Source organism: Ruditapes philippinarum, unplaced genomic scaffold, assembly GCF_026571515.1.
Source record: "Ruditapes philippinarum isolate M1 unplaced genomic scaffold, ASM2657151v2 ctg598_1_1_1_1, whole genome shotgun sequence".
Classification (NCBI taxonomy): Eukaryota; Metazoa; Mollusca; class Bivalvia; order Venerida; family Veneridae; genus Ruditapes; species Ruditapes philippinarum.
This window is the reverse complement of record NW_026859523.1, coordinates 470,735-528,130: the sequence shown is the minus strand read 5'-3', so window position 1 is coordinate 528,130 and position 57,396 is coordinate 470,735. Positions and strand designations below refer to the sequence as shown.

Sequence of the window (57,396 nt, the reverse complement as noted above, 5' to 3'; positions counted from 1 at the left end):
CCTTCCTTATCAGTTCTGAATTTTACTGCAGGGGAAACTTATAAAACAGATACATTGTATTTAATTAAACCGTGCTTGCACCAAGAGATGTTATCCTTGCGACGACTAAACATTGTGCAAACCAAGATCAGCCAACAAATCCCTACCATCTAATCATTGTCTGTACGATTTGCTGTTTAGTCAACACATGTTTTGAAATTTTTCTTTAACCCTTTCTCTCATGAGAATATTGTGAAAAAATGGCCGTTTTCATTGAGAAGCCTCCTTTTACAAGTTCAAACTGCTATGTAATTATGAAAACTGCTTCAATACTTATCAAACTTGGCACAAATGTTGACTGGACCATTGCCTTTGTAAAACATGCTCAAACTTTAAATTCCTATTACCATGGCAAAGAGGGGACATCTCAAAATTGACAAACATCACTATTTTGCGTTGATTTTTTCTATCAAAATTGATTTCAAAGTGCTGCAACTTCTAAATGGATTGAGATAGAGTCAACGGTTTTTCAGCGTTGGTAACACATTACTTTATGATCGACATGGGTCATTTTTAGCCTCTCACATGTCCAAACTTTTCTTGGCGATGAGGGGGACTACCGCCCCCTTCAAACCCCCCACACATAAGGGGGCACATCCCCCTTCTGGCAACCCCCTGATGTTCCTTTTGATAGGGGCGGCGCCGAAAAAGTTATCACTTTTTTAGCAACATTTCACCAACCAAAAATAGTGTTGGGGGCCTGATTAGGGTATTTTTTTTACTGTTTGAGATCTCAAAGGGGGGTCGAAAAGCCGTCAAAACAACTCTATAAGAAATAAAGGGTTAAGAAGGAAAACGAATTAATGGTTTTGACCAGATAAGGTTAAGAGTGTTGAGGATTTAAATGATATTAGATATGACTACTCTTGCCAGTAGTAACCAGTTTATAAAATCAACCAGTTAATGACGGGGTAACACAATTCAAAGCCAATTTGATATAACTCTGTAAACATAATAAGATCGATGTTGCAGTCAGGGTACAAGGCTCCAGGCCCCTGCCTGAGATATGTTTATTTATATAAATATCTTTACTGGCTGGTTCTGCATAATTGGTTTGCTAACTCCACTACTTTTTGAAGTGGGTTGGGAGATGTTGATACCCATCAACATTCAAAATACAAGACTGCATTTCCAATTTTCTTGCACAAATAATAATGGATGTATCAGTCTTGTAATGTAAAATATATGTAATTAATTATACTCAAATTTTTGCTCTTGTTTGCAGATAAAAGAGCGATTACAAAATGTGTCTGAAATGAAGTCCTGGAAAATGTGTCTGAAATGAACTACATTATAACAATAATACATTGCAAGACATCATATAAGTTAAGAGTTATTTCATATTTTGATATTAAAAAGATATAAAGGATATTTGTTTGTTTGTGTGTAAGATGAAATTTTATTTCAACGAGTGGACTTTAAAAACAGTATTCTCGCGAGTGGCGTAGCCACAAGTGAGAATACTCTTTTTAATGTTAAAGAGATGAAATAAAATTTTACCTTACACAACAAATTAACAAATTTTCTTTTTATTTTTTGCTTTAAAAAAGTTAAAAACGAAATTTCCCTTAATATTAACGTTTATATTAAAATCTGTTTTTTCCCCATTGAGAGCATTATAAAAAGTCGAATTCTCACTAAAACCAAGAAGTCTTAGGCTGAAAATTAAGTTCGACAATCAACGTTAGATAGCGGTGATACTATTCATTTTATTAAAAAGAATTTGTGCGCTTGTTTAAATAATAAAATCAAATAATTACAGTAGAAGAAAAAGTACAACCACCCATCCATATTTCTGTTACTTATTGCGAATTTATATTAGACCTGGCTTTGTTAAATGTAAACGGCCGCCATTATTTAAATTGTGTATTTCACTGGAGGAAAATAATCGTGTTTGATTGAGAGGGGTGTCATTTTGATTTGTTTGTCATTTACATTTTCAAAAGAAAGAAAACTTTTTTGAGGATTGTAACAGACAATAAATAAGTGTTGACAGATGTGTAACATTAAAATAAAAACGACAAGGAAATTGGAAAACTTGGAAGCCTTACGAACGCTCGGTTGTTAACGTATTCTTCGGGCTGATGGCTGTCATTGCTTTTCAAGTTTCTATTAAGCATACAGCAGTTATTGCTCGTAGAATACTTAAATATGCCCAAATGTCATCAAGAGCGGTTTTGAATGTGGAAGGACTGTTTTTTTTTTTCAGACTGTACACATTGTGTAACAAATGAAACAAACATTAAAGAGACGATGTTTGGTGATTGATAATTTGAATGAAAAGAAGTAGGTTTTCTTCTTTTTATTACTTTTGACATTTAAGTTATTTAGCAACTTCAGCTTTGTTTTTCTTTAAACATTGTCAGAATTGTCATCCAAAATAAAATTGAGGTACCACATGGGGAAAATCTTATTAAAGTAGTTTCGTCATTGAAAAGTGTGAAATTATATTTTGATAATTTTCACTGTGAAATTATCAAATATAATTTTTACAAACAAATCAGTAATCCATTGAAAAGCATAAAATAAACATTTCTCTTACGAAAAATCCAATTTTAAAACTTTTCAAAATTGCTATTTTGTATTTAGATTATTGGTTTCATTAATTTTAGTTGACTATTTTCTTAATACTTGTAATCAATGATCAATTTCGGGATATTCGCAAATTTCGAAATGTAAGAAATAAGAGTTTGCTAGATATTTCTGTAAGATATCAAAAATCAATAATGTTTGATGAAGCAAGAATTTGTACAAGATTTTCATATCAATGTTCTATTAAGTATTGTAAACAGAGAAATGTTATATTTTGGAGCCCAAGTTTTCTTCCCTGCAAATGTTTGATAAAATCATGAAACAGTCTTTCCACGTTTCAAATGTACATGGGTGATGTGCCAGGATTTTTTTTATAAAGATGTATGTGCAGTTTCATATATTATCTGTTTATATAAATATTCTGATGCGTGCACATGTTGATCAGATTCTAACTTTAGTATCATAACATCTTGGTAAATCATTTTTGTATCAATAATATGATGTTTTGAAGGAATCTGTGTACAAATGGTTTTAATATGATTTCATACTTCTAAACACCCAATTTAACTATTAAGTGAAAATTTATAAAGATATTGATGTAAGTAATTCCTCTAATTGAGAAAACATGTAGTCCTCTCCTCCGAAAACCATTTTTATATAAAACAGATTTGTTTCCATTTTACAGAAGGTATTGTCCAATATCACCAATATCAGTTTTCAGAATGTATTTTGAATTTGTATAGAATTTGAAACAAATATTGAAAAGGATGCAAATCCCTCCAAAGATATCATGAAAATTATATTTCTGTTCTTCTGTAGGAAATAAATAAGGTTCACAAAGAACAGAGAAAGCTTTCCCAGTACTCAATCCGTAAAATGTATGTTTATGTAATTTATCATGCTATAAGAATATAAATATATATATAAAGATTATACGGGAAGACTTGATTAAACTAGAAACTTGGATATAAACAAAAGAAAAAAAAAACATTGTTGCATAAAGGTAGGTCTAAATATAAATATGACACATATTTTTATTAATCACGATTAAATAAGCTGGTTCTCCTTCAGGTAATAAGATAGTTTGATAAGGCATAACTTTACAGCATATTCCACTGAGACTTTCTTGAGAAAGATCAAAAGTTTCTTCTGAAACGTATGCAAAAAATATGCGCGCTTGCTGTGCATGTTACATTGGTTTTTTGGGGTTTTATTTTTGTTTATTTTGTAGACTATCACTTTTTTAACTGGTTAAGATGTTATTATCCGTCCGAGAATGCACTTAATTCTAATATGGGCTGCAATTTGAGACAAACATCTTGTTTTTGGTTAATGGGTTAATTTAGCCATTTTTATTTTGAAAGTAAATGGGCCCTGGTATAAATTTAAAAGGAACTCAATAAGATGTGTTTGCAAACTGTAGATAAACTAATTTATTAACTAATTGTGAAATATAAAAGCTGTTATTGCTCTGCATGGATGGCCTGGAGGTGGATAGGGGAGATAAGACAATCTTCAACTAACTGATAAGCCCTTATATCTTACTCAAAACTGACTGATCCAGATTACAGGGGAAAAAATCTCGGGTTAAATCAGTGTTTATAAGGTAAAAGAGTGAGATAAAAACACTGATTCACGGGTGTGAAAAGGCGAAAACAGAATTTTCTCAAAGTTTATATGCTGTGTTATATGAATATCTTTCATAACTAGTTTACCTGTCAACAATACTGAAATGTTTTTTATCCTTCTTTATATAATAGTGATTTTCCAGATTTTTAGTGAAAATTTGCATTTTATCACATCAATTAATTGCAAGTTTTCCAAAATATCTTGAATAAACAAGAGTTTTATAGAATTTTACGCAGAAATTCCTCTGCAAAAATCAATAGGAGATGGGTTGTAGCATTGTTTATGGTTAATTGGTTGTTAAAATTTAAATTAAAACTCAGGTTGGGAGGATGAAAATGTGCTATAGAAAACATGGCTTTTTTGTACTTTATTACACTCCAAGTACTGAAACTGGGAAATTGCAATATTTTATTTGAGACAAATACCACAAAAATTGAGAACTATTATAAAATTCATCTCTGCAGAATGGTTGTTTGTAATTTTAGTAATTTTAGACCTTCCCGATCGTTTTATGTCCTAATGGGTAGATGAGTCATAAAAAGCTAAAATGTTTTTAATTGCATGTATCATAAAATATATAATTTACATCCAAAGTTAGGGGGTGTTGTTGTTGTTTTCTTTTCTAAATCCAATCACTGTTTTAATCTATATTTCGCTCTAATAAACACTTATGTGAAGGGGCAAAAATATATGGAAAAAAATACAGTTTTTTTTAAACTTTTTCTCTTTATGTAATCTTTTATTCCTATGAAGCTATATAATTAAAGAGATATCAATTTATACAATGACACGTTATGAAGACATTTTTAAGTGTATCTTTTTGAAAATAATTCGGACATTGCATGATTTGGTATAATAAATGAGTATAATTATGTTTGGTGTAATCATAAATGAATTCAGACGATCTTTTACCCAGTTCTTAACTGCTGATTTTTCCTGCAATTTCGGATTTAAAAATATTAATTATTAACAAGAAGTATGGCTCTCAGAACAGAACAGAACATTTCTTTTATTTCATAGACACAGATTACAAAACATACATTTTGTAATAACATGTGAACAAATAAACAATTAGTTTACAACATAATATATATGTTACAGCATTTTTAACTATAACTATACTGGATGGTGAGATATGGGGATGGTGATCATATCTTTATTCTATCATCATTAAAGAAATTTCAGAGCATAGGAACAAACATCAAATTTCATTAAGTATTTACAAATAATTATGTTATCAAATGTTCAGTAATTCAGTATGCAATTGTTTAATTTCATGTATGAAGCGAGAGAAAAAGAAATTTACAGTATTCATTCTTTGTTTATATATATGTACATGCATAATCATGTGACATTTACTTGTTCTTAACAAAAAAGTCAAGTAACACACAGAAAAAAAAAATAGAATCCAAACTCATACATAATAAATAGTAAATAAAATAAATCTCATAAGTTTGCTGTATGATTTTCTTTAATTTCTTTTTTAACCTGTTTTTAACCTGTTGTAAAAATTGAATTTTAGATAAGATTTCTCTTTTTTCCTAGAGAATATTTAAATCTTTAATTGTGTGCACTCATTTTGTCGTTTAATTCATTGATCAATGAATTTAAGGACTTTGACATCTAGTTAGGGGGATTTTCAGATTTGATGTTCGCTTTTGAAAGATAACTGAAAAAATTGTATACTTTGTATGCTTTGCATATTCAAATGGTGGCTATTACCTTTTTGTATCTGGAATATTGGGATAACTTTCAGATTGCTTGATTACACATAAGAATGAGTTGTTAATAAGTGTTGCTGCAGTGATAAAAGTTTTTTTTAAGTAATGTAATGTGAATTTTTTATATGACTGTTAGCAAAAGTTACTGGTTGTTATCAAAAAACATTATAACAAGATAACAAAATGGTAATGTTTCATAAATGTTTCTTACAGTTAACTAGTACTTGGACAGGTTTAAGTTTTGAAAAGTACAGTTGTATTTTTCTTATTGATACTGAATAAGTTAAGTTTTTATGAATAATCACTGACCCTACAAGTGTGCTTAATGGTTAAAATATCACAATGTAGATGTGGGCACTAGTATTGAATTCTTTTAGAAATTGTTGTTTTGAGAAACCATTGATTATTATACACCATATTTCATAATTTGATAGATTAGTTTAACTTTAACATTTTTACTTAATACTAAATGTTATAAACAGTATAACAATATGATTAAACTCATTTTGAACCTCTTTTTTTAAAAGAGTCAAGCTTCGTTTTCAACCTCTGTAGAGTTTTAATTGAAATTGGTCTATTTTAAGCGAAGACAAGTAATTGTGTTGCTAATTACGCTTTCCTGTTTATGATGGCGTTTTGAGAAAATGTTATTTTAAACATAGCATTTTCCTTGTCATAGTCTATTTGATTGAACAAGTGATTATTCATAACTTTATAAAAGTTAGGAAAGGTTTCTTTTGCAATGAGTTTATACGATTTTTCCTATTACAAAACATTTTGGAGATCACTCTGCATGCAAAATGTATTAGGGCATGAGGCAATGTGCACACTGAGCGTATGTTGGGTTTGTTCTTTAAATCTTTCTTATGACAACAAAACTACTCAAATCTTCCCTTTTCTTATGTAAAAAAATGCTACTTAAATTTTCCGTTCCATAGTGAACAAAGGTGTTTAATTTTACCTTACATTGTCAAAAGAGGTGTTTAAATTTTCCTTTCCATTGTAAATCTTCAATTTGTCTCTTTTAAAGTTAACAAAAGTAATACAATGCTTTCATCCACTGGTAACAAAGGTGATAAAATGCTTTCTTCCAGTATCAACAAAAGGTGTTTATATTGTGTTATTGTTGTTGTTGTTATTTGTCAACTGATATGGCCTTTTATTTTATGTCAAGAAAGCAAATATTTCCTTCTGTCTTATGTCAAGAAAGCTACTTAAATTCTCCTTTGCAGTGTGACCAAAGGTATTTAAATTTAATTCACAGTGTCAACAGAGGTGTTTCAATTTTTCTTTTCCATTGTAAATATCCAATACTTCTCATTTAAAGTTATACAATGCTTTCTTCCAATGTTAACAAAGGTGAAATCGCTTTCTTTCAGTATGAACAAAGGTGTTTAAATTGTGTGTGTTTTTGTTGTTGTTGTTGCTGTTATTTGTCAACAGATATGTTTAAGGCTTTCTTTCAATATCAACAAAGGTGCAAGAAATTGCTTTTCAATGAATACAAAGGTGATTACGTGTCTACTTCCATATGATGTAAATGTTTAAATCTCTCTTTTCATTTCAATGAAATGTGTGTAAATATTTTTCTCCAATATCAACAAAACTGTTAAAATCTTCCCTTTCTCATTTTAATAAAGGTGTTTAATGGATTTCTTCCAATTTAATTAACAAAAGTGTTTGAATGCTTTCTTCCAATTTTAACAAAGCTGCTTCAATTCTTTGTCAACAAAGGTGTTTACGTACATTTTGGTCAACAAGAATCTTTAAGACTTTTCTTCAGATTCAACAAAGGTGTTAAAATCTTGCCTTCCAAATGTCAACAAAGGTGACTTAATCTGCCTTTTCAATGTCGACAAATGTATTTTGATCTTTATTTTTTAATGTCAATGCAGTTTGAACCATTAGAAAGATATTAATATCATCTTTTCCCATATTTACAAGGATGATTACATGCCTTTTCACTATCAGAAAAAGATAAGTATGCATCATCTTACCTAACATAAAAATCACAAATATTCATATACACTTACTTCAGACATCAGGGCCAACAGAATCTGATTTTGACTTATTTGTCAATTTCAATCTTAAGTCTGTGGTGCAACCTGGGCAATACGTTCAATTGATTTAGCCCCCCCTTGGCATCAATAGTGGGTGACATGTTTTTGTATTTACAGTAAATATATAATATGTGTATATTAAAATAACAGCTAATCTCTGGTTAATATACTGGTCTTGTAAGAGAAGCATGGAATATTTTTTCTTGCAGTTTATTTTTTTTTTTTTTCAAAAAAAAGAAAAAAAGAAGATTTATTATTATGATGCATTTGCATGTTGTCTTTATTACGAAGTTAAATACAAATCTTCCATTAAATTGTAAAGACTAAATGCTGATTTTTCTCTTTGGCATGTTGTGTTTAGTGTTTTGTTCCCCTTAAAAAACATCTAAAAATGATAACACTTATGTTTGTACACTGTAAATGTCATCTTCCTTTTGAAAAGAGGTAGATAATTGAGTTAATTGGATTATTTTATTTGACTCAGATAATACATTTTATTCTTGTCTGAGAGTCAAGGTACCTCTGTTATTTAATTCCGAATGAATGATGGCCTATGATTGTATTATGAACAAAATTTAAGTTATGTTTATTAGAAACTCTTTTTATTTTTTCGAGAAAATGTTCATTATTTTGTGTATTGTGTAGTGTCTGTATGACTTGTTTGTCTGTTTGTTTGCTCTTTTAGATAACAAATAATAAAATCTGCATAATTGACAGTTTATTATTCATATTTTTGAAAGACAAAATTAGAACAAAAATATGATGTGAGCATAATTTTCCTCATTTGTTTCTGTAAACTGCATTTACCAAACTAGTGGTGTGGTGTCTTAAAATGGTTAAAAGTGATGTATATGAACTCTTGAGGGATGAATGTAAATAAAGGGTTTAAGCACCAATGTATTGTAAATAGCTTAATAGCATGTTGACGTTTGATAGTCATCAAGACTCATAAGCAAGATGTAAACTGCTTTAGGTTGTTAATCTAAACCTTGTATGACCTAAACAGTGTGATAATAGGAAACATTTAAACAGTCTGACATTAATAAATATATCAAAAGTTGTATCCGCAAAAGTTGTATCATGCATTGTTATTACAAACTTTCACAAGAGCAACACAAAGGCGAAGCAATATTCGCCCTAATTTAAATTTGTCCAAGTAATCATAAAACACCTTTAAATCAGGGTAGAAACAAAATCAAGAAACTTGTCAGAAAAATGTTAAAGTTTAATTATCCTTAGATACTATTTGACCTCCAAGGCTGATTCATTTTTTTCATTCGAAGTGCATGATTCATAAAACCGTTATAAAGCTTTGCAAGGTAATGCTTTACGCCAAATAAGAAACATTGAATAAATCAATAGGAAAAAAAATATGCTTAAAAGAGATAATTTTGATTTTAATAACTATTCACATTTAGATGCATTATCATATTGAGTGCATTTTTCTCTGTAAAATAGATTTGCTAAGGCTTGCAGTCGTGTGGATGGTTTTGATAAACGCAATGTATCTATAACTGGCAAACTTCCTGATATCGCTAGCATAAATTACGTAAATATCTTTAAAATTTCTACCATCATTAATTCATATTAAATTTTAAAATTTGATTGTAATTTAAAAACCCTTTTATGATTGGGTATAAGCCATTCTAATTTTATGGAGATGTGGTTTATTAACTTCACAGGTTAATGGGTCATAGTATTTTTTCTGCTGTCTAAAATCATCAGAAAGTTTGTTAAAATAGGGTATGACCCTATTATATTAAGGTATACCGCATGTTTGGTGTGTAACCCTTTACCATATGGACGCTATTTCTTCTCTTCTAATTGCATCTGAGTTTTCGCCTGTCTTCCACAAAGTCTTCACTTTGTTTCAGATTTTTTTCCATCTTGCTTGGCCTACCCTTGTAGGTTTCCCATTTTCTGTTACGGAATCGAGTATTTTGTTATAGAAATTAGGCTGTACCTTTCAGTGCATATTTACAGTATCGTTCATGCGTAATAATTTATTTTCTGTAATGTAACCAGGACAACTGTTAGAATTTCACTTCGCGGTTATTCATTTCATTTACACTGTCTCGTCCTGCGTTCCTTCATATTGTTACATGTTTTAAATGGTTTAACTTTTTGTGATTTCTTGATTTGATTAATAGCCGTTTACGCTATTTCGTTCAATTTTCACTCGTATACCATTTTTGTCCGCGCCTTTCTACCAATTTTCCTTACACCAATTGTCCCTAAAACTTTCCATATGGACCCCTATATAAAAATATTTTTACTTATTAAATGTCCCTTCCCTCCTTATGCATATGTTGTGTCCTCTCCCAATTTTGGTTCTGTACCTTCTGTGCACCCTGCTGTTATGGCTAGATTGTGTCGGTGCTATGTGAACCTCACCCTTACGTTTTTGACCTTTAGTATCATTTCTCATTTTCTATACCTTTCTCTAGTTTAAGCAAATGAATTCCAGGGACCGCGGCATGACCAATTTTAATCATAAATTCATTATTTTTATAACATTTGTAGAAATACTTACGTTGGTGCTACATATTAGATATCTAAGCTGTGGATAAATTATATTGATACAAAATGACTAAGTTTGATATTGCCATTGACCTGTGAAAGGTCGTCACATGAAGAAATTGTCTCATTATAGTAAGCATTTGTGCCAATAAGTCTCAGTTTCCTTCCACAGGTTCCAAAGATACATTCAGGACACGAAAACTCCAATATTAGTCAATTAAAATAATGTTATCTCTATGGCGAGCAAATAAATATCTCAAAAAGCCCGATCAAGCGTATAGTACACTGTCATATTACAAGTTATGTATATGTCAAAAAGTTTGAATTTCTTTCTATCGGAACACAGAATGGCACCAAATTGAATGGTCTGCAGCTTATGCACTCCTGGGGAGTTTCATTAATGCATTGGTGCACCAAACCTTACTCTTACTTCCAACATGTTTTGTGGATACAAAATGTGAAATAGGTTAACCACAGAAATGATTATGTAGATAAATATAAAAGTATACTCAGTGACCATTAAAAGTACTTAAATGCCTTTAAGGAAGACAGAGTAGTATGAACAGTAAGAAAATCATCTACAAGAGATAAAAGGAAGGCAGAAGACGAAATTCCAAAATGTTTAAGATTATTTAATTCTCGGCCAATTGCGGACTAGGGTCTAAACGCGTTTTCATGCTTCTGCAGATCTTAATACACAAAAAACGTTTTATTAACCTCTACTGAAGATATAATTAGGTGATAAAATTTTATGTTTTGTTCATAAGGACTGAAGTACATGTTTATTTATAATAATCGTCCTTCTTAGCCCGAAAACACTCAATTTACTTATATGAGAACGCCGGGAATTAGTACAAGGGGTTTCCTATTGCCTAATTAATTATTCTAAGTAATGAATTATTTGGCAACAGAAAATATATATGTCTATCCTGTATACACTTTCAAGTTGAACAATTATATATAAACATTTCTTATGTTTTTATTTGTTGTTTTTTTGTGTAAAACCGAAGTTGTTTTTTGTATCATAAACAAAAAAAAATGTTATAGTAAAAACAAGATATTTGGATTTAAATATTTAGTTTTTGCCGTCCTGGTAACATTTCCAAATATTCTTAAAGCAGCCAAACAGAATTTTCGTTCAAAGAGAGGAGGTATATTTTTTTATCATTATGTGGCTTCAATTTCAAAACTTGAATTATGTTAGCCATCTACTGCTAACTTAAGTGATGATTATATATTTTATAAAGATAAGCACTTTGAGATTGAAAAAAAATATATTTAAAGGCAATTCTCTATTTATAGAACCATGTGGCGGATATATCGATTTGGAACTCATGGGTGGTGTTGCTGAAATTCGGCTTAGGACGGGAGTAAAAAATGGCGTAGAATTTTACAGGTAATTATTTTTTTAAATGTCAGAAATTGACGGTTTTTTCCCATTTTTGTATCTTATTTTATTGACTTTATGTCAAGTTATAGTGGTCGATTACGAGCGTTTATATGACGCCTCTGCCTTCGTGCTGTTTTCGACAAATAAATAGCTTAGAAATTTGATGATTTATTGAGCGAAGGCTTTCATCTTGAATAAATAACTCTTTCGTGTTGTAAAATGTTACAAACGTATTCACATTCATTAGGAAATGCGACAAAGTATTTACACATAAAATAAACTAAAAATAGTTCAAGATTGTATTTTGTACTTTAGAATGTAACGTACGTACAATTAACCAAATGTATATACATGTATGAATATCAGTTTCCGTGCAACAAAATTTGGAAACATTCAACATTTTTTTATTTATGAAAAAAAAAAATACATGAGAAATAATTAAAAAAAGAAAATTGAAATAAGAACGAGACGTTATCAAAGGCATATTTCTTTTGACCTCCCTTAATTTACATAAACTGTTAATTTCTGTCACATCTTTCATTCTATCTAATGTATTTTAATTTAAAGATATTGATACTCCTTTATTTGAGCATTAAGAATATTATATTATACAATAGCATTTTGAGCAACGGAGAGTTTAAAAATAGAAAAACAGATTTTTGTAACTTTTAAAGGAAACAAAATCAGAGAATTATTCTAATGACGTTTGAAGTCTCCATGATGTATAAACAAATGCGTTTACAAACGAACGTAGAAAACATTGTCAAAGCAGGGAGATTCAAATTTGTAAGAGACCTTCACAAATAATGCTGTTATAAAGTTTAAGAAAACAATCTGCAAACAAAGTGATCACTCGGAAGCATTAATCACAACAAAATTACAAGAGAATTGCATCCTCAGTTTGATTGAGTCTGTACATGAGTTGATAATGAATATGTGCAACCATCCCTCACGGGGCCCCTAGCCACTGGTTGAGCGGTACTCAATTTCTCAACCACTAAATAGTGCTGGCATCAATGATCCCGAAGAACCAGAGAAATATAACAACAATGAAGTGAAGTACGGGGCAACTTTTTACAGCTGCCACACAGCACTTGACACCTGCTGTTGTGAAGTATAAAAAATCTGGAAACAAAGTGATCCTTCGGAAGCATAATCACAACAAAATTACAAGAATATTGCAGACTCGGTTTGATTGAGTCTGTACATGAGGGATAATGAATATGTGAAACATCCCTCACGCCCCCTAGCACTGGCTTGAGCGGTACTCAATTCTCAACACTTAATAGTGCTGGCATCAATGATCCCGAAGGACCAGAGAAATATAACAGCACTGAAGTGAAGTACGGGCCAGTTTTTACAGCTGCCACACAGCACTTGACACCTGCTGTTGTGAAGTATAAAAAATCTGGAAACAAAGTGATCACTCGGAAGCAATGATCACAACGGGAAATTTATTTTTAAAAATTTTAAAGGGGGCCCAAAATTTTCCGTTTAAATACAATCCGAAAAACTTTTTCCCTAACTTCGGGAATTTTAGTAAAAAACATTTTTGGGCAGTATTTTTCAGGAAAAAATAATGCCCCTTTAAAATAATTTTTTAATTTCCCGAAAAAGCAAAACCGGGTACAAAAGTTTAAAGGGATCTTCAGATCAATTCTTTTTTTGAGCTTTTTAAAATTTGGGATTTTCCCCTTTGCGTTTTGTATGGGAAAAATTTATTTCCAATAAATTTTTTTGATTTTTTAATGATATGGAAATTTAAAAAACTTTCATGAGGGGTCCAAATTTTATATTGGAAATTTAAAAAAGGGGCCCTGTCAAAATTTTTACAGGTTTTCGGAAAATAATTTTATTGGGAAATTATATAAGCAAAATTTATTTTTAATTTTGTTTTTATATAGGACCCTTATCTATTTATGAAAACTGGTATAAGCGGATCATGAACAGACCAATCAAGCCTAATATTTTAGTAGGGTTTAAATGCTTCAAAGGAATCGACCTAGATTCTTATTTGTCTAGGTTGCACGCCGTAACTTTTTATAGTAGAGTATGAAAATGATGCTTCATTTATATCTAAGCTCTGACCGTTGTCTTATTTAGAAGATTTGATAAAATCTATCTCCTTTAATTCAATGTTATAATATGACTTTTAAGGAAAGCAGCTAATTTATATTTGATATAGTACCGAATTGAATTATTAATCAGTCAACATGTTATAATTTTCTCAGATTTTTTAAGCACATAATACGCTTAGAAGAACAAGAGCGATAAATAAAAACATAGAAGCATTTTTAAATCGTTATTGATCTGTTAAACGCAGAACTTAATGATAGTTTGCTGTCTTATTCAGAGTTTCCGAAGACTGTACATGGACACTGAGGACGGCTGATGACCATTTTTTAATGATCTTAAAAATCCGACTACTTTAGTATCGAAAAAGAGCGAAAACTGTATGTAAGTAACTAATAAGTTTGGGACATCTTCCCCAGATGCTTATTTTTATAGTAGCCAGTATATTTAAGTCGCGAATCAAATTAATAATAATGGTTATGTTTTTATCAATAAAATTGAGGTTTGTTGCACCATTAAGCCGGTTTAAATTTTTCACAGCAGTGCTTATATTGCTGAACCGAAGGCGGCGCCCCTCTGTGATCCTCATATGTATGTCTGTTGTTTCTAACTGTTTTGATGACACTTTTGTTTGTGTCCCTTGTTGTTTTCTCGTCTACGGTTAATATCTTCCCTTTCGCTCCTACTTTTATTTTTTAGCTCACCTGTCACAAAGTGACATGTTGAGCTTTTGTGATCGCTTTTGGTCAGGCGAATGTCCGTCGTCCGTTCGTCTGTAAACTTTTACTTTAAACGACATATCCTCATATACCGCTTAACCAGTTCCATCCAAACTTCACAGGAATGTCAACTTAAAATCTTTTACGAAGAATTTACTTCCATGCAGAACTCTGGTTACCATGGCAACCAAAAGAAAAAAGAAAACAAAACCTCCCTTAAAAAAACCAAAAGAGCTAGAGCTAAAATATTTGGCATGAAACATCATCTAGTCACTGTCTACCAAGTTTGCTCAAGTAAAAGCTTTCCGGTCAATATTGGCTCCACTCCCGTAGGTCATTGATTTTCCCCTTTTGTATATAGTTTAAACTCACCTCATAGGGATCTTGGTTTATCTCTTATGTATATAGTACCAACTTATAAAATCTTCTTTTAAAAAAAACCAAAGAGCGAGAGCTAAAGATAATTAGCGTGAAACACCTTCAAATTTGTCTCAACTAAGTTGTTCAAATAAGAGCACTGGGGTTTAAAGTTTTCCCGCCCCGGGGTCATTGATTTTCCTTATATGTGTATACTAACAACTTAAGTCTATATGTTCATGGTATAATTGGGCGATGTTCAATAACAGTTTCGCAAAAAGCTAGGGATTGTCTTAAACAATTTATATTGCTTTTCTTTCTTGGCAATAAAATAAAAAGATGTAGATATTTGTTTTCCATTTTCATCAAATATGAAATAATATTATAATATCTTAAATATGGTCACTCTCCATTCAGATTTTTTTCATATTTCGCAAAAAAATATTTTCCATATAAATTTTGCCCTTTGATTTCTTTAATTTTAAGGTTCCAGTTATTGCTTGTAGAAAAAATAATAACCTAACAGAGTAACAGCTTGCTTTAAATCTTTGAGCTTGTAATGCTTTCAGGATTTATCAACTTCGTTTATTTTCACATTTCATGGTCAATGTTTTAATCATAAGATTATAGCGCATTAGCTCTTCAATAAATTCTATAATTGAATAGATATATTGTATTCATTTTCCTACATAAAAAACAAGCATACTTGGCATGGTCCAAAAGGAAAAAAATAGATTCAATTCTGTGTTTTTGCGCAATACTTAACACACCAGAAACAACTTTTTTTGCAGTGTTGGAAATTATTTTTCAAAAATATTGCTGAAAGGCAAGTCCAGCTCTTTCGGCAAGTTCAGCTCAACTTTAACTTGGCCATTTGTAATATACTTTCACAACACTGATTGTTTTAGCTTTTTTACTTCATAATTAGCAATAGAGCCGCTAAGATGGCCGTAGATAATTAATCTAACCCATCATTTCATTATTCACTATATAAATTGAAATATTTTGCCCTAAAATTTTGGAAAGGCTTTGTTAAAATATGTAAGTTGCAAGTGTGTTCCTATGAGACTATGTAGAATAAATGCAGAATAAATGACCACTAGAGCAGGATTAATTTTGACTGGACAATTCGTTATAACTTTTTTGAATGAAAACCAAAAATGTCACATGCAAAACATGTAAGGTGTCTCTGTACATCAAAAGCAAGAAGGTATGTGCAATGGTTTCAAAAATATCAATCACAGCTCAACTGATGCCAAAATTAAATTATGCACATGAAACTCAGGTTCAACAGTATGTCCCAAACTTAATTGAAATGTGCTTTCTCTAAGTTTAAATCCAATTCAACAAAGAAAATGAAAAAATTACAATTTTTAACAAAATTCAAAAAGAAATTAGCATACAAACTCACCTTTAAGGTCTTAAGGCCTATTTTCTTCCTGGTAAATGACCTACAACTGACCTTACAATGATGCAATATGATGTCCGAATTCTATAGCTGAAAGATCTTTACACATCATAAACAGGTCATGACAATAACATTTTCCCAAGCCATTGAATCTTTTGCAAAAATTGCATAACATGATTATTTACACATTTCAAATGAGTTGTTTCCCTTTCATTATAAAAAAATATCCTATTTTCCTTTCTTTTCATTCCTGGAAAATTTTTTTAAAATTGAAAAATTTCTTACTGAAAATGTCTAATTTTGGAAAAAAAAGAAGGGAATTTAAACAAAGTATGGAAAGCTGCAAAATGGGCCCGAGTAAAAAATTGGTTGTTTCTTTAAAAAAAGTTTGGTTTGGTTTGGTTTGGTGCACCATTAACCGGTTTAAACTCCCCAGCAGTCTTTATTATGCTGCTGACCGTTCCAAGGCGGCGCCCCACTGTGTTCCTCAGATGTATGTCTATGTTGTTTCATACTGTTTTGGTGACACTTTTGCTTGTGTCCCTTGTTGTTTTCTCGTCTACGGTAAGTATCTTCCCCATTGCCTCTAGTTTTTATTTCTTTGATTACTCCCCCCCCCCCCTTCCCCCGGTCTCCTGTCCCCCCTTCCCTTTGTGGCCTATTTTTATTTTCTTGTAATTCCTAGTCGGTTGCAGGTTGATTGTCATTTGATGTTTGGCCTGTCCGTGCTCTGTCTTTGCCCTGTCCTGTTTTTTTTTGGGGGCCCCCCTTGGGTTTCCTTTTGCCTTTTTGGTTTTTGGTTGTTGGGTTCTTTGGGGGGGGTTTGCTTTTCATTAAAACGCCGCCTTTCCTTGTTATCTTTTTTTATCATTTTTTTTTAATTTTGACCATCATTATTTTTATCCTGCGACCCCCTATATTGTAAAGATTTTAAAACCCAAAAATTTTCGACTTAGCTTAAAGGGCTTTAACAGGGTTTTTTTTATATTTAAAAGAGATTTGTGTATCCATTGTCAATTTTCTTATTTTTAAAATTTTAAAGCATAAAATATTTTTTAAACTAAAATTTTGGAAGAAATTTCCCAGACCTGGGGCTTTTTAAGTTTTAAATTTTTAAACGGGGCCCTTAATCAAATAAAATGAGCAAATTTTGGTTTAAAAGGACTACCAAAGGGAAATGCTACAGAAAAAGTTTTGTGTTTTTCAGAAAGGAAATAAATGTTCAAAGGTTTTTTTCTTTTTTTTAGCTTTGGGGCCCCCAAAAAAACCAATCTAAAAAAAATGAAAAAACGAAAAAGGGATTTAAAAATTTTAAATATTTTTGGTGATCATTCATTTTTTAAAGTTCTGATTTTAGAAGATTTTTTTAAGGGTTTTTTCTTTTTTTTACCCTTTTTGACCCCAAAAAAGGGCCCATTTTTGAAATGCCCATGAGAAACATTTTTGACTGTCAAAAAGGATGTTTACCAACCAAATTTTAGGTAAATTTCCCGGCCAGTTTAAAGGGGGAAAGGAAGAAAATTTTTTTTACGCATGACAAAGGGGACGACGGATGCCGGATACCCCCCTTTGTTTACTAATAGCCCCCCTAGCCTTCGGTTTTGGGTTGAGCTAAAAAAACTTTGCACTTTAAAAACCCGCATTTTTGGGGTTAAAAACGCACTTTGGGTTTAAACCCAAAGTGGGTTACATACTCTAGTGTCATAGTTGGCCTTCAGTGCTTTACACAGGTACATATGCATGTATTGACATCAAACAACGACCGCACATTAGGGTCAATAAAAACGAACTTAAGTGATATTTTAAAACAATATCTTGTAGTTGATGCCAATTGTAAACAATATCTGCGAAATGTATTAAGTTTGCTAACAAAAGCAGACGATTGATTATTTTAATATGTTATATTTAATGGTTTCAATTTATCATAATTATGTTTTATATTCAATTATTTGTCTCATAGGATATTGGCCTTAAAAGTAACACGATATATTGATATGTATGATGTGTATTGTGTGTTATAATACATCAGATAACATATCCATGAACTAGCGTTGTGTGCCAATAATTGCAGAGCTTGAATGTCAGACACATTTCCATCTTATCAAAATCCAGGTTCTTATACAATAGGATCCGTTCAGGACCCATAACAATCAATCTAGATTTACCCTAATTCTTATTATATTTAATGAAGGTAATTTCTGAATTGATTAACTATAGTTTGTCTATGTTGAATGTCGTAGAAAGACTTGCATTGAAAGGAATTAGACTATGTCAATCTGCAACTACTGAAATAAAATAAACATTTAATATGGCTTCCAAGATGGACGCCATATTATAAGAATTCACCATGCTTAACAAGATCATAAGTTTATAATCATTTACTTGAAATTCACGTCCAATTATGGCAGGGATTATTTCGGAAAAAGACATTTCAAAATGGCAGTGGTTTTGGTGGTACATCAAACTGATACGTTTTTCAAAAAATTATCATCAGTTACTTTAAAAAATTATCATGACTGGTACCTAACAAACGTAAAAGTCACTAGGATTTACGGGATGAAAACTAAAATTTACTGTAAGGCATGATGTGAAAAAAGCGGATGTAACCGTCAGTAACTTTATTCAATTTATGATAAATTTCATTTCTAACTTACTTGTTACAAGTCATTTAGATAGAAATTAAAATGAACCGAGATGACATTTGCATTTTATTACACCTCATCATATTAAATATAGGGTTCAAGTTTTGGAACCAAAAGTTATCCAGTAAATGGCTGACAAAACAGGATATTTTTCGAATTTGTAGGAATAAATCGCATTTTAAGTACTAAAGTGGTTTGTTATATAGCCGCATTTTTTAGATATTTCGAGTTGTATAATTAATGAAACACTTTCCACTTAAGCAACAAATGCACATATTTTATGACTGATACATCAGCATTTAATGACGTAGAAATATTGATGTATATAAGTATCGACCGTCATCTTGAGCTCCAACTCAAAAATTTCATTGTCACAGACCGCAAATAACCCAGTATTTAAGCAGAATTCAGTTGACAGTATCAGAATTCTGAAACCCAAAGTGCGTTGATATGTAGCATATCAACGCACTTTTGGGTCACGTTTTCGACTTTGACCCAAAAGTGCCTTTGACGGTGTTATATGCACAATCAGTGTGTACTCGATTGAGCTTTTTTCGTTAATGCATATTTCTTATTTGTAAATGCAAAACAATGTTGTTTAAATAGTAAATACTAATAACATTTTAGGGACAATTTACCAGATATAAGTGTAGGAATATGTCCTCTATATACAGTAGAATAAATACAAGATGTTAACAAATAACAATTCTGCTAAAAATACATTTTTGATGTGCGACTTATTGCAAGCTTAAAATAAATTAAATGTCGTTCATGACGTCGCAAAATAAATACTTAAATTCACATGAGTTCTTCTATTTGATAATGCGCTGCTAAGTATTCTAGGATCACAATAACAAGTCCTAGTTTGCATTTCTAAATCGGGAAAGAATTTGATCATATTTTGCATTCTTTTGAATGGGGCTGGAATTCTCCTTGACTTTAAGTAAATTCTCATTTAACGGGTATAGCCTTGCTAAGTTAAGTGAATAACATAAGCGATTCATAGTTTCAATTTTTAGACGTCAGCACAATCACAGTATATACAAACAAGAGATTATATAACTAGTTATCACTCTTCTTATGAGTAAAGGCTACCATTTATAAATACAAGATCAAAAAAATAATAATTACCTTAATTTTATTAATTTTTTAATTGAAATAACATCTCTTTAAATAAAATTAAATATTGTATAAAACACCATTCACATATTCAAATTTATTGTCAAATTTGAATTAGTAGACTCAATGCATACATGAAACATGCCGGGCAGCATGCTTTCTTTAATGGTCGGCTATTGGCACAAGAAACGTCCAGTGCATTTTTTCATCTGTGATTATATTCGCCGTCATTGAAACGCTTGCACCCGCTGAACACGAGTTTCCTGTGACCAAATGATCTTCGTTTGTTTAATCTTACGGGCTTCCTATTCTAGCTGAAGTAGTATATTGGCAGTTAATTGGCTACATACAACAATCGCACGAATTTCCATTTTTTCAACGAGCATCCTTTTTTCTACACTGAACGCCATGTTTAGATATTCAATGTCTGAATTTCGTCACATTTGGACCTAAATTCACTTAACTATCACACAACTTGTTGTGAGATACTTTTCACATTGATGTAATTGTTGCCTTTAATTGATTTAAATTGTTATATTTTTTTCTAGCTCGGTGGACTATGTTGAAGATTACAGAAAAGGGCGTTGATGGGGGGAACAACAAGCAGACCACTGTGTGGTTTTTATCCATTGACATATATCACATTTGGAAACATAATACAACTACAGTTCAAGTCTGATGATTCATCTGAAAATAAGGGTTTCAAATTCACAATCAAGTCGGTGAAAAGTAATTATTTAATTTCTTTTTGATTTCATATATGTCAGCATCAAAAAGTCTGGATTTTTTTCTTTCAAAATACTTTATATAATATTTCCATATTAAATGTTTTCTTAGCATTTGTTCAAACAGTAGTTCAAACAACTCTGTCTTTGAGACATGTCTTGTTTATGTTCATTCCAATTAGTTGTATTACTGTGTTGGAAAGGTATCTAACCCCCCTTGATTTATAACAATGGAATGTTTTAATATTGTTGATGCAGTTGTCCAATGAACAAAAAGTTTTTATGCTATCCCCGAAGGGAGTATAGTGTACCTGGGGCCACGCCAGAGTTTTCCGTATGTTCCATTTGTCGTATAGTGTGTCCGTCCATTTTGCCTTTTTCCGGAGCATAACTTGAACACCCTTAGACATAATTTATTTGAACTGCACACAGTGGTAGACTGACATTGAGGCCGGGTACAGTGTCAAAGAACTATATTTTTCTTCGTGTATGAATTATCTCCCCTTTTAGAGGTAATGTCCTGAGTATAACCTGAAAACCCTTGGACACAATTTATTTAAACTGCACACAGAGGTAGAAGGCATTGACGCGGAGTGCAGTGACAAAGAATTATACATTTAACTCTATTTTGCCCTGTTTTTGAATTATCTTTCCTTTTAGAAAAGTGTTATCCTTAGCATAACCTGAAAACCCTTTGACATAATTTGTTTAAACAGCACACAGTGGTAGAGAGCATTGAGGCGGAGTGTAATGACAAAAAATCAAAACTCTATTTAGATCCGTTTTTGAGTGATCCCTCCTTTTAGAAAAATCTTGTTACACTTTGAACTTTTTCTGGAACATAACTCTGACACTATGAGATATATGAACAATAAACTTTGTAGATATATAGATCTTATTGGGTACATTTGCAGTGCAAAAGATCCGTGACAAATGTGGATAAACTTTATCTCGACCCGGCGTTTTAAGTAAACAATTAGTTTCTTTCATAGATAACCTATTGAAAGTAATATTTGAACAAGAGCCATGTTATTATGGCCATCCCCAGCCGGATGTGTTTGCTCATTGGGAGTAAATATATGTAGTAGAGCAGAGTAATTCAATTTGAATAGGTCTTTTGGCAATGAAAACTTTTGGCTGGAGTGATAAAAGCTATTGAAACCTATATGAATACTGATGGCTGAAAATAAGAAAGGGCAATAACTGAAAAATTATGCAGGGTAGAATTATCATTTGTGTGTGCTGCACTCCTACTTAATGAGATCTATCCACCTATGAAGTTTCAAGTTGATACCTCAAATACTTTTTGAGATAAGCTCTGGACAAAAAGTATGAAAAAAAAACAGGGCAATAACTCAAAATTAATAAGGGAAGAGTTATCATTCTTGCACACAGCATTCCTTCTCAATAAGATCTATCCACCTAATGAATGTTCATGTTGACATCTCAAAGACTTTTTGAGTTATGCTCCACTCAGGTAAAAAATAAAGTATGAAAAATATCAAAGGGCAATAACACAAAAAATATGAAAAGTGGAGTTATCATTATTGTGCACTGCACACTTCTCGAGTGAGATCTATCCACCTATGAAGTTTTATAGTGATATCTCAAAGGCCTTTTGAGTTATGCTCTGGACAAAAATTAAATTTGAAAGTAACAAAGGGCAATAACTCAAAAATTATGCAGGGTGGAGTTATCATTCTTGTGCACTGCACTGCACTGTACTCCTCCTCAATATGATCTATCCACCTTTGAAGTTTCAAGTTGATATCTCAAATACTTTTTGAGATATGTTCCGGACAAAAATGTCAGACGGACGGACTGACTGAAGGTCGGACGGACGGACGAAGACAATTCCTTTATCCCCCGGCGCCTTTCGGCGGGGGATAAAAACCAAGGGAGTTGATTTATATCAAAAATAATAAATCAAGTGAGATTTATTTGAACAACCACAAGAATAGATCCAAAGCGCATACATTAGGCCTTCGTTGGAATGAGTATCATTCGACTTTTTTTAAAGGCACGGTGTCGGACATATAAATTTTCTTACCCGTTAATTACATTATACTTTATAATTGATACTCTCGCTTCCTCTGATATGCGGATTGTAAGTGTCAGAGTGGCACGTGATTGCTTGATTTTAAAGCCAGTTTACAGTATCACACACAAGTAGGACACTTAGACCACTTAACTGCAATTAAACTAGAGTGTTTTTGCACCATGACGTGGTTGTGTGAAGTAATTAAAGCCGTAATTGTGGTATTAGGTGTTTATGTATCATAAAATTTAATATGTTAAGTGATAGAATCTAGCATGTACCTACATATGATAAACTGCATTACATGTGTTATTCTGCTACCATTCAATGCTTGTAATTGCTGATTAAATTGATTGAACCTGAAAACTAACAGATGTGTATGCATTATGACATGTTTTGAAATTGACAGAACTTATCTTCGAAGCAAGTGTTTCCTCTACATATTTTTGTGAACAGTCACTTATTCAAAGAGCAAGAAAACAAATGTTACATAAATTTCTAATATATTTTTATTTAAATATTACTCAATCTGACTATATAATAAACATTTTCAGACCGATAATCGCAACGTTGTGGCTTGGGAGAATTTAAATGAAAATGAATATTACTCACATTGTCAATATGTTTTCATTGCAACCCTTGCAACGACGCTTTTTTGTCCTATCTTTGACTGAATTACAGGTTATTAGATAGAATTAAATTATCTGTTCCGTCCAGTAACGCAACAATGTCTAATGTGACATAATTGTTTGTTCTTCTCTAAAACTAAATATAACACTTGCTCGTGATTAAAACTTTCTACATCATTTTATTTCCACATGTCATATATAAAACGATAGCTAGTTGTTGTAAGCTTAACGTTTTAATCCTCGAACTGCCGCTTTCGGCTTTTTACCTGACCATATATTTAACCATCATATGACTTTACTTTATATCACTTGGTACTCAGCATGCAAGGATCATAAATGTTACACATGATCAGGAGTAGGTGAATGTGTATTGGTCTTGATAATGTTACACTATAATAAAGGTCTGCTAAATCTCTATGTAGAATTTATCTTTTCCACCTACTCATGTTGCGCATGCACAAGAAAATACTTTATCCACGTCGTATAAACGTCTATAAAAACAATAATTAATAAGATGAAAATTTTCGTATTAACACATATTTTTTTTCCTATTTGCAGACTTGGATGACACTTTTTGCATTGGTAGTATATTAGGTGGTGAGGATTCGAGAATAGTGAACAGAGAAACTTCAGGAGACAACTGTTTTTACCGAATACAGGTGTAATAATTACAGTTTTTTTAAAATGAAATAATAATTTGAGCAGACTAACCCCTTTTACCTTAACCTAGTACATTGTGAATCTTTTTTAAAATTACTAATGTAAGAAAACAAGAATCAAGAAAATCAAGAAAACAAAAATGAAAATGTACATATTTTGGAATCATCACATTCTATGTTATCTACAGTTAAAATTAACATGTATAAAATTTGATTTTAACAATAAGATTTTTCAGGCACCAAAACAAAATGATATAACATTGACACTCAAAATGCTAGATTTTGGCTCAGCCAGTTGTGAGGAGGAAAGTATAATTATTTATGAAGGTCACAGTACACGTAAGTTTTGTAAAATACTATCATTCTTTAATGTAAAGTGTATTTAAAAAAACAGGAACCGTCTTAATACTTATAAATAAACATTCAACTAGTAAGGATTTATCTAAACGTTTTCCTATCTGTTCGTAAGTTTATCTATTCAGCCGCTTTGTAGACTCTGTTGTTGATGGATCAGAATATAAAGATTAGCTGACACTGAAGCTCTGTATAGTGATGTATGTTTCGACATTTGAGTCAACTTATTGCAGCCTGGAAATTTGCTAATCGAAATTAATATTTGTTTTATAATTTCATATCTGTGTCCCGAATTACTTTCAATATTATTTAAATAAATTATCAAGTGCATTCGTAAATCATATAAAAAGTGTTATCGTAATAATATAATAATAACAGAAAAAATATACTAAGAACAGTATAAATCCGTTTGTGCCGCTCATTTATTAAATTTTTATATTGAGCATATTCCTTAAAGGTTGTGCATTTAAATAGATTTTATTCCGAAATTCTCTCCCTATTCTCCATTGTATCACTTCAAGTCCCAATACTGATTGCACACAAAAAGATAGACAAACAAACAAAACAAAACTTCTTCATTCCGTTATTGCTTCCAATTTTTGTGATCCAATATATCTTGAGAAGATTAATTCTTGATTATTGATAGTTTCTTGGTAACTTGGTGATGATTGCTAGTGGAAGCGCTCAATATGTATTTTTACTTCACGCTGGCAATCACAGTAGAGATTATTTCAATTTCAGTTATGTAAAAACATGTGTTTAAGTCCAGTTTAAGAGGTATTTTTTACCTTCAAACTAACAGAGCTTTCACAAGTCAAAGAATAATCTAGACCCCTTATACATTTTGTTTGAAACATTTTCCTGTAAACAAAAAGTTTTCTAAAGATTTTAAATAAAAAATTTATATTTCTTTCAGCATAATTAGCAATTAAATTGGTATGATATAATTAAACATGTTAAGAATGTTAAAAATTTTGTCACTTCTTTTTTTGTATGTTGGTTTCAAAATTTATTTTTTTAGAAAAAGACCCTTTTGGTACATATGAGTGAAATGATCTTGGAATACTTTTTCCATTTTCCCTGCAAGTTTAATGTTTATTGAGTACAGGAATCCTCTGAAACTTGATTTTGGCGAACGTTTTAAAATAGAATACATGTTTGTAGAGGGACAACTTAATATCATCAACACCCCTTCTTCGGTTAGCGGAAATGATGGTAATGCGTACTTGCTTTTGATAAAACATAAAAAAATGAAATCAATTATTTAAGATGAAGGACACCCCCTAATGGGCACTATATGAAACTGTAAAAGACGACATAATGAAAAAGCCTTAATGGCAAAACCTATTAAGCGTTTTCTACAATTGCGCATTATATTTTATGATAAGACCGCCTCCTTGGTCGAGGGTTTAATCCAAATTACCTCTCTCGGCGGGGTTCGATCCCCGGGAGAACTTTGGTAGTTCAGCACGGAGGAAGGTAAGCAGTAACTGGTTATCTCTCAAGGGAACGCATGGTTAAAAAACTACCCGCCTATATGACTGAAATACTGTTGGGAAAAGGCGTAAAATGAAACAAACAAACACAAAAAAATATGATAATCATTTTTTATTCTTTTTTCAGACATTGATGGTTCGTTCAAAGTAAACAACACAGAGAATGGTATCAACTTATGCACAGAATCAAAATACAAAAACAACAAAAAGTTGGCTGTCGCGGTATGTAATGATAATCTTCCTCGTCATGTTGTACAGATAGAATTCGACTATTTCGACATGGAAAACTCAGATTACTGTATCTTTGATTCAGTGAATCTTTTGCTTTTGACAGGAGACAGAGAAGGTATTTCAATTTAAGCGTTTATTTTTCACTTTATTTAACAGATTAAATGCAATATCAATAAAAAAGTACTTATGTTCCAAAACTGTTTCCGTGCAAATTTACATAATTTGTAGCAGGCACTTACGAATAAATTAATACTAATATTTTTAACACAGTCTCTCAACAATAACTTTTTTGAATCGTAAGAATAATTCTAAAATTTATATCATATATTTTCCAGAAACATCTTTTCTAAACGGACAATCTTGTGGAAAATATAAACATAAGCAAACGTTTGTCACAAGAGGCAACTCACTTCGCCTAGAACTTAAAACAGATGAATCATTATCCCTTAAGACTTTTCAGGCAAAGATTTCATTTGTACCAGATACGGGTAACAAAAAAATTCTTTTCTGTTCTATGTTATTTCAAATAATTTCAAGTTCTATCTTTAAAACATTTCACACAGAGTTACACTTCAACAATTTTACCGATTAACTTGTCATTTATGAAGCTTTTGGAATGTTCTTCTTTCGTTAACCAATTAAACAAGTGAATAATTTATTTTAGAATGTATATGCAAAGACAAAATGGAATGCATTCAGGAAAACACTGAAAAGTATGTAACTTTAAATTAATTATGTGGAAAATGATATTTCCTTTTAATATGTGTGTATTTAAAAAAAAACAAATACTAACTATAGACGCTGTTTTCCTTTTATTTGAAATCTGTAGACAAGAATTTAAAGGAAGTAAGATTATGAAATGCATTTATAAGCTTATGAAAATCAACTTTGACATTAATTGAATTAATCTCTGCAACGCACATAAGATTCATTGTCAAATAAACATTGTTAATATAACAATGACATGAGAAATATTTCACGTTCATTTTTGTTTAAATATGACTATTTAAATATGACTATTTTTTGATATTCATAATGTATTCGAGAGAACAATTTGATATAAAACATGCCATAATGGCGGAAAAGTATCAATGAATCGTTCTTACGAAGAATGTTACTGCCTAAAGGTTTCAAAGGGGATGACTGCTCACAAAGAGATGTAAGAAAAATGCAGTATTCAAATGGATGAATGAGAGTTTGCTTGATCTCAACGATGCTCTTCCCAAATCCATTTTCATTTCGTAATTTTTATGTTAACCATTGTCATTGAAATATACTTCGTTGAAAATTGTTGATTCCGTAACCGTGTGCTGTATTTGTTCCCTATTCTAATTGTTTCTTATTAATCTCCATTTTCCGAAGAAAAGTGGTGTTATTGTCACTACTCTCTCTTCGGTGATGGTATCGGCGTTGGTTAACTTGTTATTTACGGCAATACATTTAGACACTACAAACGCTTTTCATTTCAAACTTGGTATACATGTTTATTCTCATAAATGAACGCATGTACACCTAAAATTAGTTTTTTGCAAACTTTTCCTTCCTCTTTAATTACCATTTTCTGCCATTGTTAACCTTTTTATTTAGGTGCATTTTCTCAGCAACTATGACTTAAGTTTTTCTCTTCAAATTTGTATATATAATCACTATCAAAATATGACGCCATTTCAACAGGTAAAATTGTTCTGTGACTTTTTCAAAATGGCAGAATTGCTAATGTTGCAGGCTCGCTCAATGTACAGCAGCCAGTTGGTGCAAGCTAACCACGTTCGAATCTATATAAATACTCATTTTCTTGTTCAAATACACGTTTTTATTCAAGCAATATGTCCCCTTATCCAGTTTAACTCAGTGACCCCAATTATAAGTTTATTCTCTCTAAGTTTATTTCCTTAACCAAACGTTAAATAGTTTAGTTCCTTTACACAAAATTTTAAAGTTGTTACTAAAATTTGGATAATAATGAAAACATTAAGAACTTATTTCACTTCTTAAATCAATTAGATATGGCGAAGACAAACATTTCTTTTTGTAAAACTTTATACGATTACATATCATTCAAAACTCGTTTATTTATTTTTTACATGCCTTTTAAGTGTGTTTAAATCAATATTTATTTTGCAAGGGTGAATTTCTGCAAAATATAAGATTCATTAGTGCACCCGTAGACCGAACGATAAAGAGAGGTCAAGGTTACGTAGAAGAATGTGAAGTTGAAGTTCCATATGGAGTGCAGGTAGAATATAATTGGTAAGAGAAGAATCATTATAGTTTTTTAGTTGTTTATTAAAACCTAAATAAGGAATCAAAAGGACGACCAAAAGAGACTAAGATTTGAACAAACCATCCAAAACCCATGGCAAAAGTAGGGATCGAAACACAGATTTTTTCATATATGAGGTAACCACTTTACCGACTGTACTATCGCGGATGTGACGAGAACATATACATTACGCTAGTGTGAGTTACGCAAACATTAGTTATATACTTTATAATAATTCTCGTAAACTATACGGACAGAACCGAAGTGGGATCGAATATTTAAATAAGTGCTATTATGTTTTCATCATTGACAGGTCAATAAAATCAGATCATATAAATAGTAAAACGCACAAGACAGGGAGATATTAGTAGTCCTTTGATTTTTGTTCATTTTATTAACGACCTATCTACTTATCTTCGGAGCAATGTGATAGTGGTATAGATGTAAATGCATGTAAAAATATCCCTGATATTATTACGTTATTATCCGTTTATGTTGCAAACACTGTTGTTAGCTTGTTACGCAATCTTAACTTTATCAAATAGAATAGAGAAAAACAGAATCTTTAAAGAAAGACCAACACGGAAATCTTGAAAATGTTGCAGTCTTGGTTTGATTGAGCCTACTCATGAACAATACTGGAAAGTTCAAATTACCGTCCACGCACTCTAGCACCGGCCTTAGCAAAATTCAACACGAAAATTATGAAATTTTCAATTTAGAAACATCCGCAGATGGCAGTTATCATGGAACCTATAATGTGATACAGTAGTGTCATTTCATGAAAAGCGGTGAATGGTAAAAAGTAAAATAATGCGTGTGCTTTAAACGAGAAAACAATGGGAGAACTAAATAAAATGGAATTTTGAAACGGGATCTGAGGTTTTTTCGTGGTAATGTCGGCATTGGTCTCAATAAATGTAAGACAGTAATAATATTATTCCGTAGACGTAGTCCTTCAAATTACTCAGAGATATAGAAATTTCGGGTTCCCAATCAACACTACATCAGTATAAATATATGGAACTCCTTCAATCCTTAAATTGTTATGGTCCAAAACTTTGTATACGTTGGCGTCGCAAGGAACAACATATGTATATTGTATAAGTCTTTATCAAAGGCAGTTTGGATATTTTGATTACATGAAAAAGGTAAAATAAGTAAAACACAGAAATTATTATATAGATACATGCAAAAGTAAATCAAAAAACGATAACGAAAGAACTCGATTTCTGAAAGGAAGACAGAGCAACAAGAAATCACCTACTAGGGCCCGGCGAAACAAAACAGAAAACAAATATTAAGACAGTTTAATCCCAAAGGGCTTTAAAAACTATCCATCATAGAGTCTCCCACTTGGTCCGTTAGCTGTAATCAAAAGAGGAAAGCATAGTGTCCAACTGTAAAAGAGTTTAACACTTAGCATGCAGTATGTCATAAAATAATAGGGTCATAACCTCCTTTAAAAAGAAGTTTAATGATTTAATTAAAAACAGAAGAAAAATTACAATGATTCAAAATATAACGAAGTTTATAAATCAAATCGCCATAAAAATCTGGCTGGCTAATCCCTTGTCGCAGAAGTGTTTTTAAATCACTTGTGAACTTAAGATTAAATCTCAACTACGATTGTAAAATTTTGTAAAATATTTTCTTAATAATCATAGTGATGTATTGCTTAAGAAGCTTGCTAGTAATGGAAATATTCCGCTCGTTAAAATCTTTTACGTTGCTACAAGCTCTAGCGAATCTAATAAAAACTGAGACTAATAAAACTGAGAAACATATACCCCGTCAGATGTTGCATGGGGTACCTCTCCATCTACGTAAATGAGGATTATCATCTATAAAATATCAAAGTCATCTCTCATCATATATTTTCGTGTGAATAGAACTGTTGTTGACAGTAATATGAAGACCCAAAAACATATAAGATTCTTAACTTAAAATCAAACTCGATTTCAAAGTTTAAATTGCGGGGGCTACTGTTTATTTGGTTTAGTTACATTAGCCTCAAGGAAAGGATCTAGAGTGTGTGTTTACCACGACCTTTCAAATAAGCCGAAACGTTATAATCAAAATAACAAATAAGTCAGTCAATTGTACAAACATGTATATGGACAGTTGTACTTAAATACTAGAGACATGTAATGTAAAATGTTGTTCTGCCAATCAAGGTAGTATTAATCACATGCCGATGTATGACTTGCATGTGTGAAACTATGATTATCTGTATTTCTAATGTTGTACACATATTTCCTATGTTGGTCAAGTGTTTCATGTAATGGTATTCATTTGTTCCATGGTATGTTGTTCAATTGTTTCATGGCCATCATAAAATTAAAAAAAAATGTGTTTTATTTTTCTTTATGTAGTAGGCAAAGGTTTCTATAGAAAAAGTGGCCTATTCGTTTCCGAACACTTGCCCATAAGTTCCCCATACAATAAAGTGTTTCATAACGTTTCGAAATATTGGCCAGTTGCCCTTAAATAAGTAACTTAAAAAATAAACAAATACATAAAGAATGGTGCATTTAGCGTTTATTTTTAAATAACATAAGGTATACTAGTAAATGTAAAAATTGAAATAAACATGACGTTTTAATGTTGATAGTTTAAGGGGAAAAGAAAATGTCCTACCTATATGTTAATTGTTTAGTAGGTTTTATTTTTAGGTCATTAAAAGGAACATTGATAGAGCCGTACAGTAAAAAAGCAGGCTTTGGAACTCATCCAGGTGGAGTACTACAGGTGCGTTATGAATTTTCTAGCATTTTATTTCGAATTATGTGAGAATTTGTTTACAGATAGGTTACGGTAATTATTTCGATTTTATCAATATGAATATATTTAGAATGATTGAAACCCTATCATTTCTCATTCGGGTATATATTATATATAGATTTACTGCTAATGAAATTCTAAATATCGAAATACTTATATTAGATACTTATCTCTTCTTTTTGACTGTTGACGGAATAGAGAGGATAATGTTTTTCTTTTTAACTGCTATTGAGTCAGAATTAAGCCTCCTTTGTAATTCTCCTTTATCTAAAATAATCAGAAAAATCATCATTGCAAACCTAACTAATATTGAATGGTAAAAACTGGTTCCGGAGAACTTGATTTTCCCAGTAAATTATTTCTAATGAAAGACAGATTTTACATATATTCGGATAACGGAATAATCATTTTTGATGTCGTACACGCAGGGATGAAAATTAAGATAATTACTTAAGAAAGTAATATTTCTATACATACCTTATCAAAATTGAACTACATACAGTAGTAGCATTTGGTGTATAGTACTGAGAATCGACCGCATGAGCCGGAGATGAGTCGGGTTTGTCCAGATTCCCAAATCATATATATTCAACTTCACTATTTTAATGTTTAAGATTGATGACTTTTCGGACGCATTGGTGGGACAATATTCATGCTTTGCGACAACCTCTGGTGGAACAGCGGAACACACGTTTGAGTATAGGATTGCAGAAGATTGTAACGTCAGTAAGTTTAAAACATTAGCAACACAACAAATGATTTAATGTATTACAAATTGAAAAAAAAATATAAATGCAAATTTATCAAAGAAAAGATAAACAGTAGTTTTATAAGCAACCAGCAACAAATGTGATCTAAATTTACAATAGAATTTTCCAATTGCAAAGACACTATCAAAGTGTATAAAAACATATTTAGCGTGTTAACACTGCACCATGACAGAGATAGAAAACTAAGGTTTGTGAAATTAGCCTCTTTATTTTTATATACCTTATAAAAAGTATGTTAATAGTCAGCAGTATAATTAAATCTAACTGGCCGACTGGGTGTGGAATAATACATTTTATCGAATAGCTAAAATCTCATCTTTCACAACTGGGAGGTTTGAAACGCACATTTAGGCAGGTTTAAGGGATGATTGCGGTAGCACTTTCCACTATTTTCTACATACATACTCCGTCATACTGAGCCTGTTGCATTTGTAGTTTTGTCGTTTTGGGCGTTCGTTAAGGTCTCTTTTCCCTTTTAAGTGACTGTTAAAAGTTTCATTCAATATGATTTCAATTATGGTCTCTTTTCTTATAGATTCCTTGTAGTGGTTTTATATGATAGATAATGCACTGTACTTATCCCCCACTCTAATACATCATCTGTTTGACTAATTGTGATGTTTATAAGTTAAGATAGTCGAATTTAATAATTTTTGGTTGTTTTTGCATTGTTTGACATATTCAAATTGAACAGGAATATTCCCTGGACCTCAGTCAGAGAGCAAAAAGATAAACGAAATGGCTTTACTTATATGCCGCGTGGACCACCGGGCCAAAGAAGTTCGATGGAAGAAAGATGGAGTTTACATTGATTATGACAAGGATGATAGAATTAAGGTATTTTTACATTTTACCTTTTTAATCAAGTTAGTACGTATTTCCATACGTGGGCAAACATAAATCATGTAATAATCTACTATGTTTTCGAATTGTTTAGTTCAATCTTTAATAGATTGTAAGAAATATGAAATGAGTAAAAATTTAATTTGCAATTTTGTATAAAATTAAATAGCAAATATATTAATCTTGACATGTCATTAATTGGAAATCGTCACTTGTATTTAACAGACAGACAATTTTATGATAAACATTACAGTTTTTTTGCCATCTATTTTACATATATATAAATTAACATATATTTGTGAAGTGATCAAATAAAGTTCTAACAATAATTGAAATTTTTATCACAAAAATAAAGAGAGATATTGTAAGGAGGATAAATCGGCAACTCACATTTTCTAGTTAAAAAGTTTGCAATTTTATGACTTTCTTAACTTAAATGTGTTATATATGAATTTTGCAAGATTTACAACAGTAACACAATTATCACATTTCAAAAAAAGCTCTATAAACTTCATTACACTTGACCTTTTATACCATGACAAAATGATATTCGTATTCAATATCGCTATTGCTACAAATTAAACAATATCGCACATTTCTTTCTACTCTTTTCCTAGCGTAGCGATTGGTTTCAATGGCTAACTTGTGCGATGATAGTCTAAGCTTAGACAGAACGCTTGTAAATTTACATTGCGATAATCTGTTAATATTTTTCAAACCTTTATAAAGTTTCATAATGTTTGTATATATCCAATGTTTCGCATCCCTGTGACAGTTGGTGCCAGTTTTAAAAGTATCTATTTCTCTTTCTTTAAAAAAACAAGATTGAACTTGATTGATATGCCCAAAATTGAGAGTAGCTTTAACAAACGCGTCAAATAGCTTGCAAACCATTCATCATGTGTAATAGGGCCTTTTTTCTAAAAACAATAATTTTCGTCTTCAAAGTTTTCACTTCTAGACCCAAAAATAGTTCAAGGAAATCAATATGTAAAGAGAACATCAAAGGGGACATAACTCTCCTTATTTTAGGCCTACATCACATTCGTTGGATTCCGAATATGAATTACACAACTTTTAACACAACTTACGTATGTTAATACATATTCTTTACTATTTATAAAAGCTTTCTATCAATGCTTTATTAATACAACTTCAGCCATATGCCATTTAGCTGAAATCTAACACATGCTCTTTTCATATCATCCATACAGCAATACAAACGACTATTTTCATTTAAAACTTTGTGTAAAATAGCATTTAAAACAAATACAGCATCACTTTTTGAACGACCTGTGCGTAAGCCGAATTGCGCATCACTTTTAGTGTTATAAGTTTCTGACCAATCGCTTAGCCGCTTATTCAATATTCCTGTAAAAATGTTCGATTACAAGTGTTGTAATACGCACGTCACTGACTGTCCCTCAGTGCTTACACAAAGGTTTATGTGGATATTGTAGTAGAAGTTGTAAACTTTCTTTGAAGGCCTTAATTCTTATTCATCAACTTTAATGTGTCTATAAGTCTAAAAGTACCATGGGATAGCCACTTTAAATCCAAAAGTGTGAATGTCAGTTTCTCTCCTCCCAACGTAAGGAATTTCGAGTTCATGCACTTATGAATAACATACATAACTGACACAACTATTTATGCGATTTAAACATCTGACTAGTTGAATAATAACTTTTGCGTTCCTTATATTTTGTAATGCTGTATCACCATTTTATTAAAAACAGAAGGATATTTTATATGATTGTCTTAACGGTATTGGACCGTACACATAATAAAATCGTGCTTTTAGTCAAACCAAATCTGAGAAAATTACCAGGGTAAAGAAAGTTTTCGATTTTTCAGCTGTTGTTATGGCACTTATTTGACCTGGATTTGATTTTTATCTTTCCCTCAATACACGCTAGATTTGAAAATAGCATCAGATATCAAGAAATAATCAAAATTTGATGTAACTTTTCGTAATTAAAGTCTATGCTGCTTACGGAAGAAACTATTTCCCCAAGTATAAATAATTAAGTTTAATTTTTAGTTTCATAAAAAAAAATCAAGAACAAATCGGCAGTTTTCTTTAACCCCGCGTCAAGAACTCATAAATTTTTAAAAGGTTATACAAATCAATACACTTCTGCAGCGTTAAATATGCACATGCCTAGTGTACTTGATACAGTAAATGCAATGTACTGAGAATATACTGTACAGGTATAATAAACAAACAGTCATAAATAAAAAAATATGAGTCGGTTTCTGATATTAAGCTTGATATCATTTAAAAAAGAATAATTGTTTTACGTATTATACCATGTAATCGACTTGATGAAATTTAATAATTTAATTTCTAATATTGACTGGATAAAGATTTTTCATCAGACACCACTTTTTTATGCTTCCGAAGGGTGGCATATAAAATCGAACCGTCCGTCTGTCTGTCTGTCATTCAGTCAGTCAGTCTCTCAGTCCGTCCGTCCCATTTTATACATATAGACAGTGGTTGTCGTGTCCGCTCTGAAACTTCAATATGCATGAAATGATTTTATTTTTTTTATAAGTATATGAAATAATCAAAGATGTTTGGTGTGTCGCGGACAAAACTCGGGTTCCTATATATAGCTAGAACTAAAATCAAAGTCACTGTGGGGGTTCAAACTTTGTCATTTTTTATGTTATATAAAAATAAAAGGTGGTTGTCGTGTCCGCTCTAAAACTTTAGTATGCATGAAAAAATTTAAATTTTTCTTTCATACATGAAATAACCATAGATGTATGGTGTGTCGCAAATAAGACTCGGGTTTCTGCCACAGGTCAGAGTCACTGTGGAGGTTCAAACTATGTCATTTTATATATTATATAATATAGATGGTGGTGGTCGTGTACGCTCTGAAACTTCAGTATGCATGAAAAAATTTAAATTTTTCTTTCATACATGAAATAACCATAGATGTATGGTGTGTCGCAAATAAGACTCGGGTTTCTGCCACAGGTCAGAGTCACTGTGGAGGTTCAAACTATGTCATTTTATATATTGTATAATATAAATGGTGGTAGTCGTGTACGCTCTGAAACTTCAGTATGCATGACAGGATTTTATAATTTCTCTTTCATATATGAAATATCCATAGATGTATAGTGTGTGGCAAACAAGAGTCGGGATTCCTTCGACTAAGGTCAAGATCATTGTTGGAGTTAAAACTTTGTCATTTTTATGTTATATTTATATAGAAGGTGGTGGTAATGTTTGCTCTGAAACTTCAGTTTGCATGGAATGGTTGTAATTTTTCTTTCACATATTAAATAACCATAGATGTATGGTGTGTGGCAAACAAGACTCGGGTTTCTACCACCAAGTTCAATGTCACTTTGGAGGTTCAAACTTTGTCATTTTTTATATCATAAAAATATAGATGGTGGTGGTCATGTCCGCTCTGACACTTCAGTATGCATGAAAGAATTTTAATTTCTTTTCATATATGAAATAACCATAGATGTATGCTGTGTCGCGAACAAAACCTCGGTTTCTTTGACTAAGGTTAAGGTCACTCTGGTCTTCAAACTTTGTCATTTTAAATTTTTATGTTATATAAATATAGAAGGTGGTGGTAATATCCGTTCTGAAATTTGGGTATGCATGAAAGGATTTTAGTTTGTCTTCCACATATGAATTAACCATAGATGTATGGTGTTTTGCAAACAAGACTGGGGATTTCTACGACTAAGGTCAAGGTTACTGTGGGGTTCAAACTCTGTCAATTTTGATGTTAATAATCATATAGACAGAGATTGTCGTGTCTGCTCTGAAACTGATATGCATTAAAGGATTATATTTTTTGTTTTACATATGAAACTATCATGAATGTATAATGTGTTGCCTGAAAGACCCGTGTTCCTAGGCCTTAGTTCAATGTCCTCACTGGGGTTTAAACTTCTTCAATATTTATGTTATATACACATAAATGGTGGTTGTTGTGCCCGCTCTGTAACTTCCATATACATGAAAGTTTAAATTGTTATTTAAAAATATAAAGTCACCATAGATGGACAATGTGTTGTGAACAAGACCCAGGTTTTTTTTGTCTAACTTTAAAGGTCACTGTTAGGTTACGACTTTGTCAATTTTTCTAACCACACTTAACATGTTATAGGTGGCTTATAACTATAATCATTCGGGGGCATTTGTTACATTCTGTGACAGCTCTTGTTCATATTAATTTCACATAAATTCTATACTTATAAATTAACACAAGTTTTTAATGACCCCAAAGAGAATCAGCAGAAAGTGTTACTGTTAATAAGTAGTCTGTTTTCAAGCTTAATTTAACCTTCATAACAGCTCATTAGATAAAACATTTGTATTTATTGTTTTTGGGGCCCAAGAGCAAAAGTTTTGGTTAAATTTTTTTTGGGGCTAGCCCATGATTTTTTTTTTTTCCCTTTCCAAAAAGCCCGGGCAGTTTGTTATAAAAGTATTCACAAAACTTAAAAGGTTTTATTATTTTTTTTTGGTCAAAAAATAAAAAAATTTTTCTTTTGGGCAGAAAATTTGGGTAATAAAATACTTAAAGTATCTTAAACGTTGGAATGGGGAGGCCGAAAAGAAAAAGGTTGCTAAAAATTTTTTTAAAAAAGGCAAACTATGGGTTTGGGAGACGGTTTAAAATCTTTCAGTTTTATGACGTGTTTTCATTTCCAATTTTTTAAAGTTTTTTTAAATAATTAAAAGAATTTGAATTTTATATTGTTCCATCTGTTAAGGTTTCTTTCAGAACATTATTACATGTGTTGATTTTCTTGTTTCAATTGATTCGAAGTATGACAAACACGACCCAGCAACACAGAACTACCGACGTGAGGCCCAGCAAGATACCAAACAAAAACAGGACAGGGCACAGGGTATTAATTTAAATAAAATTCAGAATATGAAACCAACAAGTTAATTAAAGATAAGCCTACAAAAAGTAAAGGGGTGTAGGGAAAAGAACTTGAGGAAGATAGGTGGGGGAGAGGCGGGGGGGGGGCAAAATGAACAGGCTCAATCAAACCGAGCATTTCTATTTTGCCGTTTTGAAATTTTCTTTTAAGATTCTATTTCTCTCTACGCAAGTAAGACACTTAGACATCTTGACTTCTCGACCCCTTAGGATACTAAGATGAATCCTAGACCCCTTGACTCTCAGACCCATTTTTACATGACTTTTTGACCCCTAGTGGTAAATACATTGCGACCCTATACCAATTTTTGTACTTTGAAAGGCCAGTAAGAATTTTCGAGAAAACATCTAGGGCAGATAGCAAATATTTTAACTGTTTTCATTACAAGATCCGACAAAATGTCGGAAAAGAAAAATAAAAAATCAATATATTAACATTGTTTTTATTTACTTTAATGTTTAATGTTACATACCAGTAATAATATACATTGTATTATATTTTTTTTAAAGATGGGACTTAGTGAAGGAATTGTAATAATAAGCGCGATTTGTACATTGTGTGTTTATTTATAATACGTATCTACATTTTCTATTAAATTTTAAAGATTTAGTTTTTTTTTACCCTTAGAAACACATGTATGTTATATTGGCGATTAATACATACATGTCTACTTAATTAAGGTTATATATTGAATTAACATGTTTGTAGTTCGATGTTTCGATTATCTCGTTTTACACTATGAAAAAGAAACCATAGTCCCCAATATCGATCAATACATATCGATTAAAAATTAATTGGTTGTGATTTGTTCATGTTTTCGAATTAACGTTTTTTGAAAATTATATTTAACAACAACAACAATAATGCGCATTTGTATATTATGATATGTAGTATTGACTGAAAAATAAATGATATAGTCTCATCTACCTCTTATATTGTATTTTTAACATAAAAAAGGAAGTTAATTTTCAAAATCCTTTTTTTTTAATTGTTTACTAAATGTAGTATTTATAAACTAAATGTAGTATTGCCTCAAAAGGCTTCAGAAGTGATATTTTCGACAACAAATGTAATTATGAGCAAATTTTGATTTTCTTAAATATCTTAAAGTCAATATGTGTTCCTGGTAATCTCTTTATCTAAATCGTGATGTGAATACGCATGTCGCGTGTCGTTGATGATTAAATTAAACACCTCATCAATTATAAATTGTTTTTGTGCTAGATAAACAGTAGCTGCATTTCATTTATAACGGGATATGTTACATTACTTAATTAATACACTTTTAACTATACATAGCAACAAAATTTTCCTTTTTGATTTCCCAATGGGTTATGGTTTTCATGGGGATGTGACAAAATTAAACCGTTTGCCCCTTTCCCGGGCCGGGTAAATTATTATCATAATCGTGCCCGGCCCGGGAAAACCAAATACATAAACTGAAAAAATTGACGTCACATTTTACGTCATCAAAACTTCTAGCTGTAAAAGTGAAAGTAGGATTGTGGCACAATATCTTGATTTTATAAGTAGAACATAAGCGTAATTTCTACAAACACAGCTTAATTAAAATTTAAAGAAAAATATATTTCACTGAAAATAAATCGTGCTTCTAGATTATGTTGCATACACATAAAGGAAGCAACTATGTAGGAGATACTGTACAGTATTGTATAGTACAGTTGAATCTACATAGACGAAAGAAATATCAAAGTAAATGTTAGATTTTTCAGGTAGATTAAAGACATTAATGCACGTCATAGATGGGCAAGAAGGTAATAACTGGCCCTGGAATGAAAACGACCCTCGGGGCCCATTATTTATTTTGCGGGCCGATACTCACCTTTCGGCCCTACTTTGTCGTGTTTTAATATCTTATTATAGATCTACTGCAATTCGTTTTGTTATTTTATTACCTTTTCCAAATGTTTTTTCAAGTTATAGATATATGTCCGACGTCCGACTCATGAAAGAATATTAACATTCAATTTTGATCACTTCAAAATAATTTGAAATCTGCATCTGAATCGTGCTGCTCTTGTATACACTGTAACGCGTAAATATTGCTTTGTGTGTTAAGAAAATCATAACAGTGTTACTTTAAAAATGGGATATTGTGCAAACAGATATAATGTAAGAAATTCTGTTTCTGATAGTCATTAAACTATATTATATATATATATATATATATATATATATATATATATATATATATATATATATATATATATATATATCATGTATACAGGCTTTCAAGCGGGCCCTACTTTTCCCTACTTTTTTGTTTGACCCCTACATTTTTCTTGAAATGACCTACTATCCCTTCTTCTTTAAGAAAAAATCTCGAGGATAATTGTATTGATTTTGATATAATCTTTATCTCAAATTTAATAAGAATCAGATGCTAGTTTAATTGTAGGAAAAAGTTGATGGAAGTAGGTCATCAATGGTGCAAGAGGGGTTCCGTGATGAGGATGGTTGGGGCTGACGTGGCAGAATCAGCGACTTTAGGTGAGTTTGCTTCTATAGAATGTTACTTAGTGTTCAATGTGTTCAATTATTTTTAGCTCACCTGTCACAAAGTGACATGGTGAGCTTTTGTGATTGCTTTTTTTCCGGCGTCCGTCCGTCCGTCCGTAAACATTTACTTTAAACGACGTCTCTTCATATACCACTAAGCCAATTTCATCAAAACTTCACAGGAATGTTCCTTTGGAAGTCAACTTAAAAAAATGTTCAAAGAATTTAATTCCAAGCAGAAGTCTGGTTGCCATGCCAACCAAAAGAAAAACTTAAAATATCTTTTATTAGAAAACCGTAAGAGCTAGAGCTTAAATGTTTGGTATTAAACATCATCTAGTCAGTGTGTACCAAGTTTGTTCAAATAAATACCCTGGGTTCAAAATTGGCCCCACCCTAGGGGGTCATTGATTTTCCTTATTCGTACATAGTATCAACTTAAAAAATCTTCTTTTAAAACCCAAATAGCTAGAGCTTAGGTATTAAGCATGAAACATCTTCTAGTGCGTTTCAACCAAGTTTGTTCAAATAAAAACGTTTGGGTCAAAATTGGCCCCACTCAAGGGGGGTCATTGTTTTTCCTTTATGTATAAAGTAAAAACTAAAAAAATCTTCTTTAAAAATCTTTAGAGCTAGAGCTAAGATATTTAGCATGAAACATCTTCTTATAGGTGTCTACCATTTTTGTTCAAATAAGGGCCCTGAGGTTAAACTTGAACGAATCCAATTAGAAGCCGCTCGAATCATTTCCGGTGCTACTCAACTTGTTTCTCTTTCTAAACTATATCAAGAAGCTGCATTAGAACCACTCCAAACCAGAAGGACTAAGCACAAACTCATTCTTTTCTATAAAATGGTAAACTCTCTCGTTCCTCCCTATCTCTCAAATCTTGTTCCAACATCAGTTGGTAGTAAAACTCCTTATGGGCTTCGCAATTCTGAAAATATCAGAAACGTACACTGTAAGTCTCAGCTGTTTTCCAATTCTTTCCTTCCATCAACTATTAACGCTTGGAATAATTTAGCACCCGACGTCCGAAACTCATCCACTTTATCATCTTTCAAACCTGCTTTAAATAGAGACATAACAAAAGTTCCATCTTACTATTATACTGGAAGCAGAGAAGTGTCTATCCAACATGCTAGATTACGAATGCATTGCAGTTCTCTTAAAGAACATCTTTTTTCTAAAAATATCATCGAAAGCCCATTATGCACTTGTGGAGAAATTGAAGACACAAAACACTTTCTTCTTGCATGTCCAATTTATAGTAATCAAAGAACAACCATGTTTAACAACCTCAGCAATATCACACCAATCACTGAAAACATTCTCCTGTTTGGAAATGAATCTCTTGACTCGGACAAAAACGAAACTATTTTTAAACATGTGCAAGGCTTTATATCACATTCACAAAGATTTAAGCGCTAATTAAAACACACTATCGCTTCGTCCTTGAAAAAGACCCACACATCTCAAATCTTTCTTTCCCTCCTAACTTTACTCCATGGACTTTCCTTACCTTTATTTTCTCTCTTTGATAATAACTTAACTTCCAATGTTTTAAAAATCAAAACATTTTTCTTTTTGATTTTTTTGTCTGTTTTATCTGTATTTCTTTTTATTTAAAACCAAGTCTACCCTTTTGTTTATTTATTTTGTTCCGGTTCATAAATGTTTCAAATGAAGTAACATCGTCAGTGCAGATTCTCTTGACAAGACAGAAGCGAGGCTTAGTATAAGCTACAAAGCTTTATCCTCTATTCTGTATGCTATACTAACACAATGATTGTTTTTATTATATTTCTATTTGTTATTACTAGATTGTGTAAAATCGTATAACATGTGTGTAAATCCATTTGAAAAATAAATATTGTTTAAACCAAACTTGGCCCCGCCCCGGGGATCATTGATTTTCCTTATATGTATATAGTAAAACTTAAAATGATCTTCTGTTAAAAAAAACCAAAGAGCTAGAGTTAAGATATTAAGCATGAATTATCTTCTAGTGTGTGTCTACCAAGTGTGTTCAAATAAAAGCCCTTGGGACAGAATTGAACCCGCAGAGAGGGGGCGTCATTGTTTTTCCCTATATGTGTATAGTAAAAACTTAATAACTCTTCTTTGAGCTAGAGCTTAGATTTTTATCATGAAATATCTTCTAATAGGTGTCTACCAAGTATATTCAAATAAAAACCCCTGGGTTAGAATTGGCCCCACCCCAGGGGCCTATATACAGGTGAGCGATTTCAGGGCCATCATGGCCCTCTTGTTTATGTTTCATTTCAAACTTATAATAATATTTTTTTGTACACAGACTAACTTCTCAATTGTTTCATTTCAAAATTATAATATGTTTTTGTACACAGACAAGCTAATCAATTGTTTCATTTCAAAATTATTATATGTTTTTGTATACAGACTAGCTGCTCAATTGTTTCCCAATGATGCTTATGCTGAAGGACAATACTTGCCAACATCTTTGAGCATATATAGATTTTAGGCAATCTTTGGCATATTAGCAAGTATTGAATTTGCTTACTGTGATCATTTTGTCCTGAATTTTCATTGAATGAAAGATACTGGAAAAATGAAGTGAGTGTTTCTGAAAAATATGTATGCTTTAATAAGATAGAATTTGATAGCTTTAATACGGTGGGGAATTAGGAATCTTTTTTTTTACTCTCTATCTTTAAATATATATATAATTATACAATATGGCATAAATACTCATCTCTACCTTAGACCTACTTACATTTATCGCCAGTGCCATTAAGGTTCTTTTTAAATTTCAGTTTACTAACAATTTATTATTTCAGGTCCATTAATTTATAAGAATTAACTTTACGATGCGGAATCCCTATTGAGACACTGGTGACTGGTTTCCTAAATGAAGAAAATGCCATGGATATTAGTTGATAAGGGTCTGTATTTCTTTTTGCATAAACTTTGGAACAAAACGTGAGTAGAGAGTCCTACTTTCCCTACTTTTAGGCTCTGAAAATCAATACTTTTCCCTACTTTTTTTACAAAAGATTTTCTACTTTTATCCCTTCTCTTTAGCTCACCTGTCACAAAGTGACAGGGTGAGCTTTTGTGATCGGTTTTCGTCCGGCGTCCGTCCGTCGTCCGTCCGTCCGTTGTCCATCCGTCCGTCCGTCCGTCGTCCGTAAACTTTTACTTTAAATGACATCTCCTCATAAACCATCAAGCCACTTTTATCCAAACTACACAGGAATGTTCCTTTGGTGGTTCTCTTTAAAAATTGTTCAAAGAATTTAATTCCATGCAGAACTCTGGTTGCCATGGCAACCAAGAGAAAAAAACTTCAAATATCTTCTTCTAATAAACCTAAAGAGCTAGAGTTTAGATATTTGGCATGAAACATCTTCTAGAGAGTGTCTACCAAGTTTGTTCAAATAAAAGCCCTGGGGTCAAAATTGGCACTGCCAAAGGGGATCATTGATTTTCCCTATATGCATCAAGTAAAAACTTAAAAAACCTTCTTTTAAAGAACCCAAAGAGTTAGAGCTGTGATATTTAGCATAAAACATGTTCTAATGGATGTCTACCAAGTTTGTTTAAATAAGAGCCCTGGGGTCAAAATTGGCCCCGCCCCGGGGTCATTGATTTTCCTTATATGTGTATAGCAAAAACTTAAAAATTCTTTTTTGAAAAAAATAACAAATAGCTAGAGTTTAGATACTAAGCATGAAACATCTTCTAATGAGTTTCTACAAAGTCTGTTCAAATAAAAGCCCTTGGGTCAAAATTGGCCCCGCCCGGGGGTCATTCATTTTCCTTACATGTGTATAACAAAAACTTAAAATATCTTCTTTGAAAAAACTCAAATAGCATTTTCTTGTGTCTTCAAAGATTGTTCAAATAAAAGCCCTGGGGTCAAAACTGGCCCTGTCCCAGGTGTAGTATTGTCTTTGAATATATGTGTTAAGAAAAAACTTTAAAAAATCTTCTTTTAAAAAACCCAACGAGCTAGACCTTAGATGTTTAGCATGAAACATCTTCTAATGGGTGTCTATCAAGTTTGTTCAAATAAAAGCTCTGGGGTTTAAACAAGCCCCGCTGCGGGGGCTTATATACAGGTGAGCGACTTCAGGGCCATCATGGCCCTCTTGTTTGTTATTGCCACTTGAAGCCTGTATATAACAATACACACGCATGTATTTTCATTTAAATAAAGTATGCAGTCTTAAATTCATGTTAGAATGTCGGTAGAAGGAAACTAACAAGTGTACATGGACAAAAAACGACAGTATTTGATTACAAAAATGTAAATTATAACACGACTATTAAAAATGTATGTAAATTAAAAGTAAAAAAAAAACACACACAGAAAACGTATCCAATGTAAATTGTTATTACTGTAATTTATAAAAATATGTATACATATACACATACATATTATATTATCTGTTTATTGCGTGTGTTTCTGTTTTATTTACAATACTTGACTTGAAGAATGGTTACAAATAACAAATAACGACTGATTGTGGTTCCACTTATAATACAATATATCTAATTTATTAAACATATCAAAATATTAAACATCAATCTTGTAAAGAACATTTTTTTTCTGAATGAATGTCTTCATGCACATTTTTTTTCTGAAAGAACGTCTTATATTAATGTACTTTATACAACAACAACAATACATTTTAGATTGACATATACATGTATACGTGAAAGTACAGGTGTAAAATAAATAATATTTAAAAAAAAATTAAAAAAATATATTGATTATTATCGCTCTACGACTGTTAAATGGAGGTTGAACATTGTATATATAAATACGTTCCATCATACAGTACATACAGAATTGCAATTATATCATATATTTTATTACGTTTGCTTTTTAGTTAAGTTGTATAGTAAAAGTGTTTACAAACTGGTCAATAGATTGTAATAATTTTGCAAGAATATATTGAAATACAAAAAACGAAAATATATTTAACAAATACGTCGCAAAATATACTACATTGTATCACCAATTAACTAGAGTCTTGCGCAAGGCAAAAGTTTCATATATAAATTTACCAAATTTGCAAAATTTAGCAGTGTATGCCTATTAGAAGACTGCATCAATTTAACAAACTTATGAACACTTGGACTAATTAAACGTTTCCTTAAGTGTAAATAAATCGGACATATTAACACAAAATGGTATTCGTCCTCTACGTCATTTTTATCAAATAATAGACATAAATGCTGGTTTCTATCCACACGATTTCTGCCATGCCGACTAACTTCAATATTCAGCTGATGAGACGAAAGGCGTAATCGAGATAGAACAGTTCTAAACTTACTAGGAAGAATATCCTAATACATTTCAAAATCGATTGATCTTTTAAACTCTTTATATAAAAACAAAGAGCCGCTCAATGCAATTTGGTTACACCAAGATTGTTTAAATATATCAAGCACCCTTTCTTTAAACAACAGGTGAAATGTTTTAAGATTTACACAATCTGGATCGTGAAACACATGTGAAAACCCATGACTGTCTAGTAACTTTTTAACATTAACAAGCCAATTAGTTTTACCTTTATTTAATTGATTCAACATGTCTGCATAAATGTAATTTGAAATAATGTTTTTACTTTGCACAAGATTGCACCAAAACTTTATAATACGACACTATCGATTGACAAAAAGAGGATAGCGTCCTAGTCCGCTATAAATAGCTAGTTTAATAGTGGATGTCTTCACACTTACACGCCTACAAAAATTGAGATTGACTTTCTCAATATTATAAAGAGTACCATAGCCCCAAACTTTACAAGCATAGTTAAGCCAAAAGTGTCAAACATGTGACATTGAATTGAATGAGCGATAGTAAAATTCTTTAAATATATCAACAGTAAATTTAAAGCCTTAAAGTCTTTACCAATTAGTGTATCTTAGTTTACTTTAAAAGAGCCGTTGTAAGAAAACACAGTGTCCAGGTAATTAAAATTATCGGCAACTTCAACAGAGGAGTTCGCGTAATGCCAGTGCTCGTCGGGTCTTATATTACCTCGCTTACGGAAAACCACAACCTTAGTTTTTTTCAGTATTGACAATAAGACCCCAGCGATCACAATATAATTATAACAAGTCAAGCTTGCATTGAAGATCAACGGGAGTATTACCAAAAAGCACCATTTCATCAGCAAACAACATAATGACTAGCATGATTTCATCAATATTTAAACCACCCGACGGGTCATCATTCAGAAAAAGTTGAAGATCTTCTAAAAAAATAGAGAAAATAAAACAGGGGAGAGAACTTTGCCTTGCTTTAGACCGACCACGCATTCAAAATAATCAGAGAAAGAGTTACATTCCTTGATACATGTTTTAACAGAGGCATACATATTTTTGATTATCCTAAGAAATTTGCCATTGATTCCTAGTTTATATAGTTTATACCACAAGTTACTATGATTAACACTGTCAAAAGACTTCTTTAAATCGATAAAACCACAATATAATCTACCTTTATCGTTCAAAACTTTATTTACAACAGCATTCAATATAAAAATTGCGTCGACAGTTGATCTTCCAGACATAAAACTGCGCATCACTGACTACATTTTGTATGTTATTATCATTATTCATACGGTTAAACGCTTGTTAACTACGCTCGAAAAGATTTTCGAAAAACAGCTTACTAGAATGATTCGTCAAAAAGATTATTTTTCTTAAATAATGGTACCAAAATACCCTTTGTCCAGGGAAATGACCAGTATTTAATATTGCAATAAAAATGTCGACCAGATAACACTTCAAAATATCAACAGTTTGTATAAAATACTCATTTATTAAGTTATTACCCCCATACGATTTGTTAATTTTTAACCCGCGATTACAAACTCAACTTCAGCAACTGTAATAGGACAATCCAGTTTAGCGAAGTTACATGACGTATCGTTAAAATCGTGATCATTATAGAACGTAACAGATTCTAGATCATTCAAAGTTACAAGATCTTCCTGCAACGACGAAAAAAAGTTTTAAAAAATTATCAAAATCGATAGAACGCGCAGGATTATTTTTCTTTATATAAAAAAGCGCCATAAGTTTTTGGCTTAGAATAACGTAAATTTACAATTTGACGGCATTTCGCTGCTTCGAACTCACGCTTTTTCTTTCGAGTAAGTCGTTTATTTTTATTTTTTTCGTACACATATCATGACGTGTTTCTACACATTTTACCCGATAAAAATTGTTCAATGCGTTTATGTAGGGATTGCGCGCATTGCGACAGTCCTGGTCAAACCAGTCTGCTTGTTTACAAAATGGTTTATGGTCGCTATAACTGTAGGGATTTTGTACTTCTAAATAACGGATCAGCAATTTCTCGCATAATTGACGTAAAATTGTCAATGTTAGCGTCTATAGCACTTGGATTATTATTGTCAATATTATTAACAACCTGATTTAAGTCCGGCAGTTTTCCTATAATACCTCTACGGAAACCTTCCGTTAGATCAGGGTTCCACTTAACATGGGTTCTCTTAATATGCACATCGTCAATTACATCTATTGCTGTTTTATATAAAATGTTAAATGATAACTTGGCATGATCTGACCATCCACAAAAAAGGGTGGACCGTAAAATTGGTTACACAATACATGTCACTATTATACAATAACACATGTATGACAAGTAAATGTAAAATCATTACTATTATATAATCGACCGTTAGCAATCCCTTAGCACGTAGATTTACATAGCTCAATTAATTTTAAACCAAACATATTACAAATGTTATAAACTGAGTCACGTGACAAGGGAACATCAGGTAAATAGTTGTCATCGTCAATGAAATCAAAGTTACGATCACATACAATATAATCTGCACGAGCGCCCGTGCGTGAGTTCCAGTCACCAAAAATAAACACTTTGCCCTGTGAGTGAAAATCATTAATATCAGTTTGCAATAATGTGAAAAAGTCGACATCTAATAAATTATACATGGGTGAATTTTCTGGCCGTATATAAATACCAGAAACAAAAATGTCACTGTCAACATGACCATATAATACTGTCAAAATGATTTCTCACGATCGACACGCCATTTACTATTGTATTTCTAATATAGAGTGCAACACCTCCGCTGCATCGTCTGGCCCGCCTGTTCTGATATTTACGAAATAAATTAAAACACGTATATCCATCAATGTCAAATTTTGAAGAGCTATCAGCCCAGGTTTCAATTTGAAGAGCTATCAGCCCAGGTTTCATATAGGAAAAAATGTCATGTTCACACAAGTAACTTATAAAATTGGTATCTTCAAGTTTAGTTTTGGTTAAACCGTACACGTTCCATGAAGCAATTTAATACCAGCCTCCGCGCAGTACTATTGGTTTCCATTATGCACTGGGTGGCCGTTTATGTATAACGTGTCTTAGCTAAGCCAAGCACGTTTGCCGTTACGTATGCCTGCTTTAATTTTGGAAGATGAGATCTACGGCGATCAGCAATTTTCTTGGGAAATTGTTCAAAAACAAAAAAAATCAGTGCCCTTTAACTTGCCCTTGCTATCCTTAAACGAAGTAAATTTAGCGACAATATTTATAGGCTTGTTGTGTACCCTTGACGTTTTATTGCCCGTCCTTTGTACCCGTTCAAGACCAATGCTGTCCACAGTATCTTGAGCCAGCTTTAATTTATCTACCATGAACTGACGTACAATTCTCTCGCAATCTTCGGGTTTCTCGTGCTGGGACTCTTGTATATTTGAGAACACTAAACTGTTTTTCATTGACTGAGATTGTACATATAACAAATTGTCCTCAATATTGACCTTGTCTGACTGCAGTTTTGATATTTCACATTGCGCTTGAGAGAGAATTGAAGGCTTTCAATTTCGTCGGTCAATTTGGTCGCCTTTTCTTGTATATTATTCTTATTGTCATACACTAATGACCACAGTTTCTTAAGATCAGACTCAAAGTTTGTAACATTTTTTCTAAAGAGTCGTGAGTACTGAGACGCTTATCTATAGCCATGATTCACTTGTCAATCCCTTTTAGATAGTTAAGTATATCTGTACTGGAGGATGGGGCAGGGCTAGACGTGTTGTCATCATGTACCTGATTATCCGCCATGTTTTAGTGTTGTATACTATTGTCTGTTTCTGCACTACACTATCTTTTAAGGTAACATTTTCGAAGAGAATATTATTGACTGAATGCAAAGTGTCACTTACGCTTAGACTAAGTCCGCCATTGTTTACTTTCGCCGGGCTATCATCGCTACTTCCACTTTTTCGTTTCCATTTGTTTGGCTTTTTTGATTATCCCATTAAAAGTTATCAAACAAGTCCTAGCACAATCCACCAAGAAACACATAAAATCATAACAAATCACAGAAAGAACTTTCAAAAAGCATTTTTCATGGTATTTTAAAGAATACGGGGTCAAAATGTCCAGTCACTTTAAGTGGTCTAAGTGTCTTAGGGGTCTAAGTGTCATGGGTCGAGATGTCTTAGGGGTCGATCTGTCAAGGGATCGAGATGTCATAGAGTCATCTCTACTTGACCGTAGACGAGAAGGGACACAAATATTTCTAGCATGTAGCAAGAAACAAGACACTATTGTGAGGATCATAGAGGAAGCCATATTTGCTTCAAAATGCTACACTTCTATTTTCTTAAGACAGTTCAAACTGAGTTAGTAATTTCCATCGCTCAGTTTTTCAAAATATAAACTCATTTCGATTTTCGGAAACTGGAGTGCAATTGCATAAAAATATGGAAAAAAAAACATTGAATATTTCACACTTCAAATAAAATGTATTTATAAAACACCATTAAAAAGAGAAAATAAGAATCCCTAAAGAAAGCCAAACACGGCAAAACTGAAAATGTTGCAGGCTCGGTTTGATTGAGCCTGTTCATTGACGGTACTGCCAAGTGCAACTACCGTCCACGCCCCCTAGCACCGGCTTAAGCAGAATTCAACATTTAACATGAACTGGTAAATTTTGAATTTTGAAGCATCCACAGATGTGTTCACATGGCGGTTATCATGGAACCTTCAATGTGACACGTAAGTGCCATTCCATGAAGAGCGGCATATGGTCCCCAAGTAAAAAAATGGTTGTGCCCTAAACGAGAAAAAAAATGGGCGGAACTGAATAAAATGGAATTTTGAAAAAGGATCAGAGGTTGTGAAGCCTGCATATCATAGATAAGACGTCAAAAGACAAATTTAAAAAACAAGCCACATATCCTAAGGGTGATTCAACAGTATTCAAGCATGGGGAATACTGGAACCACCCAACAAGAAAATAGCCGAATAGAAATAACTAAATTACCACAAGCTCAAGAATTATGTGCTTAACGATCTTTAAGGATCGGAAATATAACATTCCTGATTGAATGTACGGGGCGACATCTTACAGCCTCCAAACGGCACAAACAACGCTGATGTTGCGATAAAATAGAGAAAATAAGAATTAAGTCAATATTAACGATTAAAACAAGGTTCTTCTTCGAAAGTGTTGAGTTGCTTTGTTGTCGGCGATGAGATCGACTCTTAATTATCACATTTCCGCTTTTGCTAGAGGATTTACTTTAAAATATGTTATCTAAGTGATTTTATTTTTCTTAGATGTAAATTATGCTTGAGAAATCGGTGAAGTATTAAGTATCCTATTCATATTACTTTCAAATTTGTTTAAAATGGTAAATGATGCTAAAAACTCATCCCGAAAATATCTGTACCTTTGGAAAGATGAACATTATAAACTCAAAGCATCAAATTGTTTTCTTACCAGATTGTGGAATATCCATTCATGAAGAGGCAATGTTGAGTTCAAGAATTTCAAAGGGATCTGAAGCACCTCCAAAAATGTACCCATGGCATGTTACATTCAGATCTACGGGAGTAAGTACAACGATATATTATTAAGAATGTGTAAAGTGTAAAACGTAAAATATATAATCTTTTAAGAGAAAAAATGCCTCATGATTTCTTTATTGGTATGACCTTTGTAGGAAGAATCGCAGTCAAATATTTGAGGATCTTTGCCGCGTAAGCGTACTCTGCGTTTGTATTTCCATAATATTAAGTAATTGATAGTTTGAATCATTATCATTCTTAAATAAGTCGAGAAAAACTCTACTGAGTTAAGACTTTTTCCATTGCTTAACTTATGATGCAATCATATTTCAGTGAGTGTTTAAAGCTTATTTTAAATTACGCAGTAGAATAGAAACGAAGCGAAACCTTTTCCACTGTGTAAATTAAACTGCTTGTGTTTTGTAAAATCATGCTTAGCAACTGACAGTTGTTGGAAATCTTACAATATCCGTTTTTACGTTTATATGAAAATGTTACCAGGGATTTAATTAAATGCAAAAAGTGACAAATTCAGACTCGAGTTGCTTATTTTATATTGGCGTATACATAGATAACTTTATTTTTATGGTGCTAATCGAACAAGACCGTTCGAATCTGCAACTTAACATACGATATATACGGTCAGGCCTTCGGCACATCCCATTATAAGGTTTTCTGTGGAATTGAGGCTTGGGTTTACAGATGCCAGCTGGAAAAGGCAAGAATTGAGCTGAAATGACCATTTATAGTACAATTTTGAGCGCAACGTCTGTAAATACCAGAGAATTCACGGCGTACACACCTTTACCAGCGGACACTCGGTCAGAGGCCCTAACAACATATAATCAACAATACAACCATGTGAAATGTTGTTTGAAATTTGGCTAGGGCCTGCAGGGGTCATCCAGGAATGGCGAGAGTTCAGCTGAATAACCATTTATAGTAGGATTTTTTGCTAATTGTCAACGAGTTTTCCCAACAGACACACCTCTACCACCGGCCACCCGGACACACCATGCACATATTAATTAGCCGTGGTTTTTATTATTCTGGCTAGCCGGAATACCCTTAGATTGAGGTGATTAGTAATACAATTTGCAATTAACCAATAATCTCTGTTACAGGTTCTACTGTATCATCTTTAGCTTGCCGGTTCAGTCGGGACAGGATTCCAACTAGACGGAGTAGCCGGAACAGCCGGACTAGACAAGCAAACCTGTGTTCCGGTCGCTCCGGATGTTCCGACTGTCTCGCTAACTTTACGGAGATATCGGAATCATTTATTGTAAATTTTAACAGTAAAAAATTTGCATACCAATTAAACACATAATTAGTGTTATCATTATTTGTCTAGTGTATGTCTGCAGAAATAAACATCTCTTTTCATTGCTTTTTACAAGAGAAACATATGTATTCACTCCAGATAATATATAAATGGCAGTGCATTGTTATTTTCTGTAGATGATGTTCTATAGCCTTGAAACGTTATTTACAGATTCGTATAAAAATAACCAATGCTCTCAAAATGCAAACCAAAGAAGAAAAAACATTGATATTGTACGATTTTAAATTTGTTCTTTATTCATTTTAACTATTGCCTTTAAAAGTTCTTGCAGAACTTTGAATCCTTTGTACGAAGGGTCCCAAATGAAAACAAAGTTATGAAACTGCATTGGAAAAGATAACAAATTTCATAGGGTGAGAATATCCTTATGTGGGAAACTATTCAAAAGAGTGTAAGGACATACATTTGCTTTTACAAATTATTTTAATATTTTTATTTTTTTAATAAAAATCTTGAAAGGGATTGTAAAATCCTAAATAATACGTGTTCGTTTCAGTAAAAAAGCATAATGTCGTCCTTTTTGTACATTTTTTGAAAGGCTTGTTCATAAGGGATTCCGTTGTATTGTAAGGCATTCTTTAGGGTTTCCTCCATTTGCATGAAATTAATTAAAACTAAAAATAAAGTTAAAAAATATACAAAAACTAAAGAATAAAATTTAAAACTTAAATTTATTCTAAATTGCAAGGATGCGTCCAGAAAAAAGGTGTTTTGTGGTGGGACATTGATTTCACAGAGTTTCGTTGTCACTGCTGCTCATTGCATTGAGGAGTTCAGCAAGGTCTTTGGTGTTGATTTTGAGGCAAAAAATGTAGAACTTTTACTTGGTAAATATAATTAGTTTTAAAATTATGTAATAAATGTTTAAAGTATAAAAATAAAATTTGAATTTTGTGAAATATTCAATACATGAATAACAAAAATCTAATTGGACACCAGGGACATTTTAGTAGGTTCTGGCCATTGTTTTCTCGTTTAGGGCATACACATTTATTAACTTGGAGACAATAGCTCGTTTAATATGGAATGACACAAACGTGTCACATTGAAGGCTCAATTATAACCGCTGTAGGAACACAGCTGCGGATGTTTCCAAATTCAAACTTTCATCAGTTCTGTGTTTAAATGTTGCATTCTACATAAAACTTTGCTAAGGGACATGGACGGTAACTTCAACTGTCCAGTATAGTCCATAAACTGGCCGTTTTTATTAGAGTTTAATGTGTACCTTAGGGATACTGTTGTTTCTCTGTTTTATTACTAATTTTATTTATTAAGGGGTGTACACTTCATTGTTAAAATTATGGCTTGTTTAGTAAGTATTATGTATTGGAGAGCAAGCTTGTAATGTGATAACCCTCTTGTATTTTTATGTAATCTTTCGGCAATGCGTAGTTTACAGCAATCATATAATAATAATATAGCAACCGTTTTAGGCAATAACACGATACAAATATTTAAATCACATAATGAATTTGTTTCAGGTTTATGCACTTGAAACCCATTTCAAATCTTTACTTTTCAAGAACCATTATCGTCTGTTTACATCAATAATTTTGAGCGTTTGAATTTTAATTAAAAAAACACAAATAAGCTACTTCATTTTTTAAATACGATTACCTAAATTTCTTCTTTTTTCTGATATTAATTAAGGTACCACAGATTGTCTAGGAACTCAAAATGATGGATCAGAAGAACCTTACGAAGTTTTACTGTTCATCCAACCAAATTACGAAGACAGAGGAGGTTATGATAATGATATAGCACTGATAGAATTGGATAGACTGGTTGAATACACCGATGATATACGTCCTATATGTGTTTGAACCGGCGGAATACAATGACAGGGTGTTTCTAGAAAACAGTAGCTCCTTCGGTCGCGTGATTGGGAAAGTCGCTGGCTGCGGTTCAACAAGATCTAATGGCAGATCGATGCCCCAGAGACTGAGGGTAGTTATTAAACAGTTGTTTACAGATGTAAAGCTGTCATGGTTTACGAGTGTTACTTTGCTGCTTTTTTTTAAATATAAAGACGTTTTTTGATCGCAGAATGAGTTATGAAAAAAACATATTCCAAGATTTAAAGATCCTGTTACTCAATTTTTAATGATTTTATATCATAAATATAATGCTCAAAATTAATGAAGATTTATCAATATTGTAAGTTCAAAAAAGCATTATTTGTAAAAATATAACCGAATTTACATTTCATGTTAATAAAGGGAGGTCATTAGAAATTTATTTTCTATAAAGACTAAGTCAAATTTTTCAATAAGAAATGAATGCATATATTTTAATGATTACGTATAATGTAGACAAATATTTGCAGTACATATTTTACATATTCTTCATGTTTTAAACTTGATTTAGAAGCATACATGTATATGCATGTATAAAATTCACGTAGGTGTGGTAACAACCTTCTATATTACAACATACAGGATCATTAAGGAATCATATGACCGATTGTAAAAGTACAGTCTTTGTAAATGTGATAGACTAACGTGAGATATTCACGTTAACATAGATAGTTCGTGTATGTATAGAAATTGAAAAAAAACTGTATATATCAATGACAGCAATGCATATAAATGTACTGCACCTGTCAAAAACAATTGAAAAATAAATATTATCTATTTATTGCTGAACAGGTTTAAGATCGGATTACATCGATCAGGTACCGAAACTCAGCAACCAACTTTCAGAATGCTATTAACAAATACGTTCATACCTAAACAAAAAACGTTCCTGTCATTAAATACAAACGAACATAAAACCATAACTATGACAGAAACACAATTCGTATTTGTATGTTTCAATGTTAAAATGTAATTTTAAAAACATCAACGATGACAAAGTAATATATTAAATGATGAATGAAATTACTTATATTTTGATATTTTAATTTAGTTAAAGTGTTGTTGTTCATATTTTTTAGTTTAAGGCATTTTATAACAGAGAACCATGTCTTGAATCAATGGGCAATGAACGCCATAGACTCACTGGCACAATGCTTTGTACTCGGGTTGCATTCATTGAAAGTCACCCTTTCTTAATTATCTTGTTTTTCATATTTTTTAGTTTAATGCATTTTACAACATTAACCTATTTCATATTAAAGGATGTATATATTCCCTATGTGGACAGAATGACATGTCTTGAATCAATGGGCAACGAACGCCATAAACTCACTGACACAATGTTTTGTGCTGGGAGTGATGTAAGTATTATATATTTGTAAGAATTGGTTTCATTACATCGAACATACTCTAACGTTGAGTACTTCTATTTTGCTTTGAAATAAAATGAGAATTGTAAGACAATTGATGGAACAGGGTAAAGTGTGTATAGGACACGTACTGTTTTTAATCTGATAGCCTAGTAATGTTTAACATTAATAACATTCATTTCTCAAATCACTCATTAACATTTCGGATAAAAAGAAAAAACGCACAAACATAAAAATAATGATATTATCTGGCAAATGAACCAATATTTGTCGACATTTTCTATTTCTTTGCAAAACGTATAAAAAAGCACAATGACGTTCATGTATTTTTTAATGTTTAAAGTTTAGCTGCCTGGCAAACATTCATTTATTTATCATAATTTAATTTAACAAGCAACAATACCTTACATTTCAAAATACTAATATGCTGGAAATTGTAACAAAAAACTCAATATATGCGCGATTTGAGTAAATAAAATAAATGTAATTTTTTTATCATTCACCTGCATGTGACGCCATTTGCCAGTTGTTTTATTTTTTTCTTCCCAACTAAAGCTTGCTAGAACTGGGGACAGTTGCGAAGGGGACAATGGAGGCGGCTTAATCATGGCAACGAGTACAAGATGGGTTCTTACTGGAGTCGTTTCTTGGGGCAAGGGATGTGATGTGGATAAACACTACGGTGTTTACACAAACGTTGGCATGTTCTATGATTGGATAAAGAGTATTACAAATTTTAACGAAGAGGAGGTGCTAGACTTTATCAATCATTATTGACCTTGAATAGTGCATACATGCTGATATATGATGAACTACAGTATAAGTCATTTGCTATTCTATATTAACAGGCGCCATATATTGATTATTAACGTGCATGCTTTACTTATGATGTTTTACTACGTGTAAACGTTATTGTTTGTTTCACTATGGATGAAACGAATAAAATATGTTTCATTATTGCTTTTAAGTTTATACAAATTTATTTCTAGTTCAATTGTATGCTAAAAGCTTATTGCAACATTCTCGTATCCGTTTCTGGAACCAATTAGTACTAAGGAATGAATGTAAAATTTCTTGCTTAAGAAAACATGGTTTGTACTCGCGCGGTCAGCAATCCATAGATTACTAGTCCGACGCGCTAACCTTTCGGCCAAGCTGCCATGCTTTTCTTGATTTTGTTAAAACAGGTCAAAACCAGTCATTGATTTTTATTCATATGTGTAACTTACCAGGAGCAATAACAGGGACAACTTTATAAAAACATGAAAATATGAAGGGTTTTTTTTTCATCTTTAAACATTTGATGCATTATTGAATTTTAAAGAAAAAAAGTTTATACGATATGAGTCAAATATTTTTTTTTAAATACAAGAATATTTTTTAAACGTTTAATCATAAAATTACATAGTTCGCATGACTTCGTTATCCTAAATAACATGTAATGTAGTTGTCAGGCGATTAAAGGGCGAACGACAAATTTCACACGTGAAGCTCTTTATAAACATTTTTTTTT

General features: G+C 32.0%; 2 protein-coding genes and 1 pseudogene across 2 annotated transcripts; all 3 read left to right on the top strand.

Annotated features, from left to right (window-relative positions):
• Positions 1 to 20,796: 20,796 nt before the first annotated feature.
• On the top strand, positions 20,797 to 24,897 carry LOC132756830 (uncharacterized). The gene is made up of 3 exons (XM_060747971.1): positions 20,797 to 20,938; positions 24,160 to 24,260; positions 24,497 to 24,897. The coding sequence occupies exons 1-3, from the start codon at positions 20,797 to 20,799 to the stop codon at positions 24,644 to 24,646; spliced, it is 393 nt and encodes a 130-aa protein (XP_060603954.1). The 3' UTR covers positions 24,647 to 24,897.
• A 2,543-nt stretch (positions 24,898 to 27,440) lies between these two features.
• LOC132756829 (peroxidasin homolog pxn-1-like) lies at positions 27,441 to 33,058 on the top strand. Its single transcript, XM_060747970.1, has 5 exons — positions 27,441 to 27,500; positions 28,467 to 28,591; positions 31,280 to 31,355; positions 32,003 to 32,114; positions 32,853 to 33,058. Exons 1-5 carry the CDS (start codon positions 27,453 to 27,455, stop codon positions 33,056 to 33,058), a joined length of 567 nt encoding a protein of 188 aa, XP_060603953.1. The 5' UTR covers positions 27,441 to 27,452.
• An 18,105-nt stretch (positions 33,059 to 51,163) lies between these two features.
• On the top strand, positions 51,164 to 56,842 carry LOC132756845 (coagulation factor IX-like; annotated as a pseudogene).
• Positions 56,843 to 57,396: the final 554 nt, after the last annotated feature.

What these genes read in the sequence shown, in the direction of transcription:
- LOC132756830 (XM_060747971.1), top strand. Translation starts at nt 20,797, where the DNA reads ATGGGGGGAACAACAAGCAGACCACTGTGTGGTTTTTATCCATTGACA. An exon ending in CACAATCAAGTCGGTGAAAA is followed by an intron (nt 20,939 to 24,159) that starts GTAATTATTTAA and finishes TCCTATTTGCAG; the next exon opens with ACTTGGATGACACTTTTTGC. An exon ending in ACTGTTTTTACCGAATACAG is followed by an intron (nt 24,261 to 24,496) that starts GTGTAATAATTA and finishes AAGATTTTTCAG; the next exon opens with GCACCAAAACAAAATGATAT.
- LOC132756829 (XM_060747970.1), top strand. Translation starts at nt 27,453, where the DNA reads ATGTTACTGCCTAAAGGTTTCAAAGGGGATGACTGCTCACAAAGAGAT. An exon ending in ATGACTGCTCACAAAGAGAT is followed by an intron (nt 27,501 to 28,466) that starts GTAAGAAAAATG and finishes TTATTTTGCAAG; the next exon opens with GGTGAATTTCTGCAAAATAT. An exon ending in TGCAGAAGATTGTAACGTCA is followed by an intron (nt 32,115 to 32,852) that starts GTAAGTTTAAAA and finishes CAAATTGAACAG; the next exon opens with GAATATTCCCTGGACCTCAG.